A 72,089-nucleotide genomic window follows, 5' to 3' on the forward strand; every position below is an offset into this window, starting at 1 on the left:
TGCCAAGATGTCCTTCGAGAAAAGCTAAGCTTCTTTTGTGTTTTCATGGCTGTTACAGTTGCTCACATTGTGAGACCTCATTCTTTTTTTTTTTAACTTTCTACTGCTTCTTTATGAATTTCACATTATGCATCCCAATTGTGCTCATCTTTCCCTTCCCTCCCTTCACCCTCCCCTTCACCCTTAAAACATCCTCGCCAACAGAGGGGGAAAAAATCTCATTGTGGAAGCTGTAGTGTGTTACAGTGTGTCCCACAGTATACCCAGTTGTCCACATTTCTCTGTTTGCAAATATTCATTGTAGTGAGTCATTGGTCTGGTACGAGGGATCTGGCTTCTGCTACTATATCAATACTGGCTCCTCACTGGGTCTCCTCTTGAATATCCTGTTGTTGTCTCTAGTATTTACTGGCTTTCCAGGTTAGGAAGCGATAGAGACACTGAAAAAAGACCATAACATTTAGGAAAGTCAGTTAAGAATGAACTTGCTGTATTGCATTATTTTTTTTTCCATTTTTTATTAGGTATTTAGCTCATTTACATTTCCAATGCTACATTGCATTATTAAAACAGAACGTTATATAGTTGTTGGAGATCCTGTAGTTTTGGATCTGTAGGACTGGCCCCTGTATGCACTCCAGCAGCTCAGATGGATAGAGTGGATGTTGAGGAGGAATACCTACTCATTCCTAAGAATACTCAGTGATGATTTATCATTGCGAAATGAACCTTCTCTTGGGTCTCTCTAAGCGCCTAGCAAACCTCATTGGATAAGGATAAACTATTCATTTAGTGCTGTATCCCCACATTTTCTGCTATGATTCTAGTATATATCTTTTAAATATGAGGTTTAAGATTTGATTTCTTGCATGTCTTGTGTATTCTTTATTTCTGTTTAGAGCACAATACTACATAGTACAACATACAATAACATGGTTAACTGGGTGTTGGTATATCATTGACATATGCTGGACTAAACCTCCAAAAGTAATTACCTTTCACATAGTAACATGTTTGGTTTTTGTTTGTTTGTTTGTTTTGTTTTGTTTTGTTTTGTTTTTTTCTTCTTCTGTGAGAAACGAAGCTCGGTGTGTTTGTATAACCTTTGGTTGTACCTGTTTGTGTAGAAGGGTCAAGAGGTTTTAGAACAGGACATGCACGCTTTAACGTAAGTTTTGGAAAGCATGAAGCACAAACTGGAGTGAACAAGTTGGGTGTGTTGTTCTGAGTTCCTGAAAATGATTTAATCTGCCTTCAGCTTAATTAAAAATTGTTTACTTGTAGAAACAATTGATGTGTCTTCTGTAAAAAGGCACAGTAAAGGTAAATATTGCCTGTGTGTATGACGGGAAACCATGAACAAAAAGTCTCTGCATGATATAAAGATAAAATTCAATATTAATTCCACAGAGAAAAACACAAACTGGTCTATATAATGTGTTGCCTCTGTTAATGGACTTTAAAGGCTAGGCATACTTTTCAATATATAGGAATTGATATATTCATTAATTATTTGATGCACCTGGAAAAGGTATGAGTCAAAAGATCTCATTAACAGCTGGGAACTTTAACAAGGAAGGAAGGAAGGAAATGCTGGTTTTAGAAAAGTGTCATATTTTGAATGGTTTGCACTTCACAAATATTTTTATTACATTTCTTACAGCAATATCATTATTTACTTTAAGAAATGTGAATATTTGTGGCCCTAGTCACAGATCTACAGCTTTCCTAATAGTTAGTACAGCAGCATATGAACTACTTGAAATACAATAAAGTTATACAGTAATAAATTGCTATCTTTGGAAATAAAGTTGAAAATTCATCAGGATTAAACTATTTTTAGGTGGAAGGCAGTTTAAGTGATAATGAAGAGTCAAGTCACAATTCAATATCTGGCTCTAACTCATGGTTGGAAGTCCAATAGTTTAATTCTGTAATTCAGAGCCCCTTCTGTCCTTTCAATACCTCGTAGAGGACATTGATTAAAATGCACTTAGGATACAACATTTCAGGACCTAATGATTAATAATTAACCCATATAAAACAAGAAAGAGCAAGAGGGAAAGAGGAAGAATGAATGAAGAAACCAGGAGGAGGAAAATGAAGATAGGCTAAGTATATTACAAGCATTCATCAGTGAAAATATTATTCATTCTTATCAGTAATGTTAGGTTTATTAGAGTTATAATTTTGTTCAGGTGAACTTGTGAAACTTTCTTACTGCCTCAAACAGACTGGTATTTGAAAGACAGTTTCTTCCATGCATTTGAGTAAATTAATTATGTAATCTCTATAGTAAATACTATATATTTATTTGCCTTTACAATATGACCCAAAGTATACTTTGCATTTACATTGCTTTAAAAATACTAAAAATTGAGAAGTATAGAAATACCCATATAACAATCAATTGTATACATGTGGTAAATATATATTATAAATTAATTGTCTGCCTATTTTTAACTTTATTAAGTACCTTATATACTCTATTTTGTGTGTGTCTACATATGTGTATGTGGAGTATCCACATTTGTTGCATCCAGAATACAACTTGAAGTCAGTTCTCTCTTCTGTGGGTGGTAACGACTGATGGTAAGTGCCTTTACCTGCTAAGCCATCTTTCCAGCCTGGAAATACAATTACTTATCATCACAGCATTACTGAACTCAAAAATAGATGTCACAATACCCATAGAATGGATACCTACTCTGAATAAAGATATGTAGAGTATTATCACTATATTCCTATCTCCAGTCAGGTACATTAAAAGGGTAATTAAAATATAAAACTGTAATTAAAATTATAACATGGAAGCATGATATTATTGGGGATTGAGTAAAGGTCATCCTTAAGTAATTCAAACGCTGATTTCTGTGCCCCATATCTGGTTGAAACACTTATCATAAGTATCTCCTGCTTTCAATGTTGTTTAAGTATTCCTCCTCATTTATTTTATGAATTGTCAATAAAAGCTAATCAGCTCGTCACTGAGAAAGTGAGAGAATAGGGTTAGACTTCCTGCAGACAGGTAAGAGAAGCAGGAGCAAAGAGGAAGTAGGGTTTTGTCACAGAAAAGAGTGCAGGGGGATGTCATGAAAAAACTCTCGAAGCCTAAAGAGTCATATCAATACTAAAACGCAATTATCATGAGGATTTGGGCTAGGAGGTAGCCAGATTAGCTTTGAGGATTCAAATACAGCAATGCTGCTCGGTTATTGTTCCCTAAAACCTTGTTAAATAAATATAAAAGTACAGTCTTAATTATTTAGGAGATTTAATTATCTGGGTTAAGAGGAAAAATACTACATTTATAGAATCACCACTAACAATAACACGATGCTCAGAGACAGCCACCAAAACATACAGCTTTTGATATTTCTCTTAGTTGCCCACTAGATTACTTGGTAAGATGCTGTTGCTGGAGACATCACACTCATTTATAGAGAAAAAATTTTAAAAAATCAAGTTTATACTGAGGTGCAGGATTTCTGCCTGGCAGCCAGCGTTCATGAATATAATGCACTATATACAGGGTTCTAGAGAAAACGCTTCAACAGTATGACTCAGCTGTGACATTTAGAAACAGTAATTCTAACCTGACAAGCCAGGTATCATCAGTGGTGTAAATAATTACAAGGCTACAATGAGTTAAACAGCCACTCTGCAGTTGAATCTGTGGCCCATTCTGTAACAGTGAATCTCTGCCTGGTCCCATAAACCCAGTCTGAAACCGATGGCATTGACATTAAAAGCAAACTTACTAGTGTTGTTTAGTTAGCCATGGAACCAAGGTGCTTTGTAAATAGCTTATTGTAATAAGTAAGGTTTATGCCAACTTTCATCAGTAAAGATTCTCTTTCATGAATGGCAATGTGTATAAAGACCCTGTGATGCCTAATTTACTGAGAATAAGTGATGGTTGAATGCTCATCCTTAATCAGGATATTTTATGACTCCTTCTAATGCTGAGAAGTATTGAAACCAAGGAGGTGTATAAAGAACATAAGCACTGAAAGATAGAAAGAAAAGCCATAGAATGATACTTTCTGGGTGTGGCACAGTTTATAAAGTCAATTATTTCCATGAGACTCCATGAGAAAAGTTTATAGAAGAGTAGACCTATCGCCAAGTCAGCTGTGGACTCAGAGAAGCTCACAGGTCCTTTCTCTTCCCCGTTGAACTATACTGAAGGATTCTTGGTATGGAGTGGGATTTATCATATTGGTGTACCCACTCAGGAGTCCATCAAGCTCCAAGGAATAGCTTCAAATAAACATTTACACAAATTATCCTTGTCCAATTCAGTGGGTTGAGCTCAGATGTGAATATGTAAAGAGTACGAGTAACAAGGAAAAGGGTGAGGATAGGGATGGTAAAAAAGTCATGCATAGTAAAAAATCCAGAAAGCACAATATGCTTCATTTAATACACACACATGTTCATTTTTAAGTTATTTTAAAAAAAATATGTCATGGAATAAGGGCAATTGGGAGAAATGATTATTGCACAAGTGTAAGGTTCTGAGTACTGATTTTCAGACCCTATGCAAAAGTTGACTGTGGCTATAACTTCCTTTTAACCAGTCCTGGAATTGAGAGTGGTGGTAAAGGCTGGAAAAGACAGACAGGTTTCTGAGACTTTCCAGCCAGCCAGGCAGTCAACACCAAGATCAGTGAAAGATGCTGTCTAAATCGGATAATATGGAAGATTACTGCAAAAATAATGTCTTCTGGACATGACAAAGCTGTTACCTTCATAAACCTACAGTATATGTGGTTGTCTACCCAAGACATACACAGGGTCAAGTCCTTAACATTCCATCATGGACAAAGGAAGTGTTCATTAGGCTCCTCTCTTGGCAGAAAATGTTTTAGCAGTAGACACCAACTGGAAGAGGTAGAAACAATTTTCTTCAGTGGTGTGTCCTGGAGTAGGTTGATTACGTACCAAGAGTTGGCTTCACACCTATGAGAATATGGGTAACACTACTTTGTGGATTCATTTGTTTATTTTCAAAAGAAGAATATGAAGTTGTGTTGTGTGCATTGAAGAGCAAGCTTGGAAGAATTGAAAGGGATTTTAGGTTATAGATGTGATCTTCACATACTGTATACATTTATGAATTTCTCAATGAATGAAAAAATATATAAAACCAAATACGGTAGCCAGTTAATCCATATATATTATATGTGCAACATATTATTACAATTTACACAGCATGTATGTATATATATATATATATATATATATATATATATATATATATATCAAATGAAGAGAAATAAGAAAGGCTGAGGTCAGAGTAAAAATTATTACTAAGTTCTCATGATATGTGACTGTAACAAAATGTAAAACAGAAAAGAAAGTAAAATATATGAATGTTCAAAAAATTGAGAAGCAACTGAGGAAGTTATCTGTGTATCAGCCTCTGTTCTTCATATAAACATTAATGGGCAAGCCTATATTTACACTCACACTTAAACACTACATGTGTGTACACACATACACACACACGCACGCACACACACCATACCCCAAAGTATAAAAGCAAAGTTTGACTTAAGTATTTTTATTACTGAGAAATTTGTTACCATATTAAATAATTATTAATGTCTATGACTTTTTGTTATTTTATTATTTTTTATTATTTATTTGTTTTTTTTTTTTTTTTGTTTGCTTGTTTGTTTTGAGACAGGGTTTCTCTGTGTAGCCCTGGCTGTCCTGGAACTCACTTTGTAGACCACGTTTACCTCAAATGCAGAAATTCGCCTGCCTCTGCCTCCCAAGTGCTGGGATTAAAGGTGTGAGCCACCACTGCTCGGCATGTCTATGACTTTTGCAATTCTTTAATAATCTGATTAAGTTAAAGTGCTTTTGCAAAGACAGAAAAATAAAAATAAGACATAATTCTGAAGCCATGGTAGCATTGGTGTACCAAATCATTACATGGCTCAAAAGCCATCAGTGATCAAACCCAGATAGATATAAGCATGACTACAACAAGAGTAAAAATGTGTACAAAGTATCATCTCTGGGAGGACATGGGAGTTCAGTAAGCCTAAGGCAACGTACACTGACAATTGTATTTCTGAACAGATAAAGTAATGTTATTACTTTCATTTCCTTGACAATATAAGGGAAAAGCTGAACAAACTCATTCTTTTCAAACATTTGAGACCACATAGAAGCATACCATAGAAATAAAATCCCACTTTGTTAGATGTCTTGTACAATCATAGCTATGCTATAATATTACTTAATACAATTTGTACAGTTTAATTTCTCAGTGTGTAATACTCAGGACCCTGGGTGCTCACCCAAATCTTACATTCTTGTTTGTCTTCTGGGAATAGTATCAGCTTTCATGTGGCAGTTCATCATAATTGATTTGGATAGAATGAGAAAGATCATTTCTCAGGCTAACAGAACACACCATGAGGCACAGCTGTTTTTTCTCTGCTGAAACAAGTGGTCGTGGCATATGCATTCTTCAAACCTCTGTAATGTGTTACTGCAGAATTTGTTTTAGTCCAAATACAAGACAGAATTTTCTCTGAAGTACTTTAATTTCTAGGAAGAGTGGCTGGTCTTCTGAGACACGAGCTGGAATGGTTTAGCTTTCACTTACTTATTGACAAAATATGCCCAAAGAGTGGTCAGCAACAAGGTGTTATCACTTCAGTTACCCTAGACTGGGGTCTACAAGTGTACTAGCTCTGAGAGTGTAATGTAATTTTTTTCCTCTCTAAGGATCAAAGCAGTCTTCATTTTCCCTCAAATTTTAAGTGCATCTTCAAGCAAAAGCAAAAATTGAAAAGCCTTCCTTTGTTTGTTCTTAAATAGAATCTCAGTTTGAATAATGATACTTACACACTGAATATATTTTCTCTAGAGATCTGTAAAATGTATAAGACAGAAAACGAACCAGCATAATAAAATAAAACAAAATCAGAGAAGTTGCAGCAATTACAAAGAAGAGTAGTCTGTGATGCCTTAAAATATAAAATCTAGAGAATTTGGTTTGGGTTTTAGATAGGCTGCCCATTCAGAATGAGATATCACAAGAAGTCCCTTATTCTTCTTTATTCATGTGCGTTGTGATGTTTAGAATTTTGCATACTACTTTCAGTGAGTCTGGACTTGGTACCCTGGCGCATGTCATCCAGTCTAGAAAGTTCCACTCACAGCTTCATGTTGAAGCTCAGTTTCAGATTTTTAACATTTCTGATTTTGGTTTCAGGGTTTGTTTTTTAACCTCCTTAAGAAGTCCAAAGACTTCTTACAGATATGTTAATTAAAAACTAATAGTGGAGTTTATTTTAAAATATTTTGAACTGTGAATGAAAATTGTCGCGCCCTTCTGGAAATTATCATGGAGACTCCTGAAAATACTAAAGATAAAGCCCCTGTATGGCCCAAGAGTATTACTCACTGGCATAAGCCCAAGGTTCTTGATATCCTACTCCACAGGTACTTGCTCAGAAATATTTGTTGTTCATTGACACATTTTCCCAAGAGACAGAAAGCTCAAACATCTAAATATCCTTCCCTCATGACCCATCCATTGCTGGGAAGATGTGGGCAGTGGATTGTAGCTTGAGCGATTGACAATCATTCATTTCTGAGGATGTGGCCACTAGGACATTTCTCATGTTCCAGTGGATGATCCCACATCTAGTTCGTGTAAGGGTAGCACTAACTGAACTTAGTTAACACACACACATACATACATACTGACATACATACATACATACATACATACATACATACATACATACATTTGGGAAGGGCACGATGCCAGATACAGAGGCAGTTAGAGGAGGGACATTGAGGTTACATATGATCATATTTCATTGTAATATATGTATTTCAGGCTATTACGATATAGATATCAAAATTCTTATAGATTGTGTCCATATTGGGAAAAATGTACATTTAAACAATGTGTTTAATAACAAACGATCCTGGAGCCAGACGTGGTGGAGCATGCCTTTAATCCAAGCACTTGGGAGGCAGAGGCAGGCGGATTTCTGAGTTTGAGGTCTACAAAGTGAGTTCCAGAACAGGCAGGGCTATACAGAGAAACCCTGTCTCAAAAAAACAAAACAAACCAACAAACAAAAAACCCAAAACGATCTTGATTATTCCAAAAATTAATTTGGAAATCAATTAACAGTAGAGGACTCTAGAAATATGCATCTCTGAGATAAAAGCATGCAGACTTTAAACAAGTATATGTATCTATTACATGTAAGATTTCAGTTCATATTTGGGGGAGGAAACACGGGATAGAATTAACACTCTGCCAGAACTCTAGCAACATTAATCAAATGGAGATCACAGTCACTGGCTTCCCCATTGTCTGATTTCTTTTCTGAATAATGTTTTATATAGTTGTCTATTAGTATCCATGGGGACGTGGTTACAAGTCATCCATGAAGATAGCAAACTCAGTGGATGTTTATCTCTATTCTGTAGAGTAGTAAGCAGTCTCTGCATACTTTATATATTTCTCTTTATATGTTTGTGTGTGTGTGCATGTTTGTATGTACGATTCTGTATCCTCTAGATCATATTTAAGTCATTGAAAATGCCTAACTGATAATGAGAATTTACAATATACTGTAGGGAACAACTAATTTAGAAAGAAAACATCCATGTTCATTGCAAATGAAAGTATAGCATATGAGCAACAATGTAATGCTTTCCCAGGGTTTTACTCTATCAAAATTTGGTTGACTAGTTCTCTGGATATGATTTATGAATACAGAAGCCAGGTTCCATATATAAATTTTGAATCTCAAAGTAAAAATACATTTGACATAGGTTTAGAAAATAGTGACCAATATGGTGTTTAATTAAAATAATGTTTTCATATTATGTTTTTCTCATTTGCCAAACTGTTGTTGCTTTTGATTATTCCTTGGTTGATATACTCTGATGATTTCAAATATTATTCAAGAATGTCTCTAACATTTAACTTTCTTGATTTGAAATCAAAGGATACTCGTTTTGTGTCTTGATTTAATGCATGGCAAGGTAATATGAAAAAGAAAAGGGGGAAGATAATTCATGGAAAATATGTTTAATGCCCAAGAGAGCATAGGGGCCATTATCACATGTTCACAATGCACTTAAAGTTCCTGGAATGTATTCACCAGTAAATAAAATTGCGTAATATGTATTGGAAAATATACTCTACATATTTAACAAAATTGTAATCCTTTAAATAAATGCAACAGAAAGAAAAAAATAAAACACACTCGAATCTGTTCCTAGGTATAAGTAAGGCTATTTTGAGGTATAAATAATAAGACTTTCTCTATTCTTGGTCCAAGTGGTAGAATAAAGGGAAATCTTATACAATCTAATTACTCATTTGCAATTTACATCAATTCAAAGACATTAACTCAAAACAGGAATTTGGTCCATAGTCTGCTGATCAAAAAAGGCTCAATAATTCAAGGACACTTATGTTTATAGTATGAGATTCTCTTGGTATATTTTAAAGAAAATATCTTTGAGATGTTCGAAGCCAATGCCAACCAGATGGCAGTGTGATTATGTTTGAAAGGATTATATTTGAAGCAGGAGAAATTTCCTGGTTCGTGGACAGCTTCTTCTCTTCAATAATTACAGAGGAATATACACAAACACAAGCACACACTCAAACACACACACACATATACACTCAAACACACACCCCACAAATTCATACATAGAAATAAAATTAGGGATGAATGACTTAAACATTTTCTCCTTCTAAATTTGGGCCAAGTCCTTGTATCAATAAATACAGTGTATTTGGCTGTCTACAAACTTCTCAACAACTCTACTCTAGGGGTGCTTTGTTTTTATAGGCATTTTCTCTATCTGATAGTCTTGACTTTAAATGTCTTCCAGATTGAATTTATTCTGGCTATTTTTTTTCCTAGCTGTATTAGTTTGAGACCAAGTTTCACTATAATTAGCTGATAAAATATAAAAGATGGATTTTTTTAAAAGTTGACTTCTCCAAAGTATATAAGCTTCTACTAAATATAGAAGCTTCAAGATTGTGTTGTATCCTAAAGATATCTTGCCTCCTACCTCACTTCTCGCAGTGCATCAGGAAGAAACTGTTCCAAAGATGTCTTGCCTAGATGTTTGATGGCTCACTCCAGTAGTCTCTGTAATACTCACCCCTCGAGACTGAGGGACAGGTTTACTTGGAGTGACTGCATGCAACGAAACACTAAAACTCTAAAAAAAAAAAAAAAAAAAAAAAAAAACAAAACAAAAAAAAAACAAAAAACAAAAAACAAAAACAAAAACAAAAAACACAAAAAACCAAACAAACAAAAAAACAAAAACAAAACAAAAAAAACTAAAAAACAAACAAACAAACAAAAAAACAAGCAAACATGCCAGGCTTACTAAAAGCAATGCCATTCTTATTTGAAAAGCATGTGGTGATGCCATCCACAGTTGCAGTTTGTTTAAAGGTCCTCTCACCAAAGAGCAAGTTCTAGAAATAGAAGACAAGAAAGAAATTCGTGTTATGAAGGAATAAAATGAATGAGCCAGCATGTCCCCCAGGTCCCAGGAAACAATGTATGCACCTGCCAGAAAAAGAGTAAGAGTCAAACTAATTCCTGAAACTTAGTATCATACACAGGAATTTCAGAAAAGTTGATATTTAGTTCAAGACAATTTTTTTAAAGTATCTTTAATCTAGTTTTTTTTTTCGTGTTTTTTGGGTGTTTGTTTGTTTGTTTGTTTGTTTTTCAGTCCAGTCATTATCACTCTCCTGGTGTGCTTTCTGACAGCTCTTCATCCCATTCCAACCCTCCATCTCTAAGAGCATGTCCTCACGCCACCACCGCACCAATCTTTCCCAGTTCCTGGGGCCTCAAGTCTCTGGAGAGTTAGGTGCATCTTCTCCAGACCAGGCAGTTCTCTGCTGTGTATATGTCAGGAGCCTCATACCAGCTAGTGTACGCTGCCTGGTTGGTGACTCAGTGTCTGAAATATCTCAGGGGTCCAGGTTAGTTGAGATTAATGATCTTATGGGCTCACCCTTCTCATCTTCTATCCTTTCCCCAATTCAACCCCAGAGGTTACTGGCTTCTGTCCATTGGTTCAGTATAAGTATGTGCATCTAGCTCTTTCAGCTGCTGTTGAACCTCTCAGAGGACAGCCATGCCAGTCTCCTGTCGGTAAGCACAGCATAGCATCAGTGATAGTGTCAAGACAATCTTTGTGAAAGGAATTTACAGGACAAAACTTATTCTGTAGTGCCTCTTGGAACTTATTCTTCATTTCCTTGGGTCTCATTACCTATCCTTTCAGGAATAGATAGGGCAGTCAGTAGCAACATTAGCATGGTAGAAATCCTGTGTTCGTCTGGTGTTCCTCTTTTCTTTCCACTCTTAAGTGGTTATATCAAGACAGAAACATGAGTAGAATGCTGGTAAAATTAGACTTTATATTTGGGCTTTGTGTTTGTGGATTTACATGCCTGAGTATGTACATATGCATATGTATATGTCAGTTCGTGGGCATGTGTAGGTGGGAATGCATACTTAAGTGTGTGTGCACACATGAGAGCAGAGGACACGTTTTCCTCTTCTTTGTGACAGGGCTATTCTCAAGCATGGAATTTACTGAGCAATCAAGTTTTACTGGCCATGGGTCTCAGAAATATGCCCATCTCCACTTCCTCCATCCTGAAATCACAAGCTACACTATTACACTCAGATCATTGCAATGCAGATTCTTGGGATAACGTTTATATTTGCTGACTCAGCCAATCTCCACATCCATGAAAACATGGTTCTTAATCTGGACATCATATTCCATGTAGAAGAACGGTTTCCTCATAGATATTTCAAGATACATTTTACAAAAGGAAAAAAAAAAAAAAAAAGAAGTCCTCACCTCAGATTGATAGGCCTTCAAACTACAGTATCTAGTGCACGTTAAACTCATTGGCATGCACATCAAAATTTTTCTTATGAATGTAAATTTATGTATGCCAGTGTGAGCATGTGCACATCTTGAAATTGATTCTACTACTGTGTTTGCTACTTTATTAACCAAAAGCAAAGAAGAAGAAGAAGAAGAAGAAGGAGGAGGAGGAGGAGGAGGAGGAGGAGGAGGAGGAGGAGGAGAAAGAAAGAGAAGGAGACGAAGGAAGAGAAACATGCTCATATCCTTGTAAGTATTGTTTGCATTCAGCTATGAAAAAACAACTTTGCGTTTTTATTGCAACATTCAGCAGGGCTTCAATTGCTTCAAATGCTGAACAACATTTCTTCAATAGATGGCACACCAGAGGGGATTTGGCAACACCTGTCTTTATTTAACAAACTGATACCTTGCAGTTATCTTGTCTTCAGCAGAAATGTATTTGGAGGAGGTTAATGGTGCCCAGTAGCACTGCTATAATTAATATCTTCCCAGTACTTTCTAACAAATTTTAGGTGTCTAAAAACGATCTGAAAATGCTTTGTGAATAGTTTAGAAGCTAGCATTTGAGAGTTTTAAAAAGATGCCATCACTAAATGTGCGTATACTCCTTAGCAGGATGCTGATTTCTTTAACAATATACATGAAATGAACAAATACTTGTTAGATTTATTTTAAGCCAAGGTATCAGAGATACTATTTTCAGAGATTCAAGAGGGTATGGCCCTAACAAATATACTGGTTTGTGTCTTGATTTAACACATGGCAAGATAACATTGAGAGAAACTCACTCAAGAACTCCGGAGCTTTCTGCTGCAGTTTGCCCTTTCCACTGCCTTGCCTCAGGCCAGTTGGCTAGCCTTGTGGTTTCTGCACATTGAACTACAGCTATTGGTTTCTGCTTGGTGTCTGCCTGCAGAGAGGCCTGGACTGAAGCTGCAGGTGCATGTGTGACGACTGGTCTGCAGCTTCTTAGCCCTATTTGGTGTTTGCTGTAAGATTGAATGGCTCAAAAAAAAAAAAAAAAAAAAAGACTGAGCTTGCCCTCCAAAGAACTCCTGCTAAACAGGTCCACTTCCCCCATATCCTAATAACTTTTCTCTTCTACCTCTAGTGGGTGATGGACAAGAGAAAGGTGAACCTTTATTAAAAGTAGGTTTCCAAAAACTATGCCTACAGGAGCCTTACTCTTAGTTTGTAAAAAATAATTTATAGTATTAGGAACAACCTGGAGTGTTAGGGGTTACCATGGAACCCATTGTCCAAGAACTGAATCATCCGTGATCCATTTCTGTTATGGAACGTTTTACTGGAAACTTTGAAAGTCACAAAGGTCACCCAGGTGGGTCTCTGCCTTCTTCATGATTTAGATTGTCTTCATATTTGCATATGTTACAGGATGCTTCTCGTGCACTATGATTTTGTACTACCCTTCAAATGGTCCTTAATTTTCTCTTTCTCTTCTCCTATTTCCTCCCTCATCTCCCCTTTCCTAGCCTTTCTGTAATCTCCTGGATTACACAAGCCCTCTCCTAAGTGTCCTCAATTCGTACCTATCTATTCTGTTGCCCTTTCCTAGAGAGATCTATCTGCCCCTCATCTAAGTCCTTACTTTATACCTAATCTTTTTTGTTCTATGAATATTTTACATCACTGGGTTAACTGCTAATATCCACATATAAGCAAATATGTGCCATATTTGTTTTGGTGGTTTAAACGTGCTTGGCCAATGCCAAGTGGCATTAATAGTAGGTATGACCTTGTTGGAACAGGTGTGGCTCTGTTGTAGGAAGTACACCCTAAATAAGCAGGTTTTAAGGGCTCCACCTATTTTCAGGCTCTGCCCAATAAGAAACACAGTCTCCTCCTGGATCAAGACATCTTGGCTCCTCCAGAACTAAGTCAGCTTGCATGATGCCATGCTTCTCACCATAATGATAATGGATTGAATCTCTGAAGTTGTAAGCCAGCACTAATTAAATGTTTGCCTTTATTGGAGTTGCCTTGGCCATGGTGTCTCTTCAGAGAAATGGAAACTCTTAACTAAGACATTTGTCTTTCTGGGTCATGGTTAGCTCACTTCCATCAGCAAACCACACACCAGCAATGAGTAAGGATTCTCTTTGTTCTATGTCCTTGCCAGCATGAGCTGTTCGGCCACTTCTTTTTTGATCTTAGCCATTCTGAAGGGTATAAAATGCAATCTCAAAGTAGTTTGATTTTCATTTCCTTGATGACTCAGGACTTTAAGCACTTCTTTAAGTGTTTTTCAGCCATTTAAGTTTCCACATTTGAGAATTCTGTTTAGATCTGTGCCCCATTTTTAATTGTGTTATTTGTTTTCTTGACAGCAAGTTGTTTGTTGGTGGTGGGTTTTGGGGTTGTTAGTTTGTTCTTTTATATATATTGGATATTAAAATTCAGTGAGATGTGTAGTTGGTAAACCTTTTCTTTATTATTATTCTGTAGGCTGATGTTTTGTCTGTCATGTTGTTTGCTGTTTAGAAGCTTTTTAATTTTATGGAGTCCCACATATTAATTTTTTATCTTACTACCTATGCTAATAGTGCTTTATTCAAAGTGTTTTTCCTGTGCCAATGAGTTCAAAACTATTCCCCACTTTTTCTTCTGTTAGATTCAGCATATCTTGTTTTATGTTTATGTCTTTGATCCATTTGGAACTGAGTTTGGTTCAGGGTGATAAGTAAGAAATTATTTGGATTCTTCTTCATTCATCTATCCAATTTGGTCAAAACCGTGTGTTAAAGATGTTTATTTCTAACTTCTTTATAATGAGAAAGATCACCAGTTGATCATAAGAATGTGTACCTACGTCTGGGTCTTCAGTTTAATTCCATTGATCAACATGCCTCTTTTTTTGCCAATGCCATGCTGTTTGTATTACTATAATGTAAGGACAATTTGAAGTCAGGGGTGGGAAAACTTCCAGCAGTCGTTTTTTTTTTTTTATTATTATTATTTTTTTTTTCAGGATTGTTTTAGCTGTCCAGGGCTTTTCTGCCTCCATATCCAGCTGAAGCTTGCCTTTCCAAGACCTGTGAAGAATTGTGTTTGACTTTTGAAGGGAATTGCATTGAATTTTGATATTACTTTTGGTAGGATGGCTGGTTTTATTATTTTAATCCTACTGATCCTGAGTATGAAGGATCTTTTCCTAATCTGATACTTCTTCTTAAATTTCTTTTTATTTATTTATTTTTTTTTAGTGTTTAAATGTTTATCACATAAGTCTGTCATTTTCTTAGTTAGAATTACCCATAAGATATTTGGTATTATCTGAGGCTATTATGAAAGTTGTTGCTTTCTTGATTTTTCCCCAGCGAATTTATCTTTTGTGTACAGGAAGACTAGTGATTTTCATGAATTTTTCTCTTTTTTTCTCTTATTTTTATTAGGTATTTTCCTCGTTTACATTTCCAATGCTATCCCAAAAGTCCACCATACCAGCCACCCCAATCCCCTACCCACCCACTCCCCCTTTTTGGCCCTGGTGTTCCCCTGTACTGGGGCATATAAAGTTTGCAAGTCCAAAGGGCCTCTCTTTCCAGTGATGGCTGACTAGGCCATCTTTTGATACATATGCAGCTAGAGACAAGAGCTCAGGGGTACTGGTTAGTTCATGTTGTTGTTCCACCTATAGGGTTGCAGTTCCCTTTAGCTCCTTGGGTAATTTCTCTAGCTCCTCCATTGGGGGCCGTGTGACCCATCCAATAGCTGACAATGAGCATCCACTTCTGTGTTTTCTAGGCCCCGGTATAGTCTCACAAGAGACAGCTATATCTGGGTACTTTCAGCAAAATCTTGCTAGTGTATGCAATGGTGTCAGCATTTGGAAGCTGATTATGGGGTGGATCCCTGCATATGGCAATCACTAGATGGTCCATCCTTTCGTCACAGCTCCAAATTTTGTCTCTGTAACTCCTTCCATGGGCGTTTTGTAACCATTTCGAAGAAGGGGTAAATTTTCCACACTTTGGTCTTCATTCTTCTTGAGTTTCATGCGTTTAGCAAATTGTATCTTATATCTTGGGTATCCTAAGTTTCTGGGCTAATATCCACTTATCAGTGAGAACATATTGTTCTAGTTCCTTTGTGATTGGGTTACCTCACTCAGGATGATGCCCTCCAGGTCCATCCATTTGCTTAGGAATTTCATAAATTCATTATTTTAATAGCTGAGTAGTACTCCATTGTGTAAATGTACCACATTTTCTGTATCCATTCCTCTGTTGATGGGCATCTGGTTTCTTTTCAGCTTCTGGCTATTATAAATAAGGCTGCTATGAACATAGTGGAGCATGTGTCCTTCTTACCGGTTGGGAAATCTTCTGGATATATGCCCAGGAGAGGTATTGTGGGATCCTCCAGTAGTAATATGTCCAATTTTCTGAGGAACTGCCAGACTGATTTCCAGAGTGGTTGTACAAGCTAGGAATACCACCAACGATGGAGGAGTGTTCCTCTTTCTCCACATCTTAGCCAGCATCTGCTGTCACCTGAGTTTTTGATCTTAGCCATTCTGACTGGAGTGAAGTGGAATCTCAGTGTTGTTTTGATTTGCATTTCCCTGATGATTAAGGATGTTGAACATTTTTTCAGGTGCTTCTCTGCCATTCGGTATTCCTCAGGTGAGAATTCTTTGTTCAGCTCTGAGCCCCATTTTTTAATGGGGTTATTTGATATTCTGGAGTCCACCTTATTGAGTTCTTTATATATATTGGATATTAGTCCCCTATCTGATTTGGAATAGGTAAAGATCCTTTCTTAATCTGTTGGTGGTCTTTTTGTCTTATTGACGGTGTCTTTTGCCTTGCAGAAGCTTTGCAATTTTATGAGTTCCCATTTATCGATTCTCAATCTTACAGCACAAGCCATTGCTGTTTTATTCAGGAATTTTTCCCCTGTACTCATATCTTTGAGGCTTTTCCCTATTTTTTCCTCTATATGTTTCAGTGTCTCTGGTTTTATGTGGAGTTCCTTGATCTACTTAGATTTGACCTTAGTACAAGGAGATAGAAATGGATCAATTCGCATTCTTCTACATGATAACCGCCAGTTGTGCCAGCACCAATTGTTGAAAATGCTGTCTTTTTTCCACTGGATGGTTTTAGCTCCCTTGTCAAAGATCAAGTGACCATAGGTGTGTGGGTTCTTCTCTGGGTCTTCAATTCTGTTCCATTTGTCTACATGTCTGTCAGTATACCAGTACCATGCAGTTTTTATCACAATTGCTCTGTAGTAAAGCTTTAGGTCAGGCAAGGTGATTCCACCAGAGGTTCTTTTATCCTTGAGAAGGGATTTTGCTATCGTAGGTTTTTTGTTATTCCAGATGAATCTGGCCATTGACCTTTCTAATTCGTTGAAGAATTGAGTTGGAATTTTGATGGTGAGTGCATTGAATCTGTAGATTGCTTTTGGCAAGATAGCCATTTTTACTATATTGATCCTGCCAATCCATGAGCATGGGAGATCTTTCCATCTTCTGAGATCTTCTTTAATTTCTTTCTTCAGAGACTTGTAGTTCTTATCATACAGATCTTTCACTTCTTTAGTTAGAGTCACGCCAAGGTATTTTATATTATTTGTGACTATTGAGAAGGGTGTTGTTTCCCTAATTTCTCTCTCAGCCTGTTTATCCTTTGTGTACAGAAAGGCCATTGACTTGTTTGAGTTAATTTTATATCCAGCTACTTCATTGAAGCTGTTTATCAGGCTTAGGGGTTCTCTGGTGGATTTTTTAGGGTCACTTATATATACTATCATATCATCTGCAAAAAGTGATATTTTGACTTCTTCCTTTCCAATTTGTATCCCCTTAATCTCCTATTGTTGTCTAATTGCTCTGGCTAGGACTTTCTTTATTTTTCCCAGTGAATTTATCTTTTGTATACAGGAAGACTACTGATTTTCATGAATTTTTCTTTTGTTTTGGTTTTTTAAAATTAACACGGTTTTATTGTATTAATTCTCTACAGCGGTGATTCAATAAATGTGATGTAAGAGTTTACAACTTCCACTTCTTGTCACTGACATTCTCCTGTACTGAGCCATATAAAGTTTGCATGACCAATGGGCCTCTCTTTCTACTGATGGCCAGCTAGGCCATCTTCTGATACATATGCAGCTAGAGACACGAGCTCCAGGGGGTACTGGTTAGTTCATATTGTTGTTCCAGCTATAGTGTTGCAGATCCCTTTAGCTCCTTGGGTACTTTCTCTAGCTCCTCCATTGGAGGCCCTGTGATCCATCCAATAGCTGACTGTGAGCATCCACTTCTGTGTTTGCTAGGCTCCGGCATAGTCTCACAAGAGATAGCTATATCAGGGTCCTTTCAGCAAAATCTTGCTAGTGTATGCAATGGTGTCTGCGTTTGTTGGCTCATTATGGGATGGATCCCTCGATATGCTAGGGGAGTGGGGGGGGAGGGTATGGGGGAGTTTTGGGATAGTATTGGAAATGTAAATGAGGAAAATACCTAATACAAATAAAATTTTTAAAAAAGGAGTTTACAAGTTAGCAAATAATAAAGCAAAACATAACCCAGCTAAATTGTGGGCTAGACTAAACTTTTGTCAACATTACTTTCCTATTGCTGTCATAAGACACCATTGTCTATACAATCCACAGAAATGAACTTATTTGAGGACTTCAGTTTCAGAAGATTAGAGTCCATAGCCATCACAGTGATAGCAAACAAGCAGCCTTGGCTCTTGAGCATTACCTGGCTGCTCATATCCTCAGACACAAGAACCAGGCAGAGAGGAAAAGCCCACAGTCCACCTCCTGTGATATACCTCAAAGAAATAAGTCCTAATCCTTCCCAAACAGTTCGACCAACTGGGGACCAAGTTTTCAAAAATTTGAGCCTATGGGAAAGCTTTTTTCCCCATTGTATTTCTCCTCCATCACCTCCCTTTTCTGAACAAGCCCCCCATTTTTCATTGTTGTTGTTGGTGGTGCTGTTGTTGTTTGGATTTAGGTACTTTGCTGAAACTACTTGGAGTTTCCTGACAGAAATTTTAGTATCATGTATAAATACTATTATGTCATGTGCAATAAAGATACTTTAATTTCTTCCCTTATAACTTGTATCCCTTGATCTGTTTCAGCGGTCATACTGATTTAGCTAAGATACCAAGTTCTATATTTATTAAGTATGGAGAGAGTTATGACCTTGTCTTTTTCCTGACTTTAGTGTAATTGCTGTGAGTTTCTCCCCACATAACTCTATGCTGGATTATCTTTCTTTGACTTGAGAATCTTCGGAATGATAGACTCTCTTTAAATTTCTCCTATATCCTTTGCTAAAGATAGGAAAACTAGCAAAATTTTGGGCCACCACCTGCTAGAACAGTGATGTCATTTTCTTTATTCATAGCATAACTTTCATTGGTACTGAGATGAACAGAGAGCCCATTTTTTTTTTCCTTTTGGGTAGTGCTTTTGTTGGTTGTTTTTGTTTCACACGATTTTATTTATTTATATAAGTATTTTTTTTTTATGTATACTAGTGCACCTCATGTGTGTATAGCCCACTGAAGCCATAAGAAATCATCAGACCCTTTGGAACAGTAGTTACAGTCATTATGAGCTGCTATGTGGGTACTTGGAATTGAACTCACATACTGACACCAAGAGAGGCCAGTGCTCTTAACTGCTGAGTTAACTTTCAGCCTCCCAGGTAGTGGTTTTTATTGGGGAATGTTGTTTATCTTCACCAACTTCCAAATCCCTTCATTTAATGCCGTTCTTAACACAGGAATAATAAGTACAAGCAGAGAAAATGAACAAAGTCTTTTGCAAATGTCTCTACCAAATCTTCTCTGTCTAATTGTTCTCTGTAGTAAATCCTGCTTCTACATTCTCACTAATGAGTCTCATTCTGTTTAGAATGGTAACTGATAAATAATTTCAGGACTGTTTCATGAAATCTCTTCTTAAATATTTATTCTCTCTTTTCTATGGCAAATGGAACTTTAAAAGGTATGTAACAATGGTTTGAATCCTAATTATGAAGATCTGCATTTGAAGAGACTTCAACAAATTCACAGAAAACAAAGCAAAAATTGTAATGCTGGTGCATTCGACAGAGAGACAATTTTATAAGATTCTATCATGGTTACTATAGTACTTTGAAATGTAAATGTATCTTCCATTTAACATTACTTCACATAATATCCCTATGTCATTTATACTTTGACCATTCATTCTTTCTCCAGTGTTTCCATGAAATAAACATACACCAATCTCAAAGTTCAAGGCATGTCATGTAGCACTGTGTGTTTTAGTATAGAACAATCTTGGCTTGTGAATTATCTTTATAAATCATTTTACTGTCATTAATTTTCAGTCTCAACATTTCTTTCTTCAGTTAGTCTCAATTATTTCATGAAATTTCTTTCCTATGGAGGTACACCCAGGACCATTATGATTCTGTGTTGTAAAAGTCTATTAAGGGAGGCTAAAATTATATAACGTATTAAGCTTCTATGAACAATCCCTTCTTTATAGACATTGTTTTTTCAGCATTTGGGTCTTCTCACTCCCTAGTCAGAATAGCCTGCAAAGTAGATTGTAGCTGGAGTTTCTTTCTTTCTTTCTTCCTTCCTTCCTTCCTTCCTTCCTTCCTTCCTTCCTTCCTTTCTTTCTTTCTCTTTCTTTTTTTCTTTTTTTTTTCTTTTTTTTTTTTTTTTGCTTTTTTGAGACATGGTTTCTCTGTATAGCCCTGGCTGTCCTGGAACTCACTTTGTAGACCAGGCTGGCCTCGAACTCAGAAATCTGCCTGCCTCTGCCTCCCGAGTGCTGGGATTAAAGGTGTGTGCCACCACTCCCTGCTGGAGTTTCATTTTACACAATTTATTTTGAGTCCTTTACTTCCCATTTTCTGACCAAAAAATGAATGAACATTTGAAATAGCAGAAATTAGTTTTTTTTTAATTTTTTGTATTTAGCTTCTAGAAATCAGCTTCACATAATAATTTTACTTGAAGTTACTAAATATTAAGGCCATTGTTGGACCACCATATAATAATTGCATATATTAATCATCTAATATTTACAGAGACAATACCTATACTGCTTATATATTTCATAGAGTACTGAGAACTCATCCTGGTAACAGATGGAAAACAAAGTCACTTAACCAAGCTAGGCAAGTTCACAATAGAACAAATGAAATCATCCATGTTTTCTTCTATGACTCCCATAACCCTGGAATCTCAACAAGCAAACAAAACAACAATAAGAATAAAGCCCACATTACCTTGATATAGATTACTATTGCATATCAGAGGAATAAAAACATCTTATGCTGATGGGAAGAGTAAGATGCTTGCGAATTAAAATTTTCCCATATATTATGATGAATGCTTTGAATCTGTTGGTCTGAAAAAATGGCAAATGTCACTTAGTGCATAGGTCCTATTAATAGAATCCATCACATGCATGCATTTTATTTTATATAAGCTTAACATATCAACCTAATTTCAGAAAGATACTTATTAGAACAGTTTAGAAATTAGATGATAAAAGAAGATAGATTCGAATCTATTTACTTGTATTAGTGTTGAATCACCGTGTAGGGCTCAAAAGCTTGGCAATATACAGAAAGCAAAGAGATTTGGTTTTGCCTCCCACTTTTCCTAACCTTGTGAAGGCAAAGGGGGTTCTCTCAGGAACTATGCAATCTGCTTTGCTTTAGAGAACTGGAATTTGAGGGCATGATGTCTTAAGTCCTTCAAATTTGGAAGATGGCAAAATAATCAAAGAAGTTGGAAGAAATGAAGCAGGTTGAAAGATACTGGTAGCTATCACTCCAAGCTTTAGTATCTTAAATCACTGAGGAGGTCATCCTCCAGCTGACTAGATCATTGAAGACAAAGTATTCCAACCTAAATTCTCTCTCTCTTAAAACTTTACGTTTTAACGCTAAAAAGGAACCTGTTTTACTTTAGGACATGAAACAAGAGATTGAATATTAAGGAGAACAAAAACAGAAAAAGAAAAGAAATACAATCAGAGAGGAGAGAGTTGATTTTACTTTACCTTATAGTTATTTTTAACATGAAAGAGACATGTGAAGAGAGAGGGGAAGCAACTCCCTCATGTGGGCAGAGGTACCTACATGATTGATATTATATACACCATAGAATAATTGACCAGGCTCAGACTGAGCTGCACACGTCACCATCACAGCAGCTTGTGTTGTCAGCATATCTAATGGAGAAAAACCTAGCAGTAAGATGTCCTTCAGCTCTAAAGGAGAGGGGAAACACCAAGAGATATGATTGATACTGTACTTGAAACAGGAAGCATCAGGATTCCCCGTGCAAGCAGGTGAATCTCCCAACATGAGCAGTCAATGTCTAGTTTCCATGCAGAGAAAAGGGTAGGCACTGGTGTCCTTCCACCGATCGCTAGAGTTCTGAGATTACACAGGACACAGACTCCAACTTTGCTGTCATCTGATAGTAGAAGCAGGGAAGAGAGAGAAAAGCACTCATCTACTTTAAAAGTCCAGAACAAAACTTGAAAATTTAATACAAAGTATGAAATATAAATAAACTGAATGCACATTGAACTGACTTTGCTTTTGTTGAGGTTGTGGCTTTTATACTGTGTTCTAGAGTATTGGGTTCACATAAGGGTAATCACCATAATTTAATAAAAATAAAAATAAACAGGAACAATATATTCAGTGTATCAAGATCTGCGGTAGAAATTTATTTTAAGCCTACAATGACTAATGAAGGCAATCATACATTTCTTTAATGTATTTAATATTTTCAAATATCATGCCATCATAGCAATCTTTAACATTCTATTCATTTTATTTAAATATACTTTTTTATTTCAGATAAGATAGGTAAAAAAGTGACTTCATATATGAGTGGATACTTTTATTGTTTTGTAATATACACTTAGGCATCCAGATTATACAAATGGATAACCTCATTCTTAACTTCTAGGTTAAGGTTTGTGTTATGTAAAATGTACAGTACACTGAGAATAAGCAAGTGTGTGCACTTAGCCAAAATGGAATAACTGCAGAAACCTCTCTTCCCCAAAGCTTCAGGAAACATTGCAGAAGAGATGCCACAAAAGATCCAAAAGGACATGCATGATATGTACTCATTAATAAGTGGATATTAGCCACAAAATAAAAAAGAAATAAGAAAAAAATACAGAATATACAAGATACAGTCCACAGAATTCAAAAGGCTCAACAAGTTGAAGTGCCCAAGTGAGGATGCCTCAGTCCCACTTAGGAGAGAGAAGGAAGCAATCACAAGTTGGGAGGAAGGAATGGTGAGAGGGACTTGGGAGGGACTGTGGACAGGGATGTGGGCGTTACTGGGGGGTAGAGGGGAACCTGTTCTGGTATTGGGTGAGGAAAAATTACTGAAGCCCTGAGGGCCAGCAGAAAGAATGTAAACAGGCAACATCAGGAAATAGGTGGTTGGGGCGACTACACAGAATGCACCAGAGACCTGGGAGGTGAGAGAATCCCAAGACTCATAGGGAGGTACCATTGATGAAATGCCCAACAGTAGGAAGAGGGAACTTACAGAAACCATCTCCAGCAGGAAGACAAGACATCAAGTGAGGGATGTGTTGCCATCACACAGTCACACCTCTGACCCATAATTGTTTCTGTCTGAAAGGATTACTGGGATGGAAATGGAGAGGAGCCTGAGGAAAAGAAGGTCCAGCAACAGGCCAAAGGTGGGATCCAGCTCAAGGGGAGGTCCCAAGGCCTGACACTATTACTGAGGCTATGGAGCACTCACAAAAAGGGGTCTATCATGACTGTCCTCTGAAGGACCCAACAAGCAGCTGAAAGAGTCAGATGCAGTTATTTGCACTTAACCAATGGAAAGAAGCCACTGACCACTGTTGTTGAATTAGGGAAGACTGAAACAAGTTGAGGAGATGGGCGACCCTGTAGGAGGAACCAGCAGTCTCAATTAATCAGGACCCCTGAGATCTCTGAAACACTGGACCACCAATCAGGCAGCATACACCAGCTGACATGAGGCCCCCAACACACATGCACAAGAGGACTTCCAGGTCTGTGTTCATTCAGAGATGAAGCACTTAATCATCAAGAGACTGGAGGCCCCAGGGAGTTTAGAGGGATGTCAGGTGGGATGGGGGTGGGGTGGGGGCATACATGTAGAGGTGGGGTGGAGTGGGGAGGATGTGTGGAATATGGAGCTGTCAAATGGTGGGTGGGGAGAGGCAGGGAATGGAATATGGAGTGTAAAAGTGAATTACAAATAAAGTTAAATTAAAAAATAAAAAAATAAAAGAAGTTATGAAGTGGGAGGAAGATGTGTTGCGGGTGGGGTTCCTACGAAAGTTGGATGAGAATACAATCTGGATATGATCAAGATACATGGTCAACATTTACACCATTTCCAAAACGCTAGTCTAGAAAGATTGAAGCATGACTTCTATTAACATCTATGAATTTTTGAGTTTGGAAATTTTATGTAAATGCATGTCAAACAAAAGTATAAACAAACAGGAAAACCTTTGTGTCACCCATCTAAGAAGAGAACAACGGGTATGGAATGCATGCCAGCACAAAGAGAGAAGGCATATTTTTAAAACTGGAAATAAGATAAGTGAGCTAGAGAAATGGCTCAGTAGTTCCACATGACACCTGTCACTGTATTCCCAGAGAAGCCAGCATCCTTTTCTGCTGACCCATGGCATGATACTTAGATGGTACAAAGACATAAGTGAAGGTAGACCACTCATATATGTAAAATAAAAATGAAGTTTAAAATAATTTAAAAATCAAATGAGAATTCTGTTTTCAGTGAAACGGTTTCTCCAAATGAAGATATTAGGGCTCTCTCAAACAAAAACATAATAAAATAATTATTAACAATTTGAAAAAAACTCTTTGGAAACGAAAATAACTGAAATTCACAAACGTGGACCTGGGTAAAGTCATGTGTGACTTCAAAGTATAACTCAATGAATAAAAGTTACATATTATATATTCTAATATTCCTGAAAGGATTCTTAATACATTCTTTTATTTAAATCATGTGAATAAATAAAATTAACATAAACAATGTCACAGGGAACAGTTACATTTTTCACAATGTTTATACATAAGGCAATATAGACATAAAATGTCATTAGGGGATCAAGAAAGATCAACTACATAATACATTGTACCTTCTAGGACAGTAATCAGAAATTTTGAAAAATAAGCGTAGTTGACACAGTAATAGAAGCTCTTAAATTAGATAAACAAAATGATAAATTCAAACTGTAGCAAAAGGGCTGGAGGGATAGCTCAGTGATTAATAGTACTGTGCGCTCTTCCAGGGAAACTACGTTCAATTCCCAACATCCACAAAGCAGCTCCGGACATTCTGTAACTCAAATAACTGGCCATCTGATGTCCAGTGCTGGCCTCTACAGGGGTCAGAGCAGTATGTGATGCCCAGAAACACATGCAGGGAAAAAAAAAAAAAAAAAAAAAACCTCAATCACATAAAATCAATTAATTTAGGTATTTAAAAAAATAATGAGTTAGAAAAGAATTGATGAACAAAAACAGAGAATGATTTCAGTAAATGGAGAAGGGGGCAACGACTGGAATGTAGATATGTAAAATAATTAAAATTTTAAAAAAGAGAAACATAATACAATATAAACTTTGGGTGAGAGAACTACATAATTAGGAAAATTATCAGGGACAGAGGTGAACATAGGAATATTCTATGGAGAAAAATATGTCTCAATTATATTCAAACACACAAAATAAAGTTACTGAATGATATTGGATGATGAAGTTTCTAAAAATACTTGAAAATGAATACAGTCTATAAGACTAAAGGCAGAAAAAATTGTAGAAAATATGATTTTGCCTGGTTGTGGTGGTGCACACCTTTAATTCCAGCACTTTGGAGGCAGAGACAGGCAGATATCTGAGTTCAAGGCTAGCCTGGTCTACAGAGTGAGTTCCAGGACAGCCAAGGCTATACAGAGAAATCCTGTCTTGAAAACCAAAAAAAAAAAAAAAAAAAAAAAAAAAAAAAAAAAAAAAAAAAAGGAAAGAAGATGTGATTTTACAGGGGACACAGGAGGTTAAGAGAGGGTAGAATGGATGGGAGTAATCTGTTCTCTCTCTCTCTCTCTCTCTCTCTCTGTCCTTTGTGTGTGTGAGTATATACATGAATTGCCATAAAAAGTTTAATTAATAAAAATATTGAAATAAGAATACATATGTCTCAGCAGTTCCTAGCACTTATTCTTACTCTCCTAGGAGCTGGCTTAGTGGATTCACTGAGATACCAATTGTTTACTCATGCTGGGCTTTCTATACAGTCTCCCAGAGGACAGATTCCAAAACATATTCAATTTACTCAAGCCCTGAGTTTATCACTGCCTCCCTTTGTCTTATTTGGTGATGCTGTCATCATTAAAATACCAATTACTTAAGAAAAATTTACTAGGAAGTAAACAGAACGAAAGAAGTACAAAACAATGAAAATACATAAAACTGATGAGATAAATTGTTTAGAAAAAAAAAAAATGATCCACTACTACAGGACACCCTTGCTTATGAGAAGACAAACCATTCTCCAAATCCTATTGATATAGCAATACTGGTGGTGCTGCTACTGGTAATGGCTATGCTGGTGATGGTGATGAAGATGATGAGGAAGAGGAGGAAGAGAATGAGGAGAAGGAGGAGGAGGATTTCTCTGCTCAAGATGGCACTGAAGAACATTCACACTCAGATTTCTGGCACAAAGGCACATGTTCTCCTCACCGTGTGTTTCCACTCATAAAACAACATATCCACTACTGAAATCTGACCAGAATCCCACCAGAATGCCAAAACCAAAAATGTCAAAAATGAGCTGGCTAAGGAAGATGCCTCCTCGCCACTTGCTGATATAAATTCATTAAATGACTGTAAAAAACATTCCCACAAAACTGCATGTGCCACAAGAAGACAGAAAAAAAGAGACACCTAATAAGAAACATTCTTATATTAATTCATTAAATGAAGTACAACTGGATTTCAGAGCGGGGTCATTTCCATGTCCTTCCTATTTATCTTCCTTGATCTTTCCTTATGGGAAGCTTTGCTCCTTTGCTTACAGATCTGGAATTTCCATTACCCACTGCTCTGGGATTTGAGTAATCCCATCCTTGTGTGTGTTGTAAATCTTGAATCTTAATATATGTTATAAAGTACACTCATCTATATGATCTTTAAAAAAAATCAAAGACAGAAATCTAGCTCTAAGTGGGTTATGCGTTTGCTCTTTAGCACAGATTTAAAGTCTGTTAAATGATATTTGACATATGTCATTGCTCTCGTGGTTGGACATGATGTCAATTAGCTTAAGAATTCCATGGACTACAGCTTATGGTTTCCTGTTGTTGAATATCCACCTTCTGCAGAGAGTGTTCTGGCTCTAACCTGTACTTGCTATGTTTTGATTTTAAAGTTTTTGTACACATATCTTTAGTCATGTTTCCTCAATTAACATTATAAATCACAGATCTTTTTACTTGCTTTACCCCAAACCTATAAATTCCTTTTTGAATTTACTTTGATGTTTGGCAAGTTTTCTAAATTCTTTTCATCTGCTGTAAAGAAAAAAATGATGAAGAGCCTTGGATTACTAATCAAAAGATTTGGATTCCATAAAAATTTGACACAAAGTAGTTGCATTTTGTAAATTACATTAATCTTTAGGAATAATTTCTCAGAGTCAAGAGTGTGATCCTGAAACACTTTAGGCAATATGATTCCAAAACTTTTTTAAAGCTACATTATAAAAATAGGTTCCTATTTATTTATTTTTAAGAAAATACATTCAGAATTAAGTGTTACATTTTTTTTTTGTATCTGAGAATGACTAGCTTAGACTTTTGTCCCTCTCATTTGCTTCCAGATTTCCTTAAATAAAGCTCACTTGGTGTTTAACATAGTTTTCTGATTATCTATCTACGTATGTAAGTGTTGGGTAGCTGTTTCCTCTGAATTGATATATTCCAATTGATCATCTTCCCTGTATCTCTTTGGTATATCCTACAGACATACACCAGGAAGGATCTAAAAAAGTTAGAAAATATATCCCATTTTCCCTCTGTTCCATCTTACACCAAACCATTGTATTATCATCTTTTTAAATAATTAAAATGATCCGCTACACACAAAATATAGTATGCATCTGCACCTGGTAAACGGGAGGGGCAGCAAGGAGAAGAGAGCAAGGAAGGCTGAGATCTCGACAGATTGTGATATAACTTTCTTACTTATTAAAAAATTATAAATCATGAATATAAAAATCCAATAGTAGATATTCTTCCAGGATGCAGAAGAGGAAGGAAGAATTCAATAGTTAACTTTTCTTTATAAAAAAGAAAATCTGTCAGGATCTAACTTTGGCACCAAAAACTGGGATTGTTCTCTGTGATAGCTGGGGTTAATCGTCAATTGGAGAGGATACAATGCCACTAGGAAAATAGGCCTTGGGTTTTGGGGAATTTGTGGGTTTTGTTGTTGTTTTGTTTTGTTGTTTTGTTTTGTTTTTGTTTTGTTCTTACTTTATTTGAGATGGGAAGACTTACTCATTGTGGGTAGCACTGATGCCTGGCTGGGATCCTCAACAATATAAATGTGGAAACTGAGATGCATGTATTCCACTCTGCTTCCTGATGATTGATGTGATGTCATCAGTTGCTTTGAACTCTTTACACCTTGATTTCGTCACCTTGATGGGCTGTTCAGTACAACTGGGAGGCACGTTGCTTTTGTCAGTCTTGTATCCCAGCAACAGGTAAGGTAAAAACACTACGACACTGTTCTTGTGTTATTAAGTGTGTTATACTTCTTTTACAAAGTGAGTATCTAATGTCTCATTATGGTATGTATGTATATAATTTTACTTTATTCATATGCATCCCTCTGTGCCAATTCCTTTACAGACACCCTATTGAATAAATAAATTCGCCTGGGAAAGATGTGGGGTAGTACAGAAATAAAGGTATTGTTTATTATTTATAATGTACAGGGATGTATCTGGAAATTTTTTTCAAGAAACAGAATAATTACACAATGCTATACAGTATAAAAGAGCAGTGGCAGCCTAAAGATAAAAGGCAATAATGTTGTTCTTTCATCTATCAATAGACTTCCTCTGGGGGCTTTGGTTGAACAAAGTATTCATTAATTACAGCAGTGGGGATACATCTATTGGAGGAGGCAATCCTCTGACATGTTGATTGGGTATAAGTTGTGCCCTTCAAGCAGCACCAGAGACCCATTTCATTATTCATGAGAAATGATGAAAAATAGCAAAGCACAAAGAATGAGGTGTGCTTTAGAAGACAAGTGTACCTCAATAGAACCTCCCAGCATCTTCAGCTGCTAATCCATTTTCCTGACAAGCTGGAGGATTAAGTGCTTAATTCCAATTGTTCTACAAGGCTTTGCAAAGACACCAGGGCACAGAATCACAAAGCACTTTAAAGAAACAAATCCCCTTATGTAAATGAGAATCCTTAAAACAGACCCAGAGTCACCCATCTCTACATATTTAAGATCTCCCTGTGTCTTTTATGCACTTGCACCTTCTAACATCTGGCCCCACTTCACAACCGCAGCTAGCATTTGTAATAAACCTCAACTACTTGAAAACTTAGGTTTATCATAGCTTTAAATTTGATTTGGAAATATTCTTTTTAAATTTTAAATAATCGTTTTGGAACGTGTATGTGTTAGTTTATGTTTGTGGCTATGCTATATGTGTATTTGTGTTCAGTTGTGCATGCATTGAAGCTGAAATTTAGGCAGGCAGCCAACCAGCACCAGTGATACTGTGTGTATCTGAGCCTTTTGTACTGATTCTGCAGTTATGGTGGGCATACCCAATACTTGGTACACAGAAGATAAGATGTGAACCCAGGTCCTCATGCTCAAAAGCAATGTGAAAATGTTTAAGTGAATAATATCTGGAAACTGAAGAAATTCTCTTTCTCACAGTAAATAAGATTAGTATATGTTTGATATTTTGAAAGTTAACTAAAAATAAATAAATAAATAACCAAAAACCTGATACTGTTGAAAGAGGACTCACTCCCTGATACAAGGTGAAACCAGTGCATGAATTTGTTTGTTGTTATTTTAAAGAGATACTTTCCTGTGTTGTCATACAGCAAGAACAGTTATTGAAGGTTTAGAAATCCCCCCTTTACTGACTCAGATGGATTTGAGCATCATAGGGCTAGAAGAGGGAAGCTATATTCCTATTTTGACTGGATGGTGAGAAACGGTAGTATTGAGTTTGTCTTGAGTAATCACAAAAGGGCATCTTGTCTCTTCAAAGGTTCAACATTTCTTTGGATTGAGGGGTGTCTTAGTCAGGGTTTCTATTCCTGCACAAACATCATGACCAAGAAGCAGTTGGGGAGGAAAGGGTTTATTTAGCTTACACTTCCATACTGCTGTTCATCACCAAAGGAAGTCAGGACTGGAACTCAAGCAGGTCAGGAAGCAGGAGCTGATGCAGAGGCCACGGAGGGATGTTCTTTACTGGCTTGCCTCACCTGGCTTGCTCAGCCTGCTCTCTTATAGAACCCAAGACTACCAGCCCAGGGATGTTCCCACCCACAAGGGGCCATTCCCCCTTGATCACTAATTGAGAAAATGCCTTACAGTTGGATTTCATGGAGGCATTTTCTCAACTGAAGCTCCTTTCTCTGTGGTAACTCCAGCTGTGTCAAGTTGACACAAAACTAGCCAGTACAAGGGGTATGCTCTATAGAGGCTTTGACCTTATGACAAGAAACAATCATTGATCCCAGGAGCTGCCTTTCTTCTAAAAATGTCCTTTCTTCAAAAAACAGACTCAAAAAAAATAAATCATCCCTGAGTGGGTTTCCTTAAACCCAACCTAACTTTCCCATTTAAGAAATTTGGATCGCCCTGTGTGCAAGCATTAGCAAATTTCAGAACTCCTTTAACTATCCCAGCATCTCCACCACAGAAATACTGTGAAATAATTATTAGTGAATAATGAGGAAGCCTAGAAAACAATTAGCAATTTGATTTCCACAGTCAGCATTAAAGAAATGATTCATCATTCAGCAATTTCAGGCAATTCTGTTTAAACTGCCTGCCCGTCAAATGCAAGACTTTTCAACTGTAATATTCAAGAAAGAAGATGGTCTGCTCCTTTATCTTAGACAAAAGCACGGCATTGCCCTTGCATTTATCAATCCATCCTGAAAATCCTGATCATAGCTAAACTCTACATCACTCTAAACTACTGTTGTAGAAATAAAGTAAAATAATAATGTCTCCAAAGCATCTAAGATATTCTCCTGCATATGGGACACTTTCCTTTCATTATTTTTTTGGTTTGCTTGCTCTATCCAGCATCTATACGCTCACAACACATGAACACACACTGACAAATAATAGTATTTATATGAGTGAACTCACATCTTTAATTGAAATCTCCCTCGTTTCCTGTTAACCATAGCCTGGCCACCCACAATGCTTGTTCAATTCCAGAAGTTTCCTGCTTATTTAAGCAAGATCCTGAGGCAGAATTTGTGGGGGATTAGCGCTCTAAAGCATCCTTTCACCACAAGTCTCAAATCATTTTACACATTTTAATTCATGTTTGGAAAGCCACAGAGAGAGGAAGTTTAACTGGCATGCCTCTCCTTAAATAGGAAGAGATTCAAATGGATTGAATACGTTTAATTCAAGCATATCAAATCAAGCATGAGGCCCTTTAAGAGAAAATGTTTGAATTTTAACCTAAAATAGCATTATTCTCATTCAGACCCTGCAAGAGGTTTATAATTAGCTGGTCTGAGGTAAGCACACAGTTTCACAAACAAATGCTTTATTTAAGTTTTATGTTATTATGCTTACATAGGCTGAAGTGAAAACAAATATGGGGAAGGATAAATCTGTTTATAATTAAACTATCACTATGTAATTTTACATGTGGCTTATAGCATAAAGGTTAATACGATCCTTTCATTATACATATGAAAGACTTAACATTGGATATATATTCTCTATGTGTAAAAACTTCATTCAAATATACACATGAATGAAATTTATTATAAGTACATCTGTTGTACCTTTGCTGAGAGTCCATAGCAATAAACAAATAGGTACACAATTGATGGGACTGAACACCATCAGCTTCTGAGCAAGAACCAAAGTGGCTGAGCTTTAAATTTTATATATATATAATTGGAATCACAACATCCAAACTCACCCACTTGGTTCTTCTATGTTAAAATTTTATCTTATTTTTTAAATAAAATTGTCTAATTGTGTACACTTGATCCTGTGATAGCTATATGTGTGAATTATAAATTATATATATATATATATATATATATATATATATATATATATATCTCCTAAGTAACTTCTCTAATAATCTGAAAGTTGAAAGTGAGAATAGGTATGTATTACTATGGCAAGAGGGAAAAAGTACTGCTTTCCATATTTTCCCTTATAATTATATTTCTTTTCAAAAGAATGAGAAGCTAAGTTGATTTGCGGAGTAATTTAAAAACTCCTGTATAGAAGTAGATGCTCACAATCATCCATTGGACGGAGCACAAGGTCCCCAATGAAGGAGCTAGAGGAAGTACCAAAGGAGCTGAAGGGGTTTGAAACCCCATAAGAGGAACATCTATATCTAACCAGTACCCCCAGAGCTCCCTGGGACTAAACCTCCAATCAAAGAAAACACATGGTGGGACTCGTGTCTCTAGCTGTATATGTAGCAGAGGATGGACTAGTCAGTATTCAATGAGAGGAGAGGCCCTAGGTCCTGTGAAGGTTCTATGCCCCAGTATAGGGGAATGCCAGGGCCAGGAATGGGAATGGGTGGGTTGGGGAGCAGGGGGAGGAGGGAGGGGATAGGGGATAGGGGATTTTTGGAGGGGAAACTAGGAAAGGGGATAACATTTGAAATGTAAATAAAGAAAATAACTAATTAAAAAAATAGGACTTGAAAAAATTAGTTACCTATTGATCTAAAATATATATGTGTGTGTGTATATATATATATATATATATATATATATATATATATATATATATATATATATAAAGTCCTGTATATATAGAATTCACATTGGAATACACACGTGTATACATATAGGAAATAATTCACACGTATAGCTATCACAGGATCAAGTGTATATAATTAGACGATTATATTTTAAAAATAAGATAAAATTTTTCATAGAAGAACCAAGTGGGTGAGGTTGAGTTTTGTGATTCAAAGCTATCATCAAGTGTAGCTAAACAAAGTCACAGGAAAGCCTCCCTATGACTCTTTGATGATTTAATTCCAATGATCTGCTGCAGATCTAACTCTGTGGTTGAGTGCTGGCCTTTCCTGGCAGAGGCTGTGGGTTCAAAGCTCAGCAGTGGTTTTAAAAACGTGCTTAAACTATTTTTTATTACCGGGCCTGGTGGCACATGCCTTTAATCCCAGCTCTTGGGAGGCAGAAGCAGGTGGATTTCTGAGTACCTGGCCAGCCTGGTCTATAGAGTTAATTTCAGTACAGCCAGGGCTATACAGAGAAACCCTGTCTCAAAAAAACAAAAAATAAAAAAACAAAAAAAAGCAAATATATGTATATGTATATACACACACACATATATATATTATTATTATTGAAAAGTTTGTACCACTGATCTATCTGCACAGTTATAAACAGTGATTTCTAATGTATTCTCTTGGAACTTGACACACTCAATTTTTTTTCATTATTACCTTTACTCCTAAATGAAAGCCTGAATTTTTAATTAATTTTAACTTAATTATTAATTTTATTATTTTTTCCATTGTTATTAGGTATTTAGCTCATTTACATTATTAATTATTAATTTTAATCAACACAACTTTTAATTTTTTATATCTTCTCCATCTTAATGACTCAAAAATATAACTATGTATCTTTTTGTAACTTTTTCTTTGTTTTGAAATGAGGCACAGACTTAGATGTAAGAGGTAGTGGGTTAAGTTGTCACCTATATAGCCTGTGTTTTTAAGCTATCTGTATTTAAATGATGATTTTTGTTAATATTAACCTGGATTTTGTGGCAAGTGACTCAACCTCTTTCTGTTGCTTTTTCATCTGCCAAGTGGGGATGCAAGTAATTATAGTGTCCATTCCTACACCACTTACAAAAGTTACTAGGTGAAAAATGCAAAGGATCTAAACAATTTCTCCTGTATGTGCTAATTACTTTTATCCATGCAAATAGTTTTAGAACTGTGGTATGTCTCAAGAGAAAATTGGTACGTGCAGACTGCAGTGATAACGCTTCAAGCAAAGAGGAATGGGGCATGTGTTTCAAATTTACATGGTTTAAATCTAAACAAGGAAACAGTTTTCCTAGTAGCACATAAAATGATTTAATGTCCCTTTTCCATGTTAATTGTGAGGGGAGTACACACACATACACATATATGAGTATATATATATGTGTGCATATATATATATATATATATGTATATGTATATATATATATATACATATACATATATATATATATATATATATATATATGGTTCAGTTTTCTCTTTTTGCTCAGAAGCCTGTGAATGGTGACTTTCCTTTTCCTTTTTTCTTTCAGGACAAATTGTGACTTTTCAAATAAGCAGCACCTAGCCACAAGGTATTTAAGTACTGGGTTTGGAGAATGGGCAGCCTGTATTAACAGTGAACCAACATCTAGAAGCAGGTCAGAGTAGCAGGGCTAGAGCAATACTCAGGTGGCTCCAATTAACCGCATCCGGCAGGATGTCAGTCACGGCTGGAAAAACGTGTTTATGTTCACATTACATCCCCTTTGTTAGGGAGCCAGAAGATCTGTCTCAGCGAAGTCCCACCCACAGCAGCAGACATGATAGTGTGCCCAGCCTTTCGTGTCCCTCTAGCATGAACCCACTGAACTCTGGTTGAACTTCACTGTGCAGCCAAATACATTTTAAATGCAATCTACTCCAGTTAAGTCTAATTTGTATTTCATTGCACAACCATGTCATTTCACACAAACCAATCAAAACAGATTTGGGAGCAGCAGCTAATCTAAAACCTAAATGATGCTCCTTCTACCCCCAAAGACGTAATTTCTCTTTCTGAAATCCACGCTTAGGAGAAGGAACTGGAAAGCATTTCCATAAATAGACATCCTTGTTTTCACAGCTAGCTCCTGAAATGTCTTCCCTCACTCAACAAGTATTTTTTTGCCCTCCTTCATAGGAACTTCTAAATTCTTTTTTTTTTTCTAAATTCTTTCAACATCCCAGAACATAGTCCACCATCTGAAACTTCCAGAAGCAACTGTTTTACTTAAGTGATTAACAGCCATGCATTTTGATGACTTGGTTATGACAGCATATATGTTAGGATAACTTTCTTGTCAAATGGGAGGGCAACATGACAGATTTTTAAAAGATTCTTTGCATTCAAAAAAATAAAATAAAACAACAAGAAAAACAAACAACCCTCCAGAAAACAAACAAACAAAAAAAGCCTTTTAACTTGACATATAATAACTCAGTAATAGAGAAGCTTAGCTGTACAATTATTTCTTGAAGTTCAGATAGTCACACATAAATTCTTACTCTGAATTCAGCACATTTTTAAGTTATCTGGTAGGAGCATTAAGTCCTTGGGTATAGACAAACTCTGTTTAAGTTCTAGGGGGCACTTTCTTTCCATTTTAAATATATGTCATATTTACTGTGTTTGGATAGACTTTTGAGCTGCTGTTTCTAGTTACCAAAGCACTTTTGAAGATGGGGTTCTTAATTTAGTAAAAAGTGTGTGGAAAATGTATTTCCTACAAGTCATAAAACTTTAGTCTTGTATCTAAGCAATATTCTTAAGCAGGAGTCTTAGGTTAAACATCTTGATTGAATCAAATATTGCCATTAGTATATACAATAATAAAAATCACCTTTCTTTCTATAAATTTTTCACCTTCATGGCAAAGAATATTATGATTATTTTTTGTTTTGTCTTGCTTTTTTTTTAACTGAAAATTGTATAAGAAAATTACTTCCATTGGTATCGAAAACTATTTGTATGTAGTGGCACCTAGCATGTGTGAAAGTCATTTGATAAACGCTTACTTTATGAGATGCTAACTGGGTTAGCACACAGACATACACATGCAAGCAACAACCCCATACACCCCATACAAAATGTAGGTCTTGCTCATAGTAACAGTCTATTCTGCAAGGAGGGCATAGCAGAGTAGGTCAGTTCCTGCTGTAGAAGGCCAGGAAGTATCAACATGTAATCTATTTTGGTTGTAGTCATGTAGTTTCTCCCCGGACCATAGCCTGGGAGACTGCTTCTAGCTTTCAGGGTATGCCTTTCTTTTCAGTCAATCCTGCAAAAATTTCTATTAGAGCCACATAATAGTACAATCACTTCTAGGTGATCCTTATCAATGCAGAGAATGAAGATGAACCATCATGGTAACTCTCATCTATCTACCTGTTTATCATTTGAGTGGACTGTCTATAAACTGTATATATTTGTATCTTTATCACCTGTCTTTCATGTATCTATATATAATCTGTCATCCACATGTCAACTATTTATACACCTTCATTGTTAATCTTCTGTCATCTATCATTTATCTACCTGCTGTCTATAATCTCAATCTTTCTATCCTCCTGCCTGTTTGACTATCTGTCCCATACATCTACACCAAGTAGCCATAGTCTAAGATAAATGGGAACTCTTACTTTGACTTATATTTCTATTTTTTTTTCACTCTCAAAAATTAATTTTACTAAGTAATGGCTCTTAAAAGAACTGGGATGAACAGAGAGCTGCCATCTTTGGCCACTAGTTGAATTTGTGAGTATTTTCTATGGTTTAAAAGTGTTTTCTCCACAAAGCCTCCATGTTCTAAGAAAAGAGGCAGCATTGGGTAATTGTAGCAATGAATAAGTTTTTGAGTTACAGACATGATTTTTTTTTAAACCAGAGCAGAGCACCCTGAGTCTAGCTTAAAGTCTTTTTTTTCCATTTTTTATTAGGTATTTAGCTCATTTCTAATGCTATACCAAAAGTCCCCCATACCCACCCACCCCCACTCCCCTACCCACCCACTCCCCCTTTTTGGCCCTGGCTTTCCCCTGTACTGGGGCATATAAAGTTTGCATGTCCAATGGGCCTCTCTTTGCAGTGATGGCCGACTAGGCCATCTTTTGATACATATGTAGCTAGAGTCAAGAACTCCGGGGTACTGGTTAGTTCTTAACTAACAAAACAAAAGCATATGCACGTTTGGTTAATTTACCCAGAAGTCTTCTAAGCACCTTTCAATTAATAGCACCTATTTTCTCTAACCTTTTCATTATTATTCTACAATTCTCTTTATTATCTATTTCTCTTATGTTTTTCATTATATTAATATTTTAAACTTAAGAGCACACACATACTAACAGATATAAACTACAAACACCCACAGTGAACTATTACTTTCAAATATCTCTTAAAGTACAAGATAGTCTGTCAATTTTAAGAAAAAAAATCAGTTGGTTCTTAAGTTGGTCATATTAAAATTATTCCTGAAGCTTCAAGTCCTACTGGGTAGGTTCTGGTATACGGTTATAATCTCAAATTCAGCAAATCTTCCCAAAAGTTGTCTGTCACTTACAAACACTGTGAATGTTTCTATATATATTATTGAGGGGAGATTTTGGTTCTTATACCCATGTGGTAGAAATATTTTATAGTTACTTTAGATAGAAAATATGGAAATATAATTTTTCTTCAATTTATAATGAAACTCCTTTCTCTCAGAGTTAATGACTTATACCTGAACTAAACTGGAAGTATCAAAATATATTTGAAAATCATACCAAAATATAAGCAAAATGATGAGACTGAACTAGCACTATATTGAAATGTGGTACCCACATTCTCTCCAGAACATTATTCTCATCAGCTTCATTGTGCAGAGATGCCTGGACAGATTTACAAAGCCTGAAACAAATATACATAAGATTGACAGAGAACTCACACTATATGTGCAAATATTAGTACATAAATTTTATTTTAGTCATTGAAGAAATAACTAGAAAGAATACCTGTTGACATTTACTCTTAGATTAAAAGTAAATAGTTCTTGTATGCTTTTAAAACAAAACAATATTGATATAGATATTTGATTTACAGATTTTTGTTGACAAAAAACTTTATTAGGAATAAATAAATTGACAGTACATAAATGTCCTATAGTGTCTTCTCAACACAAAATGTAGTTTTGTAATTTAATAAAATTTATTTAATCCACAAGAGACGGTAGCATGTCTCTTGGCCAAATATACATTCTATCAAAAACTGTAAATAAGATAGCTGTCATTTCATCCTTTGAGTATGTCATCTACTAGAAAAAGCAGCAGTACCTAGATCTCATCACTAAGAAGCCAACTAGCTCAGGTGTTTTTGTTTGTTTGTTTTATTTTGTTTTCTGTTGTTGTTTTTACCTTTTTGAAGATGTTGTTTCTAATTTTAGTTTCTAAACTTCCTTGGCGTTTACTGTGTCCTGTGTATCAAAAGATAATTATTGGCCACACATCAGAATGCATTCTGCCCAAATCTTTTAATTACTTCTGTTATCTCAACTTGTAAAGTTGATATTAAGACAATACTGAGAACATTTCACTAATAGGCAAGTCTGACCATCACAGAAGGATGATATCATCTTGGTGACTAATTACCTTCAGCAAGCAAATTGTAATTTAGAAAAACAACAACAAAGCAAAGCAAAACAAACAAATAACAACAACCAAGCCCCAACAAAGTCTACAAAACTGGTCCATTGCAAATGAACACAAGGAGATGATTTTCTACCATTTCTTCATCATAAAGTTTGGAGTAGCTAATTGATCTTCACCTTAGTACCACGAACCCACCATCTACGTTTCTATCAGCTTCTTTATATCAGTAGAAGTCTTATTAACTACAATGGGATGAAAATCAACCAGAGCTTTATTCCAAATTTAATGGCTATTAAATAATAATAATCCACCATTACTTCAACTGTCTAACAGCTGTGCTTTCGAGAAGGTGACTGAATCAAATATTGCTTAGCATTTTGTTTATGTTCCATATAATCAGACAATTAATAAGACACTAAGTGACAAGTGCCCAATTTGGAATGAATCGTTTTATTAGTGTTTGGCCATTCTAGTTAAACATCTAATTATAAACTAACAGCTATTAACTCAAGCTGAAGATTACACCTTTGTTTCTGCTTAGACAACCCCAGTTTCTTCTTGTGTTACCCTTAGAATCACTGTGTATTTGCTTCTGGGACAAACAGTGATAACATATTCTTTCTCATGGAGCTCCTCAGAATCCTAAACAGCACCTGTTCAGCTTTTCCTTATCCTTGAGGTAAGCAGTTGAGCTTTATACATTCTTTGCACTCCTTCCATCCATTCATTATCTCCTTGCTACCACTTCCTCTCCCTCCCACACTCCCTGGCATCCTAGACAGAACATTTGGTAATTAAAAAATGTTTCTCATTCTTGAGAATTTAATACATGTATACAATGAAATATAATCATAGAACCCTATTTTCCTCTCCCCATAATTGGTTTTCTTCATTTCATCCTCCCTCCCTCCCTCCCTCCCTCTCTCCCTCCCTCCCTCCCTCCCTTCCTTTCTTTGTTTTATTTATTTTTTTCTTTATTTTGAGATCTTCTTTTTCATTATCCTCTAAGTGTAGTCAGGTCAGTAATGTGAATTCATTTCTGAGGATGTGGCCAATGATAGAGAATTTAACTATTACTCAGTTGTGAATCATTAAATTCTCTTACAAAATAGCAGACTACCTCTCATGTCAATCCAACACTTTACAGCTTTGCTGTAAACTAAGTAGCCTCAAAGAAGGATCAGGGACAGAAAAGTGTATGTGATTACCCACCCTAAAGCCTTCTCAATACTGTCTTGAGAAAGTTGCTGTCTCTGAGTTCCTTTGTCTGACTTATGTTACTTAATTCAAGCACCTCCTTTGTATACAAAAGGAATGAATGTAATGTACATTAGTCACAGTTACCTTTTCTTTTAAGCTTTCTCTGGACAACTCTTCAGAACACAGCATTTTATACTGCAGCAGTGAAATAAATAAGGCTCTAGTGAATGTCCTTGTTGCCTCTCTTGAAAGAGTACTCACAACATGGTACAAAACATTCTTTGCTTTGTTTTCTGCATACACTTCTAAATAAAGTGGTGCTATGTTAGAGAAAAAAATATGGCAAAACCTATTTGCATCTTTCTTTAAATTTATTACATTTAAAGTTATTTTTGACAGTTTTACATATGTGTATTATATTTCCTCCATCTCCTTTTTTGTTGCTACCACACTGAGACTGTTATGCTCCACAGGACATACATGACAAACTGACTCCTCAAGGTCTTACATTTAGCTGTGCTTCCTAGCCTGACCTACCTCATTATTCAATAGTCAACCACATAATACTTCTCCCCTAAAGTTATCACTACATCATCTGCGCACATCACTAGGGTCACACATTTCCTGCACGTGCTGCCAAGTCTACTGCCAGTGCTGCCAACCTTCTGCTGCCAGTATTATGTTTGTCTGAGATCAATGAAAGCAAGGACTTAAGTCTATTCTGCTCCTGGGGAAGTGCAGGTTACATATTAGTATTCCAAGACTATGTGTGGACTCCAAAGACAGTTCTGTTATATCTTACCAAATGGATTGACTCCATGAGAAAAGGCCTTACATTGAAAATCTACTGTAGCTTTAAAACTAAATGCAAGAAGTTCAATACATCACCAGAAGCATATTTCAAATACATATTGAGAAATTATCACAAATTTATTTGTTGGATCAAGGAAGCAAAATCCAACAAAATCATGCTGTGCAACTAGTCTTACCTGGGAGCATTACTCAAAAGAGGGGTTGTGGTTGTTTGAAAATGTTTGGCCCATGGCAAGTGGCACTATTAGGAGATGGAACCTCATTGGAGGAAGTGCATCACTGTCAGAGTGTGGTTGAAGATGCTCTTCCTAGTTGCCTATAACTCAGTCTTCTCCAAATGGGCTTTGGCTTTCAGATCAAGATGTAGAACTCTCAGCTTCTCCTACTCCATGCCTGCTTGGAGCTACTATGCTCCACCTTGATGATAATGGACTGAACCTCTGAACCTGTAAACTAGCCCTAATTTAATGTTGTCCTTAGAAGAGTTGCCTTGGTCATGGTATCTGATGACAGCAGTAAAACCCTAAGACAATGGCATAGTAAAGAGGCACAGAGGTTTTCTCTGGGTGGTGGAAGGGAAGGAAGGAATGGGGGAAGGAATAGAACAGCCAGGATATGGTGCATGTATAGGAGCATATGCATTAGGAAAAAAATGGGAATATGTCATCTCTGAACATCTAGTGATGCTGTGTTCTGTTGTATCTAGGTCCCCTGGGCTGACCATGAAAGTGCCTGATTGCCAACATCTCTCTCTCTCTCTCTCTCTCTCTCTCTCTCTCTCTCTCTCTCTCTCTCTCTTCCTCCTTCCCTCCCCCCCTCTCAATCATAAAAATGGGGAGAGCTAAATGGGAAGTGCTGGTGAGGCAGGGATATAGGTGTCAGCTTTCTCAAATTATTTCCTACTGTCCAAGAGTGTCCGGAATTTGGGTGTGCAGTAGATCCTCACCTTCAGCGAACATTCACTAGTCATTGGCATTAGGCACCTCTATGTCCAGAGGATGCTAATTCTTCAAGATGAACTGGTTCATCTCATCATTTGGTTGGAAACTTTTTGCAGTAGTTGTTGGAAGAATTTGGAGATGAGGCTGATAAAGCAGGGTGCAAAAAGTAAAAGCAGAAAAATAAAAAGAGGCATCAGGAAGGGCAGTATCTGCTTCCATATGGAGTTTTCAAAGGCCCAGGGATCAGAGGCAATGAGTTGTTCCTTACATTTCTGGAGATATGTTTGTAGCTGCTAGATTTTTTTTTTCACTATCCTGACTAACTGATAGAGAAACAACTCTCTTCTTGGAGGAAAAGGCAAAGGCCACCACCTTCAGTAGTAAGAAGGTCTAGTCTCAGTAGGTTTTGAACTATCACTGTGGCGAGAGTATTGATCTGCCCTTGAAGTGTGAGTACAGTTTGGGCCACTTGTTGGAGAAACTGGATAAACTAAGAGAAGTGATGGCATAACGTTAGGGAGGTGGCCTGTCCTGCTGTTCCGGTGGCAACACCGTTGATAATATTTTCAGCAGCCAGGAGGGGCAAGATTTGAATTGCCCTTTTGCTATGTATCGATTCGAATCTAAGACCAGGATCAGTTGGGATTCTTCCCCATGTATCACCTCTAATTTAGAAAAGAGAAACACCTGTGCACGAACTCCTTAGCAGCTGGCAGGTAGACCATGATATACCAGAGTATCACAAAAATTAGAGGCTTTGTGGCTGTAGGGCACAGTGGCAGAGATGAGATATTGAGACTTATAGTTTTATTGCAGTCTAGTAAATGTAAAGCTCCTATGTAATATGTCCCAGATGTCTTAAAACATAGCACAGTACCTTCCCAACAGGCATGACACAGGACAACCTGAATGTTCTGTATCTTGATCTGACCACAGCCATGAGAAAACTGACTCTTCCACACTGGCCATAGCTTCAAAGCTCATCCAGGAAGTGGCACACATCCTCTAACAAGACCATACCTCCTAACAGTACCACACTCTATGTGCCAAGTATATTCAAACCACCACAGGGGGATATTAGCATGATGGGAAGTTTGATCAGCTCCTGGCATTTGGCTATAGAGCAATTCTTTAACCATATTTGGAGTGACTGTCATAAGGGAGTCTTGAACTTCACATTTCCACATGTAGGGGTTACCCTGAATAGAAACAAACAGCAGCAGCAGCAGCAGCAGCAGCAGCAGCAGCAGCAGCAGCAGCAGCAGGAGGAGGAGGAGGAGGAGGAGGAGGAGAACCCATGTCCAATCCAGTAAGTTCTAGCATAGCTGCCAGAGTGCAGCCTCCTTCTACTAGAGTTAGGGACAAGGTGGTTAGTCCTACCATCCACTGAAGCTTAAGAGAGAAGGGCCCTTTTGTTGAAACATGTGAATCCAATAAAAGAGTCCCTCAAGCTTAACAGACGTGGGGTTCAGGAGAATTACCCTGAAGGGGCCCTGCCATTTAGGGGAATGAGGTTAGAGGTGATGGTCCAGTGCAGGAGAAAAGGATCTCTAATGTTGATAGGGAATGGATAGGAGATAGTGTGTGACCTTGTTAGATGGTCAGTTACATTCTATAGGATGGATCAGAGATGACAGAATAAGGTAGTAAGTGATCAGAGAGAGGCAAGCATTTGGGTAAAATTCTGGGAGTCAGACTGGTCATCCATACAAAAGCTCAAAGGGTGAGATGTAAAGAGGTCACATGGAGAAAACCCACAGCCTGAAGAGAGCCAGCAGTAGAAGTTTTACCCAACAGAGGTGAAGTTCCTGTGGCAGTTTGAGAGGGGTGTTTTTAAAAGAAGGGTTAGTCCGTTCTATCTTTCCTGATGACTGGAGGTGGTACAGAATATGAAGATAGCAAGGGATGTTGAGGGCTTTAAATTGGGCTTTAGAAACTTGGGAGGTCATTTGAAACCATTGTCTGGCTAGAGAGAGGCTAAGTTTCCAAATCTAGAGATGATCTCATGAAGGAGATCAGAGACTGTCTGAGTGATTTTGTAGGGGGCGGGGAATGCCTCTGCTCACCCTGAGAAGATGTTCACCAAGACCAGGAGGTCATTGACACATATGATAGTGGGCATATGGGTAAAGTCAAGTTGCCAATCAGTCCCATGGAGTGAACGTCTATCCTGGTGGTGAGTTGGGTATATGACATCTGACAGATTTTGGAATTCAGTAAGAATGTTACCTATTCAGTAACATTCAAAATAACTTCTAGTAGAGACAGTGAAACCAATTAGGCGTTACAAAGAACAGACCTAGAAAAGCTCAGGGCTAGACTGCATAGGGATTACTTAGGACAATAGCCAAGTCACACCCAAACACAGGAATACACAATGCCCTAGCAAATAGGTGGGATGTCTCATGAAAGAGTTAGTGGAAGGGAATTTCCCTGGTACAGGTTTCTTTACTAGGCCCAGAGGAATAGCACAATCAGGTATTTACTGAAGAACCTCTGGTGGTGGGTTAATAGACTAGCATTGCATCAGAGCATTCACCTGGCTACAGTGTTTAGCTGATCATTTTAATTAAGTGGTAAACATGGCCTGGTTCCCGCCATCTTTTGATGTATGCATTCCTTTTGTTTTGTGTCACTGTAACTTGTGTCCTCCTGCTATTTGTTTTTCTTCTGTATTAAAAGTCTGATATTCTTTTGGCAAAAGTACATCCAGATCCACACTCCTGTGTGTTCTGTCTGTTTGTTACCCCCTTCTCGCCGACTCCTTGCCCACCTGCAACCAGAAACTCATCCTCCACAGATAGAAGACCCAATAGAGTTTAGACTGTGGCAAGTTTTAAGTAGCCTATGCTCTTTCCCGATAGCAGTGTGGGACAGGTGACTACAGAAAGCATATTTAGAGTCTGTATAGATATTTAGGTATTGTCCTTATACCAATTGGAAGGCACGGGTAAGATCTATTAATTCACTCCACTCAATAGTGTTTGGGAAGTGAGGCCTTTTGTCTTAACCACCTCAGTATTATTGCCAGTACTTCGGGTTCCTTTCTGTAAAAAGGATCTGCAATCTGTGTACCAGATATAGATGGCCCAAGGAAAATGCCCTCCCTTATGTGTGAGGGATGGGGTAAAATTTCTCTGAATTTCCCACATATTTAATATGGAGCTTTGAGTTTTCTATGTTTATAAATCTATAAGTATGCATTTGTTTCCTATTGCTTTACCCCATTCTTACTTGTGTTCATTATTATGTTGAGCTGACAGATCAATTAACCTTTATTAGCAATGGCATCACTGTTATTAATTGTGGATTCAATTCATAATAAAACAAAATGCCAGTGGTTTTCAGTATTGTGTGTCTCTGAAACCTCAACAATCAAAATGTAGTAAAGCTTAAGCATACTCTACTTATTAATAACTACCTTGAGGAGAAAAATAAATTAAAACTAATGATGTTAATGAAATGAATTCCAAACTATGAAAGCAAACAAAACTCTCACTACAATACCTAGTGAGTCTAGATACTATTTGCTTTCATGATAAAATATGTGTGTGTGTGTGTGTGTGTGTGTGTGTGTGTGTGTTCTGGATGTTGCCTTGATTCCTTACTTTAAGAACATTCTATCTATAATAATGTTGTTGCTAATGGGATATTCACACTCACTTGGTGGTAGTAATTTGTAGCTCAATGTGAAATCTTTGGCAGGATGAGATGCCCACAAGAAGAGTTAAAAGCTGGGCTGCCGTCAGAACCAGGTGGATCAAACTAATGTCTTTGCAAATTACAATAAAAGGGAAAATGGAAAGAGAAGGGCTAATGTTGAAACTAAGATTCACAGAAGTCAGAGAAGATCTATTATATGTTAGATTTGGGACTAATGGCTTCCAAAATTGACTAAAAATCACCAAATCACATCAATATAGCAATAACTGGATTTAAAAAGGTAATTATTCTAAATAGCTTTTTTTATACTCAGGGTACTTACCTCTAAGTGTGGTACACATTAAGTCTCGCTACCTTCTGGTTGCTTGAAGTACTAAAGATACAACACGGTTAAAGCCAATGGAATTTTGGTATCATTATGATTTGAATTCACAATGAAAGACACCCACTGATAGCATTGCTTTATGAAGCCTTATTATTTCTATTAATTCATACTAATACTGGTAGCTAAGCATGAGATAAAGCATAGGAAAATGAAATATTAAACACAAATACCATGTTGAAAGTAGTTACTTCTGTTCTAAGGTCCACTATCCATGCCACTTGTAACCACCAGAATTTATTCATTGTCTGATGAGCAGTTGCTTATTCAATATTCGTGTTCTTAGCCTAGGGTAAATCCTCATGTTTTCTTTGGCTGTTAGAGTCCCTGTTTTCGCATATTCAGATCTTTATTCATTCTTTCCTACTAGTTAATAGAAGTTGCAAGGACAGTTTTTGCTATCCTTCTGGATACAGGATAAGATTGGGTTTTCTTACCCCATGAAACTCACACTTGAAAACTGGCTAACCTTTTGTAAAAGAAAATCCGAACAAAACAAAAATAAAATTGACAGGGTGTCCTCTACTGACAAAAAATGCTTTAAGAATTAGAAGATGCATATTTTGACACCTTCAAAGAAGTATTTTTAATCTGTCTTTCTAGAAAACCAAGATTCTTCATCTTAGGTCTTCTATATTAGATATAGATGGCGTGAAACTGTATTCCCTAATGCACACGATGGAAGTGCAAGTGCCCCTTTATTGTAGACAGAGATGAAGTAGTCTTGTTTTTGTCTCTGTGTGATTTAGCTTAATCCGAATGATTCATGTGGTTATATCAGTCCATCCAAATCTTGCCTTCTCAGTATGCACCATTTATGCCTTCTCCTTAATTACCTTTACCTCCCATTCTGTTTTTTTTTTTTTTTTATCCAAGTGTATAAGCAGCGCTCAAATGAATATGCATGGTACTAATGCCAGACTGATGACCTAGTAGGAGGCATAGGCTTTAGAAAGGTCTTAGGCTGAGAACCCAGCACATAGAAAGGTTGGAAGTAGTTCAGAAGACCACATCAGGAACTTGTGAAGAAGGCATTCTACACAAACCTCTTTCCCCATGTAAAAGTGTATTCAACCACTAGAGTTTGATACTTGGAAAGCTGTATATTTCTCATTTGTATATGTTGGGCTATTTTTATACTTAGAGTTAAAATGCTATGCTTATTTTATATACACATCTTGAAAACATATGGGTTTTTTTTCTAATTATATTGTGATTTATTTCCATCTGGCACTTTCAAAAGTAACATACAAGCCAAGCCCTGAATGAAAAGAATTTAGAAATTCTATCATTTTGGAAAAGCATAAATAAACATGTAAAATTAAATCAATTCAGAAAAATAAAGCATTCTTTATATCACTATGCTGTCAAAGGCTTAAAATTAAATATATGCAGTTATATTTTCATTAACAATATAGAATTATAATATTGGTATTCAAAAATACTTTTAAAAGCTAAAATGCACACTTACATGTTACTGCTAAGTTGTTTTTGAAGGAGGCATAATGAAGATCTTTAGTATTGTGCATTTTTACATTTTGCACTGTCTAATATTTTAACTCTGAATCTCGTAATGATTAAATATATTCACTCACATGGTAATCCTAGGTGGTTCTATGGCATTGCATTAGAAACTAATTAGCAGAAACTAAATTTATTTTACTTACAATCATCATTGAATATTTAATCTTTCCAATTTGGGGGGTGAATAATATGATTTTAATGATTTTCCTGATAAATATATAAGACACCAGCTGCATTATAAGCTAATTAGACTTTCATAGACCGACCTGATAATATATACTTTTGTTTTCTCTGGGAAAATTATATCATGCATTCCAAACAATTTATACAGCAAGTAGACTTTGGAGCATAATCCATATGGTAATTGTGTGTTTTCTCCACAATTAAGTATATTCACAACTGGGCTTGCTGTTACACAATGCATGGAAATGGATGCATTTGCTAATTTTAAATGTTCTGGCCTAGTTAAAGCATCGCAGGAAACACCAAGTTTTACTTTACTTATCTAGTTTATAGCAGTATTGATAATTCAAATGATCAAACCTTGGGTTAGATGCAGAGAACAGAGGACTGTCCGGAGGATGTTCTTGACAGATTCAAATGCAGTGCATGGGGGAAGAGTCCTATGTATACAAGGGTCAATGCAACCAAGAAGTTTAGTCACAGGCCTTCACTACTGCCAGGTTTATTTTATTAGGTACTTTTGTAATCAAAGATACTTGACAATAATGTTTCCCTGGGCCTATCACAACACACAGAATTTTTACAACTCTGTGAACTCTTCACAAACAGAAAACACATTTTTGTCTCTGTGAGATCAATCTATGTTATTTCAATATCTAGTATATAGCATGTTGCTAGTCTTAATCTGTTAGTTAGAAACCTAATGCTTATTCTGGAACTTGATACTAATACTGTTACTGATGCTAGAACAATGTGAATGGCTGCTCAGAACTGTCAAAATCTGAAGACAAGAGAAAACATGGAAATAATAACAGATCAGGTTTGGAAAAAATCTATACTTAGCTCTTAGGTTGTAGTCCCGCATTACATTGGAATTTGCCTGTGGTATTAGAAAGGGAAGAAAGATAGTAGAGAGATCTTTCTACACTCCCAGTGATGGGATTCTCACTTAATCTGTTAATCTTTTTGTCATGAATGATTAAGGAAAAATAAATTCAACTGATGAATGCATTTCAGTTAATACCCAGAGCTTTTCCCTTTCTGTCTCACCCACTTCCATATCTTTATGTATACAAGTTAATGGTTAGGAAACGCACAAACTAATTTCATAAAGATGCTAGGCAAGGAAAGAGGCAGAGTAAGCAAGGCAAATGCAGGGAGGAGTCTTAAAGTTTCAGGCTATTATTATCCTGCTACCTACAGTAACTTAGAAATTAAAGCTTTCAGATCTCCAGTGACCATAGAGAATTCAGTAACAATCTTCACTACCTCAAACCACTGACTGCACTGGGGTCTTCCCATAAACCACCCTCAACTATGTGTCGAATGCCTCCGGAGACACAGAGGTAAGCACATTCCTATGAGATGAGAAAGTCACTGGGAGGCTTGCTTGAAAACATATGATGGCTTTTGTGAATTTGTATTTTATTATGCAGCAGGTTAAGGTTAGAACTCTTTCCTCTTTCATTCTTCATTAAGACTTGGAGCCGAGAAGAATATAGCTTTTCTAAACATCATAATTTCCATCTTGAATAGGCATTTCTCATTCTGGTTCATTCGATCCTACTTGAAATTATCTCTTCCAAAGTTGCAAAATAATGAAATGATATCCTCTAATAGACTGCAATACACATATGTATATATCATCTTTCTAAATATTTAAAACATTCTGCATATTATTCCTCTACCATCTATTTATCACCACTGACACTTTTATGAATCTTTCTTCTGTCAATTAATTATCTATCCACATCTACCTATCATTTACCTTTCTAGACATCTATACACCTAATTGCCTATTCTTCTACCTGTTTCAATATCTTTGTGACCTGTGTATTTATGATGCCTGATTTATTTAGTATATGGCAATTCTTCATATATATGCCTATAATTATCTTAGGGATCTTTTAAGGAGATACTATATACTGGTACCTAAAATACAAATCTGCATGCCTACTGTTCGAGAACTTAGGAAGCTAAAACCGAAGCAGCTGGAAGCACTCCATTCTGAAAGTTTAGAGTAAAATCATTCCTTGAACATCCTTACTTCCTGGTAGTTGCTTTGAAAGCTAAGTGTTCTTTGTCTTCAAGCTACATCACTCCAACCTCTGTATTTCTTTTAACTAGGCTTTTATCCTGGATTTCTCCTATTTCCCCTCTTCTTAAAAATATCATATATTGAATAAGGACTGCTCTAAAAATGAATGGCTTTCTATTTCTTTGATGGCATTACTAAGAAAACTATTTTATTTCCAAGCAAAATCATAAATATAGGTTACCTCTGATTATGATGATCTGAAACTAAATTCTGGGAAACAATTGTGTCCATTTAACTATGTGTCATTGTTTCAATGTTACCACAGTATTGCCTACACTGCCTTGATGGGTTCTTATACTACAAAGATTGCATGCTCCTCTGGTGCTAGCAACTCACTCTCACAGCTCAGCTTGCTGACTCTGGAGAATACACAATTAGTCCCAATCCCATTCAATTGTAGCACAATTTATATTTGCTCCAATTGCATTTGTCTCTAGACAGGGATGATCATAACTTCTTTCTTTTTTTCTTTTTATTAGGTATTTTCCTCATTTACATTTCCAATGCTATCCCAAAAGTCCCCCATACCCTCCCCTCCACTCCCCTACCCACCCACTCCCACTTTTTGGCCCTGGCATTCCTCTGTACTGGGGCATATCACATTAACTTAATGCTTTTTCCTTACTCCTTGCTTGTTGAGATGCTCCAAGACAAAGTTCCATCAAGAAGATATCTTAATAGCGTTCTCACGCCCGGCCAGGAAGAACACAACAGACCAGAATCTTCTGCGGCAAAACTTTATTGCTTACATCTTCAGGAGCTAGGAGCGCAAACCCCCAGCCCCAAAAGCGAAAGCCACCCCTATATTGAAACCGAAACCCCTTTCCTATTTAGGAGAGTTATATTTCGCCTAGGACGCATCACTCCCTGATTGGCTGCAGCCCATGGCCGAGCTGACGTTCACGGGAAAGGCAGAGTACAAGTAGTCGTAAAATACCCTTGGCACATGCGCAGATTATTTGTTTACCACTTAGAACACAAGATGTCAGCGCCATCTTGTGACGGCGAATGTGGGGGCGGCTCCCAACATCTCCCCCTTTTCTTTTAATAAGAGCAAATAGGCCACCCATATTAATGAGAGTGGAGATAGAGGTCAAATCCCCAGTGTGTAGGTAAAGGAGCCGTACACATAACCTCCTCCCAGGCTCATCACCCAGAGGGGTCCTGGTCTGGTCCCGTGTTGTTTTTCCTGGGGGAAGGACACTTGAACACTCAACCTTCTTGAAAGATGACATGTCTCCCTAGAATAGGCTCATTTTATGCCGCAGAGCCCTTCTATTGCAGTGCTTAGCCGTGCAACTCTCTCGGGCTGCTGAAGCACACTCACTCTATCCCGTGCAATGAGACTAGCCTCATGGGATATAAGAGCTGAGTGGCCAGCGACCTATTGCCTAAGCATAGATATATCAGGGGAAGCTCCATGTTCTAGTCCTGCAAGCGCCTGGGCAATAACCACCTTGTCTCTCCTAGTTTGGGCCTTAAGCTTACAGACCAATCAAAGAAGCAACACTAATCCACAGCAAAGTGTATCTCCAAATAATATCAATCCCACCCATTCTTTAAAGAAGGAAAATGCTGAGGAGATCCAATTGGGTAATCCTTTGGTCAGGGACAGGTCCAAGCGCGTGGAGTTGCCCTGAAGTCTCAATTCCCGAAGGATCTGTTCAAATTCAGCCATCCAATTCTGTAACATATACTGAAAAAGACTTTTTGACAAATTAGCTGCCCTAGTAAATTTCTCATACTGAATGGAAGTAACACACAATCCCGGAAACTTTTGTTTACACCCCAGCTGAGCTATTTGCCATAATACATCTAGTTGTTCCTAGACAAGATCTATGAGTTGATTAACCAGCATGAGACCTCCCTGTATCTTGACATTAGCTGAGGCCTGTTTATCTATGACTGTAGTCACTGAGGCTGACAAAGTGTTAATGGTGTCAGTCGTCTGGACCTGTCCAGACAGAGCCAAGGCTGTCTGAATCAAGGCTAAACCCAGTTCCTAGTTAGTGGTAAAAAAGCAGGGGAATACTTGAGCATTATACATCACCGTCATTGGGAGTGGAAATGTCGACATTATCCCCCAACGCTGCTCTCTCTTTATTATTGACGCCCTGGACATCACCAAGACGAGGGACATCAGTATTCCCTTGGTCAGTCTGGATTTTTCGGGTGAGTCTTTCTGGTATCCAAAATGGGTTGTCTTCATTCTGTGGGAAAACACAGACCGCTCCCCTGGATCTTATCAAAATAGGATCCGGGCCATACCATTTATTATCAAGGACATTTTTCCATTTAACCATCTCATTGGGCCTATCTGGCTCTGAACAATGACGTTCAGCCGCAGTATGGCCATGAGCATCAATATTTAAAAAATTGAGTGTAAAGAGTGCCATAGACACAGACACTCTTGGTGCTCGGGGTAAAATCTCTTCAATTCCCCTCTTTTGCTTTATAAGATAGGCTTTGAGGGTGCGATGCGCACGCTCAACAATACCCTGTCCTTGAGGGTTGTATGGAAGTCCAGTCAGGTGGGTTACATCCATCTGACGGCAGAACTGCTGGAATTTTTGAGACGTATAAGCTGGTCCATTATCAGTCTTAAGGAGTTTGGGTTTCCCCCAAGCACTCCATGCCTCAAGGCAATGTTGAATCACATGTGAGGCTTTTTCTCCGGTTAACGGAGAAGCAAACATGATGCCAGAACATGTGTCAATGGACACATGGAGATATTGAAGTTTTCCAAAGGAAGAAACATGTGTAACATCCATTTGCCAGACCTGTAGAGGTCGAATACCGCGTGGGTTAATTCCCACATGAGGAACTGGCAAGAACTCACAGCAGCTTTGACATTGAGTAACAATGTCACGGGCTTCTTTTCTTGTCAAGGAGAAACGACTGCGTAATGTTTCAGCCGTCACATGAAAATTGTTATGAAAATTTTTTGCAGCCTCTACCGGGGATGATAGGGCAGCAGCCACCACTTTAGTGGCCTTATCTGCCAAATCATTTCCCAGAGCCATGGGGCCAGGTAGGCCTGAATGGGCTCTAACATGAGTAATATAAACAGGAAATCTTCTAGATAACAAAACTAATTGTATCTGCTGAAAAATATTGGCAACTCTACTGGAAGGCTTAATCACTCTAGCCACTTCTAAAAGATTTACTGCATTAACCACATAACAGGAATCTGACACAATATTAAGGGGTTCTAAAAAGGTTTTTAAAACTTCTAAAACCACTAAACATTCTACCACTTGAGGTGAATTTTTATTATATTGTTTGGATACCACTTTACCATTAGCCACATAGGCACCTATGCCAGTTTTTGATCCATCAGTATATACCACAATCCCATTTTTAAGTGGGTTTCTTACTGTTATTTGTGGAAAAACAACAGATTGATTTTGGGCAAACTGTAAAATTGGATGTTTTGGATAATGGTTATCTATTTGTCCTGAAAAGGAGGTAACTAAAACTGCCCAATCATTAGATGTGGCTGCCAAGGTTTGAACCTGTGCAGCGGTATAAGGTACAATTAAAAGATATGGACTTCGCCCAAAGTGGGTGATTGCTGCTTTTAGGCCTTTAAGGGCAAGCTGTGCAATTGCATCAGGATACCAATCTATTATTTTAGCTGGGGATACGTTTGGATGGATCCACAACAATGGCCCATTCTGCCACAAAACTGCGGTTGGCAATTGTGCTGTCTTAAAGACACACAAACTGAAAGGCTGCGAATCCTCAATACGTTGTAATTGTGCATTCTGTAAGGCTTTTTCCACCTTTTGTAAGGCCTGGTTAGCAGCTAGAGTAAGAGTCCTAGGGGAGGAGATATGAGGATCTCCTTCTAAAATACCAAACAAAGGCCTTAACTCAGCGGAAGGAATCTTTAAAAAAGGTCTGAGCCAATTAATATCTCCCAACAGCTTTTGAAAATCATTTAAGGTATGGAGGTGATCTCTTCTTATCTCTACCCTTTGGGGCACAATCTTATCTGGGGACACCACAGAGCCCAAGAATTGTCCTGTATCAGAAATTTGGACTTTTTCTGTGGCTATCTGTAAACCCCACTGACTTAAAGTTTTAAGTAGAAAAGGATATGCCTTTTGTAGCATGGTAAGGTCTTTATGGCATAGGAGGATGTCATCCATGTAAAGGAGCAAAATTAAAGAGGGGAATTGTTCCCTCACTGGCAAAAGAGCTTCTTGTACATAAAGTTGACACATAGTAGGACTATTGGACATTCCCTGTTCTTGATGTCCTAACCCTTTTCCTTCTTTATAACCCATCTTTGCCATGATATTTTTTGCTTTAGCTGAATACCCTCCCGATGGGGCGTTTTCATTGGACAAAATAAGGCCCAAATGCTGCATAATATCCCTTCCCCAGAGGTTAACCGGGAGTGGGAGCACATAAGGTATGAATTTCCCTTGCTGCCCTTCAGAGGATTCCCACGTCAAGGCAATGGAGCTTATAGTGGGACATGATTGATAACCTAGGCCCTGTAATGAATGAGATGACTCTGTAGTGGGCCATGCTTTGGGCCACCAATGTGTAGAAATTATACTTTTATCTGCTCCGGTATCAAGGATGCCTTCAAACTCTTTTCCGTTGATCTTAAGGCGGAGCTTAGGTCTATCATTCAAAGATACAACCAAATAGGCAGAATCATTTCCTGAGGAGCCCATTTTCTTTATCTCAGGTCCTGCAAATTTCTCCCTGGTATTATCAGGGAGGAGCAGCAGCTGAGCTATCCTATCTCCTTTACTAATAGAAAAAACGCCTTTAGGGCTTGAGCACAGGACCTGTATTTCAGGGGAATGTTGACAATCCATAACTCCAGGGTGGACTACTAAGCCCTGTAAGGTGAGTGAACCCCGGCCGAGAATAAGGCCCATGGTTCCCGGGGGCAAGGATGGTATAGGCTCCACTGGCACCGGCTGAATACTCATTTGAGGCATTAATAGGAAGTCGGAGGCGGCACGCAGGTCCACCCTTGTGGGTCTTCCTGGGTCGCCTCTCTGACTGCTTCCTGGGTCCTGACAAACCGGTTCCCATATCTTTGAGGGCCCTGGGACCGAGGGCCCGATGACCCGTTTTTTGGCACATAAGCTGATTGACTATCAGGTGGGGGAAGGATTCTGCCCTTTATATCCCTCACAGAGCGACACTGGTCGGCTCTATGATAACCCTTGCCACACTTAGAGCAAAGAGTGAGAGTCCCTCCCTGTTTATCTGGAGCTCTGCAATCTTTCTTAAAATGCCCAGGCTTTCCGCAGTTAAAACATGTCCTCTGATTATTTCTGCCCATGGAGCGGTTTTGGGATTGAAGGATGGCAGCCGCTAAACCTGCATTGCTGAGAGGTCCCCCAAGCTCTCGACAAACCCTGAGCCAGTCTTGTAAGCCTTTGTTCTTTCTTGGGGCTATGGCCGCTCGGCACTCCTTTGTGGTTTGCTCATAGATGAGCTGTTCTATCAGAGGCGCAGCTTGCTCTGACTCTCCAAAAATACGCTCTGCTGCCTCTGTCATTCTGGCCACAAAATCTGAGAAGGACTCCTGAGGTCCCTGGATTATCTTTGTTAACTGCCCAGTGGCTTCGCCTGCTCGGGAGAGCGCCTTCCAGGCCCTAATAGCCGTGGAGGAAATTTGGGCATAAGCTCCCCAATGGTAGTTTGTCTGATCAGCAGAATAAGCTCCCTGACCCGTTAACAAGTCAAAAGTCCAATCTCTCTGCTCTGGAGTCAAAGCAGCTGCGTTTGCTCGGGCCTGCGCTTGTGCAGCCTCGTGCCAAAGCGCTCTCCATTCCATATATTTGCCCATACTAGGGAGAGCGGCTTTTACAATCGTTTGCCAGTCAGCAGGAGTTAGTGCCATGCCGGCGAGCCTGTCTAACTGCACCAAGGTAAAATTAGCATTGGTTCCGTATTTACGGACCGACTCGGCAAGTTCTTTAATTTGTAAGTATTCTACCGGAGCGTGGACACGCCCACCCTCGGCTCCTTCAAAGACCGGAAATGCCTGTTGTATTTTCCTTTGTTCCTCTCTGGGAATGAATGAGTCTGCGCACTGCCTCTCTGCGCACTGCCTCTCTGCGCACTGCCTCTCTGCGCATTGCCTCTCTGTGCATTGCTGACGCACTACGCAGGGCGGGGGCTCCGCATAGGGCGGACCTTGAAACCGACTGCCCAGAGGTTGAACAGTACGCTGGCTTTCGCCAGCCGCTTTTGGCTTTTTTCTTGACCAATTAGCTGGCTGGTAATGGGCTGCTTCTTCCTCCCAGTCTGTTTCCTCAGAGGAGAATTCTTCATCTGCTTCAGAGCTACTAAGAGCTGGCTTCCTGAGCTCATCTAGTGACGAGTATCTCCTAGAGACCTCCGCTAATCGATCTTTTTTCTTTTCTTTTTTCTTTTCCTTCCTTCTAATCTCTCCCCAGGTATTCTTACCTGACCTAAACTTTTCCTCGGGTTCAAGACCCGTGGAAAGGCCTGTATACTTATTTTGTGTACCATATTTTCTCTTTGCTCCTACTCTCTCTCCCCGCTTTACTTCTGATAGATTGCCCTGAATTTCATCTAGAATCCGCCCTGCCTTAACCACTTGATAACATGTGAAAAGGAACAAAAGGGCTTCTAACACTAGAAAAAATTCAAGGCCAAACATTTTCCACTTTACTTCTGATAGACTGTCTTGAATTTCCTTAGAAAGTTCAAGACCAGACTTACCTCGTAAAGCTGTACTCACTGGTACTCTCGTTCCCCAGCTGAAAAGTTCTGAATTCATGCAGTTGAATCCTTCTCAACAGTCTGCTTTACGGGAACCTTTATTACCGCGACCCGCAGTTCTGGTTCTGGAATGAGGGATCTTCCTTGCGCCGGTCCCGAGTTTTCTTGTATTTTTTCGTCCCGGATTTTTTCTCGTCCCGGATTTCAGCACCAATTCTTAATAGCGTTCTCACGCCCGGCCAGGAAGAACACAACAGACCGGAATCTTCTGCGGCAAAACTTTATTGCTTACATCTTCAGGAGCTAGGAGCGCAAACCCCCAGCCCCAAAAGCGAAAGCCACCCCTATATTGAAACCGAAACCCCTTTCCTATTTAGGAGAGTTATATTTCGCCTAGGACGCATCACTCCCTGATTGGCTGCAGCCCATGGCCGAGCTGACGTTCACGGGAAAGGCAGAGTACAAGTAGTCGTAAAATACCCTTGGCACATGCGCAGATTATTTGTTTACCACTTAGAACACAGGATGTCAGCGCCATCTTGTGACGGCGAATGTGGGGGCGGCTCCCAACAAAGATAGTCAGGTCAGTTAATGTTATGTTCCTTTTCTGTTACTTCCACTCCTGAAATTGTAGAGTATTACAAAAATTTCTCCCATCTCTCTTCCTAAATCTACTGTTTATAGGTCTTCTGAGTGCCTCCAGTAGGAACTAGCTGTGAAATGACTTCTCCTGCTTCTTCACAAATCAGTTCATCCACAAACCATGAGAACTTCAGTTCCAATGAAAATTATGAATTGATACTACTCCCCTAAGGCCACCCTATCCCATGTCATCATGAATATTCTATGAAGATAACTATGACAGATAGCTGTCAAATGACATCTTAGGTTCATTTTGTTGTTGTTGTTTTTGTTGTTGTCATTGTTTTATGCCATAGCATACTTTACATATCTTTGACAAAATACAAAAGAGAGTAAATTAAAATGATAAAATAAACATTTATTTTGACTCACAGTTTGAGAAGATTTAGTTCGTGATCATTTCCCTTGACTATTTTTAGTACTGTTTCAAGGGGCAAGCATGACTGAAAGAAAGAACAAAGCAAAGACACTTGCCCCAGGGCAGTCAGGAAAGAAAGAAAAAGAAGTGATAGAACAGAACCAATCATAGAGAGAAAGAAACAGAGAGAAAAGAAGTATTGGTAGAATATATCCTTGAATGGCACATCTCTACTGACCTACTTCTGTCAATCACAATTGGCTTCCTAACAACCCATTCTGATAGTGAATCAACAATGGATTCATCTTTAAATAAAGTTAACATACTCAGTTTTGTAATAATTTCTTTCAGGTACTAGTAGGTGTGGCTGAAAGGTTTAACATTGATGTAATACTTATACCTAAACCAAACCTCAAGAGCCCAACCTTTAGGTACATAAAACAATAGAACACACTATGCAGCATCTTAGTTCTAGTACATTGGATTTCCACTGCAATCAGCTGTAGGGGAATTTGAATCCAGTGTCATGGCTATTCCAGCACAGGATCACATCCAAACACCTCTACATCAATGAACTTTGGCTTTAATGTAGACAATCCCTTAATAAATGTCTTTAAATCCCAAAAATGATTTCCAAATTGAGGACCAGACAAAATGATGACGTTAAGAAAGCTCTGACCGAATGAATCAGATGGGACACAGCCACCTCTCTTTAATCAGCATAGGAAGGAGAAGCTGCTGCTTTAGAACAGAACAAGGAGAGAGGGGTGTTAGTTACAATGAGGCAGTTTTACAAAGATGGGTGCCAGAGAGAACAGGATATACACAGGTGAAGATGGAATGAGCCATGGAGTGAGAAGGAGCCAGAAGATTAGCACACATTGCCAAAGTTTGCATAAGGCCAACTGGAGCACATGAGCGAGAAGTGGAAGCTGAAGAAGCTGAAGAAGCTGAAGAAGCTGAAGAAGCTGAAGAAGCTGAAGAACCTGAAGAAGTCATAATGGAGGGTTAGGTTGAATGAAGGCTAGACGCTTCTAGTCCTAGGCCTAGAGATAGTTAGAGCAAATGCTCTGGGCTAAGCCCAAGCTGTGTATTGCCAACGCTTGGCTATGGCTCTCATCTCATCCCTCCATTGGAGGAAATAAATGTGAAATTTAAAATCAGCATAAGATTTCAGATTCATTACCTTGGAACTGATGTTCTGTCAGATGTCTATCCTGTGCCTCCAGGTTTATAGCCTGCCACATGCCAAATTTTTGGTTCAGCCATAGTTGCTCTTTCTCCATGCATCAAACAGTCGAAGCTTTCACTTGAGAAACTTGACTCAGTTTTTGCTGTTCTATAGATGCCATACCATGGTGACAGGTGGCTGCTTCTCACACCATCATTGTTGCTTCCTTTCAAATGTTAAATCTTCAGAAGATCCTTATTGTGCATTCGACTAAAGTCCGAACCAGTCCTTTGTTGTCAAGATTCATTTAATGCTATGATTTATCACTTTCAAGAAATTGTCACTGCCAAAAATTTGTTTTCTTTTTTCTTTTTTTAAGATTTATTTATTGATTATATGTAAGTACACTGTAGCTGTCTTCAGACACTCCAGAAGAGGGAGTCAGATCTCATTATGGATGGCTGTGAGCCACCATGTGGTTTCTGGGATTTGAACTCTGGACCTTCTGAAGAGCAGTCGGGTGCTCTTACACACTGAGCCATCTTACCAGCCCCAAATTTGTTTTCTTACATTTGAAACTTTCTCTAATTTGTTATATACCATACTAAAGTTATTTGGCATTGTTAAAGGACAGTTATACTAATATAATCCTCTTTTCTCTAAATATTGCCTGTGTTATTCTGAAATTCAAAATTCTTGATCGATTTGTGATTTACAAATGTGTCATATAAAGAAAGGTGTAAGGAACAGACTTCTTGTGTAATCTGTATGGGAAGCATATTAACTAGTAAGCTGATTTGAGAAGCGCTCATTTCCTCCACAATCATGTATTTGAATGTCTACCATACATAATGTGTTCTATTATGAAAAGAGAGTCACATAATAAGTAAGGTAATTTACCAAGAGACAGTATGAAAAAACTATCAGAAAATGAATGAGGATAACTATGACAGTAAGTACTATTGATATTCATAAAATGAAGATATCAAGCATTGTATACTAATTTGTTTTCCATTTCTGCATTAAAATACTAACCAGAAACAAGTTATTTCAATCACATGTCACAATCTCTCACTGAAGGAAGTCAGGAACTCAAGTAGAAACAGAGACAGAAACAATGAAAGGAGCAATTCTTAACTTGCTCATATTAGTTCGGGATAACTTAGGACCACATTCTCAGGTGGCACTTCCCACAGTTGGCTGAGACCTCCCACATCATAAATTAATAATAAAAACTGTCATACAGGACAATTGATATAGGCAAACAATTTCTTCAGCTAAGATTCCTGTAGCCTCCCTCAGCCCTGAAGCAGGCTGATCCAGACTTTGACCTTGCTGCCACTGAGAAGATTACCTGCGGTTGGAGCCTTCCGACCTAGATGGCTCTTTTATTCTGTCACCAGCCACTACTCTCTCCAAGACACTGCTACCTGCTGAGAAGCCCCTGAGACATTCCGAGGAACAGCCTAATCTGCACATCGCCTACAGGATGGCTCCAGACACCAAGAGTGGACTGGCAGGGGATGGGCCTTCCCCTTTTATAAGTAGACTCTCTTAGTAAACTGGCGGGTCTTGAAAAGAATCATGTCTTGTCTCCATTAATCTCTCACCTTCTAAGTCTTTTTCAGCTTCAGCCTGCCTCCCAGGTGTACTCTGTTGAAGTAGGCCACAGGCCGGCATAGGACAGATTCCCTTATCTCAGATATGGTTAATGTTAAGTTGACAGTAACTAAACAGCACATTGGTTAAAGTGATCAGTAAATATGTGTTCAGTTAATGACTGAAATACTGAAAAAGGAAGACTACAATAAGTTAGAAGAAGAAGAGAGAAGAAGAAGAAGAAGAAGAAGAAGAAGAAGAAGAAGAAGAAGAAGAAGAAGAAGAAGAAGAAGAAGAAGAGGAGGAGGAGGAGGAGGAGGAGGAGGAGGAGGAGGAGGAGGAGGAGGAAGAGGAAGAGGAAGAGGAAGAGGAAGAAAGAAGGGCATGAGGAGGAAGAGCAGAAGAAGTAGAAGAGGAACAGGAGGAGCAAGTGGAGGAAGACAAGGAGGAGGAGGAGGACGTGGAAAGATTCTAGAGTATCTAGTGGCTATTCTAGAGTATACCCACTCATCATAGGTACAGAATGTCTTAGAATTGTCATTATTAGCCAGGCGTGGTGGCGCATGCCTTTAATTCCAGCACTCAGGAGGCAGAGGCAGGTGGATTTCTGAATTCGAGGCCAGCCTGGTCTACAGAGTGAGTTCCAGGACAGCCAGGGCTACACAGAGAAACCCTGTCTCAAAAAAACCAAAAAAAAAAAAAAAAAAAAAGAATTGTCATTATTATATTTTTGATACTTGAATCTAATAGATATTGGAAGCATTTGAAGATGATGATAATGAAGGTTCTTACCTTGGGACCACTAGAAATAACTGATAAACTCCATCTTTTTGGTGGAAGAAAAATGATACAGAATTCTATATAAAATTTAACTTATTTATAATAATTATTATATTAAGAAAAAAATATAGCTTGATCCCGAGTTGTTACTCTGCTGAACTAATGTTTTAAAATAATGATAAAATTTGATATAGATTTACAACCTTTCTTGTAATTTCTGTATAGAAATTGAGACATTTTGTTTATTTTTTTATTATCAGGTTTATAAAATTTGTTTACTATACAGTTATATAGTAAGTACTACAAAACAAAACAAAACAAAACAAAACAAAACAAAACAAAAGAAAAAACAGATCATGGTGGTTCACATCTCTAATCCCAGACCTACCAAGGAACATATCCTTATAGAAAACACAAACTCTCCCACATGGACATCAGCTGACTTTAGTTACTGAGTAAGGGTTGGGGATCCTTAAGCCTCTCTCATGCTAAAACATCTGCTGGATTGATCTTGAGTAGGACTGATACAGGAAACCATGGCTGCTCTGAGTTCATGGTTGTCATGGTTCTGTGAGAAGACACTGTTTCATCCTCATCTTTCTGACCTCTTACATTTCCTCCCCATTTTTGGTAACACTGTGGAATAGGTGTGTGATACGGAAGTCCGTTTTATGGCTGAGAATTCCACTGCTATTATTTGTACTGTCACCAGTTCTTTGTGTCTGTGCTTACTATCATTTCCTGAATAAAGGTCTGAGAGCTACTTATCTGTGGACAAGTTATATACAAGATTGCATGGCAACTTGATAATATGTACATTTTCCTAAGTACATTAGGTTTATCATTGAAGCCTCTGTGCTTTCCAGCCACGAGGACCATGGCTAAAACTGCAGTACCAACATCTCTTTGCTTCTTGATACAGACCTTACCTCCAAATAAAAGAAGTGGGTTCCCTACATAATATTCTTGACATGTTTGCAACTTTGAATATCTCTTGCCAAGGCTAGCATTTTATTGTAGTTTATAGGGTTCACACCTGGACAAGACTGTGGATGATATCCCCCTAGAATATTGCAAAGAAGTTTTCAGTACTAGTAAACCAGGCACTTGGAATGAATCTTCTTGGTTCATACCACTTGGATTTCTCCATGTCTTCTGACCTAACTGGTCCGTGTGCTTAGTACTACTTCAGATATAAGCATTTTAAATTTCCGTATCCATTCATCAGTCAAGGAAAATGCACACACAAAGGAAAGAATTCCATGATTTAAAACATTAATTCCAAAATAACTAAAGATTGGTAAATCTGGCAAACAAATGATAACAAGTTAAAACCATATGACATAAATATAAGATTTATATAATGTTAAAAATGTTAATCCTTTACAATATAAATAGAAGACAGTGCTATTTTTGAAAATCATGCTAGGTTTTGAAAAACTTGGCATCTCAGATAGTTTGGAAATTTACTCAGATTGAACAGTTTAGTAATATCTCATTTCAGCTTTAGTTTCTGTAGTCTATAACTTCATATAAAGTTACCAATATACACTTCATTTATTAGCATTTAAAAATCAGCATATAGGCATAAATTAGATTTATGTTTAATTTGCTACATGTTAGTGTGTTTCTTTATGAGTTATATGTAAAGTAGAGATAGACAATTAGAAAGCAAAGATACATTGTTAATCCTAAGAATCACAAAAACAAAACACAAAAAATCTAAAAAAAAGTATAAATGTGTGACCAAAATGAGTCAATTTACTTTAAAAATACATTTAAATATTAAACTCTATCTGGCAGTTGATTTGGTACTTTCCCTTTTCATGTTTTTGTAACTGACTCTACAGATCTCATAGCCCTTAAAATGGAAAAACAAAGTTAAGTTCCCATGAATATAAATGTGTGTGGGAAGTTATCATAACACTTTATCTTCCAGTCTAAGCAATTTGACCATGCTAGCAGTTTTCTGTGGGCTTGGCTTGTTTGCAAGAACAAAACAAGATCTTCATGTCCCTTCAGCTCTGTTTCCAAGCTCCACAACTGGCGGAATGCTCTGGCATTTAACACAGCTCTGGCTTCTCATGTCCTGTCCAGGCTCATGGTTTTGAACGTCTAGGACAAGTTAATCAGAACACACATATTCTCTAGATCACTGGCAGGTCTCCTGAGATGACATGGCATTTGACCTTTCTGTAAAGCAACATGCTTACTGTCCCTTTGCATATCAAGCCTCTGCATATTTGAACATCGCTGTGTTGAATAATTAATTTCAGAATATTAAAAATAACAATGGTAAAAGTGATCAGGAAACTGTAACTAAAACTTCTCTTTCTTTTAGAAAAACATATAACTAAATTATTTTATATTTTCACAATAGAAATTACTGCCTTGTAAAATTTTAATGTTTTGCTCAATTTATTTTTCCCATGTTAACATGTATGACATAAAAATGAAACCCAAAGTTGAATGATTATTTGTTAATGTATTCAATAGACATCAGTTCATAGTTTGTGTTAATTTCATTTCAAAGTATATATTAGTGTTTTGATAAAATGGCAAACATATTAAAAGAATAATTGTCTACTAAGAATTTTGGAAATAAGTTGGCAAAATTTTATCAAGTCATATTTTCTCGTTTGGTTATATAACCTCAATATGCTTGAATCTTTACACACACACACACAGACAGACACACACTAAATGGTGGATTGAATTTGCTTTACGTAGTCTATCCACGAATATCAGAATGATAATAGGGTATCTGATGTTATAGGATATTTGATTGCATCTCCGATGCTGTCGACACATGATAAAGTTAAACAAGGACAAGGTGAAACATTTTAAGTAGACATGATAGTTATAGACGCAGGCTCCCTCAGTCCTGTTCACACACAATTCAGCTTTGCTAAACGAAGGGTAGATTCATTCTCCAATAATCAGTAAACTAAAGCTTGCAGTGATGAATGGGTATGTTAAAGTATATTTATTAACACATATGCTTTTCAAGCAGCTAAGACAACTATTGAAATAGTGATGATAGGAAACTGTTATTGAATTTGAGCAACCTCTGATACTAGGTTAGTTTCAAATGATACCATATTTATCATTATCCGAATTGACACCTCTAAGAGGGGCATCTATTATGGTCCACGATTATGGATTATGATAGTCATGATGTGTCTAATATTCCTCAAAAACTGGTAGGATTCAAACTTATCTCTCATGATAATCCACACAAATGTTCTCTCTGCCAACTATAAAACCTTCCTGAATCCTAAATATGAGGAAAAAGGAAAAGTTAACTAGACACCAGGCAGGAGTTCCGTTTTTGAAGATAGCTCTATTACATCAGATAAGGATGAAGAGGAGTAATTGTTTAATTACTTGTGCAGACTTAAGTCAAAGAATGTCAGCAGAGAGGGCTAAACTATATTGTATATAGGTTAAACATCTTCTCTGTCAGGAAGAGAGGATATGAACAGTTCTTTAACCTGACACAATTAACAAATATTCTGAAATGGAAATATTACAATCAGTGTTCTTAGATCTCAAGAGATTCCATATAGATGTTCCTGCAATATTTTCTTCATAATAATTTGACTTTATCAGAAATAAAATTAAAAACTGTTGACTAACAACATATAAATATACCTGCAAGGTATATTCATCCCAATGATGATACTGTAGTAGTAGATACCAAAATGACCAGTGTGATCAATACTTGAGAAAGACAGAATAGTAACCTAAAAAGAAGACGTAAAAGGTATCATAGTATACAGATATCCTCCCGAACTTGACCTGCACATTCATGCTAGTGTCTTGATAGGATGGAATAAGAAAGCATACTTCATTTTAGGAAAACTGCAGAGTTATAAAAACATGAATATGTCAGAGGTTGTAAGTTTGCTTTGACTGAGCAGTGATAACCTTTGAAGTACTTATTTGCAAAATTCAAACCATGTGTGGGCAGTGGCTTGCAAACACACTCCTCTAAATTTCAGTCCAGCATAACTGAGCTTTGCTGTCAGTAATTGAGAGAAATTAAAAGGTAAGATTTCTGCTTACTGGAAATAAGTCACGAACTGGCTTTGCATGTCGCTATTTTGGTCTGGCTTGCACATTTACTGGAAGACCTAATAGTAACCTCTGAAGAAATTCAGAATGAGGAAATGAAGTGATATTATTTCCATTTCAGATCTTTCCCTAAATGGTCTGATAATGACAACTTGATGGGGCTATGAGTATATTAGATGTGTAGGTATGTAGTGCATCGGGCTGGGTTGGAAGGATGTGTTTCAGTGTACCAGGGCATAAAATTATGTCTACATTGGGAGGGATCAAACATGGAAAAGTTTTGAACCATGTGTATCATTTCAAATTTATTAAAGTGAATTTACTTGTTTCAGTTTTGATGTCCAAATTCAGTTAACTAGGTTTGTCTGGCATGTAGAAAGGTGATAATTAACAGGGTTGCAGCTGATGGTCCTTTGGTGTTACTATGTCCTTGATCAGAGCAGTCACGTGGGACTACATAACAAAAACAAGTACAGAAAACATTTACTCTTAGAGGATATTATTTGTCAGACACCATGGTTGTGTCTGAGCATGTCTGCCCACATCTGCCTTCAATCATTTCCCTTTCCCAATCAAAATGACTAACTTCTCAGACTCAGGTCCAATTTCTAAAAACTCTGTGTCACTAAGCCTTGTTTCCTCTGAAGCTCGTGTTTGCATTTCAGAGTTTATATCAGTTTCTTTGAGCTTTTATCCCTTTCTGGAAGAACAGGCTAACCCAGAGTCATCTCTGAGCACAACGTCAAGGGAAGGAGATAGAGTAACCATGAGACATCATGAGATACTGATTTCATAAGAGTGGTTTCAACATGGCAACTTCCATTTTCTTTCATTCATGGTACAATAAAAAAACTGTAAAAAAATAATTTCTAGTATATTCTCCATATGGATGACTGGTTTCAGAGAAAATTCTAATTGTTTCAATGTTTTATAAAATATAAACAAGCAGAAACTTTACTACACACACACACATTTTAGTTGTCTTTACTATATACTGTTTATGCATCCTACATATATATATATACAAATACACATATATATTATATACTGTGCATATACATACTATGTATGCAGTATATAGATTATATAGTAAAATAGCAAATTGAACTTTGAAATATGATACAGGTATACAAATAGTAAATGGGAAAAATGCAACATCAAAATTTTAGTTTTAATATGCCTGTCCTGAAGTTAGTATTTACTACATGTATCAGTGGCACTCCTCAACACTAGTCCATAATATAATGTATTCTTAACATGAGAGATGAACAAACAGCAGCAGAAACAACAACAAAATGATTGTTAGATTGCTGACTAGTGTGAACAGGAAATAAAGGAAAACATAGGCCTTTAACTAGAAGAATGGAAAGTCCTCAGGCCACAGTGTCTTTGTGAAAGTGAAGAATGTATGCATATTACATGCTGAATGGGTACGTACATCTCCTCCTCCTCCTCCTCCTCCTCCTCCTCCTCCTCTTTCTCCTCCTTCTCCTCTTTCTCCTCCTCCTCCTCCTCCTCTTTCTCCTCCTCTTTCTCATCCCCGCCTCCTCTTCTTCTTCTTTTTCTTATTCCTTTTCTTCTTCTAACTTATTATAATCTTTTTTTCAGTATTTTACTCATTACTTGAACATGCATTTATTGATCACCTTAAACAATGTGCTGTTTAGTTATTGTCAACTTGACAATAACCATATCTGAGATAAGGGATTCTTAACTGAAGAAATTGATTGCCTATATCAATTGGCCTGTAGGACATTTTTATTATTAATTTATTATATGGGAGGTTCCAGCCAACGTTGTGAAGTGCCACCTGAGAATGTGGCTGATAGGACAAGAGAGAATGGAAGATTTCATCTGCAAGTCAGGTTTACCTAGTCTTGAAGTGTTCTATACCAGCAGGTTTTGTATGCTATTCTCTTTGTCTGAAACCATCCACAGTTATTAGTAAGTTGATCTTCCCTTGTAGAGCTTCATACTCTACCTATGGCTTTAAATAACTAATTCTTCAATGATCACTGAATAGATTAAAGATGGATTAGTTCTTCATTTCTAAATGTGTTTTCTTCCTACTTTCCTTCTTTTATGATTAATTATGTAGTTGCTCCTTGGCTTTCTTATAGATTACACACCTCTTCCTATAAAGGGAAGGTATGTATTTTTATATATTATATGTTTACCATATATATATTCATATTATATGCTGAACCCTGGTCCTCAGCCAGTGTTCTGAACCAGTGACCCCTCTCTCTTCTTTAATGTTTTCCCAATTAAAAATTATACAAGTACCAGTTCCATTTACAACTTAACAATCATATTTGTGTGTGCAAGTACAGGGAGACCATAGATTGAATTTCAAAGTCTTATTTTATACCCCACTTGAATTTTTTTATCAGGTATTTATTTCATTTACATTTCCAATGCTATCCCAAAAGTCCCCCACATGCTCCCACACCCACCCACTGCCACTTCCTGGCCCTGGCGTTCTCCCGTACTGAGGCTTATAAAGTTTGCACGACCAACGGGCCTCTCTTTCCACTGATGGCCAACAAGGCCATCTTCTGATATATATGCAGCTAGAGACACGAGCTCCGGAGGGGAGGGGGTACTGGTTAGTTCATATTGTTGTTTCACCTATAGAGTTGCAGATCCCTTTAGTTCCTTGGTTACTTTCTCTAGCTCCTCCATTGGGGGCCCTGTAATCCATCCAATAGCTGACTGTGAGCATCCACTTCTGTGTTTGCTAGGCCCCAGCATAGTATCAAAAGAGACAGCTATATCCTTTCCTCTCAGCTCCAACCTTTATCCCTGTAACTCCTTCCATGAGTGAGTGTTTTGTTCCCAATTCTAAGAAGGGGCAAAGTGTCCACACTTTGGTCTTCGTTCTTCTTGAGTTTCATGTGTTTAGCAAATTGTATCTTATATCTTGGGTATTCTAAGTTTCTCGGCTAAGCTAATATCCACTTATCAGTGAGTACATATTGTGTGCGTTCTTTTGTGATTGGGTTACCTCACTCAGGATGATGCTCTCCAAGTCCATCCATTTGCCTAGGAATTTCATAAATCCATTCTTTTTAATAGCTGAGTAGTACTCCATTGTGTAAATGTACCACATTTTCTGTATCTATTCCTCTGTTGAGGAGCATCTGGGTTCTTTCCAGCTTCTGGCTATTATAAATAAGGCTGCTATGAACATAGTGGAGCAGGTGTCCTTCTTACTGGTTGGAACATCTTCTGGATATATGCCCAGGAGAGGTATTGCAGGATCCTCCCATAGTACCATGTCTAATTTTCTGAGGAACCGCCAGACTGATTTCCAGAGTGGTTGTACAAGTTTGCAATCCCACCAACAATGGAGGAGTGTTCCTCTTTCTCCACATCCTCGCCAGCATCTGCTGTCACCTGAATTTTTGATCTTAGCCATTCTGACTGGTTACCTATCCTAAATCAGATAGGGGACTAATATCCAATATATATAAAGAACTCCAGAAGGTGGACTCCAGAAAAATCAAATAACCCCATTTAAAAAAATGAGGTTCAAGCTAAACAAAGAATTCTCACCTGAGGAATACAGAATGATTGAGAAGCACCTGAAAAAATGTTCAACATCCTTAATCATCAGGGAAATGCAAATCAAAACAACCCTGAGATCCCACTTGAATTTTTGAGACAGAGTCTATCACTTAGTGTTTACTTAATGAACTGAGCCAATCTAGCTTCAGGAATTTTCAGGTTTTTTTTTTTCCTCCCAAGTGCTGGGAATGTAGACATATTGTGAAAAAAAGCTTTGTATGTTGCTTCTTTAAGTACAAATCTAGGTCCCTATACTTGAAAATCAAATACTTTACATGCTGAAGTGTATTACCACTATAGTTTCCATTCTCAAATAAAATTTTCCTGCAAAGTTTATTGTTTAACTGCCAATAAAATATGCTCTTTAACCTTGTCTGTCTTTCCTTTCTTCTGTCTTTATCACATTCTTTGTTTCTTTGCTGCCTTCTCCCAATCCATCTCTTCTCTCTCATTCTCTCTCTTCTTTTTTATCTCCCTTTATTAATGTGTTTGTGTGTGTGTGTGTGTGTGTGTATGTCCTGGTAATTTGGGCACACATGGATATTTTATTCATTTCATCAAGTAGCTATAATGTCAACAAAAATGTTCAATAGATCCGAGCATAAAATAATGAATTGAGCATCAGTCTCCTAGCTCTTGACTAAAACCTATTATGTACTTTTCACAATATTGAAATTCTGTGTTTTGTATTATTACAGAGTTTTGGAACTTCAGATCCTTTTAATTACTTATGTGATAGAACATAGCAGAATGTTCTAGGGTGGAGTGGGATTGAGATGTGTTGGGACATATTATGTATAAAAGGAATAAACATTCTTTCAGAGTCAAAAATTGCATACATTTTCTCCTGAACTATAGTTGGAAAAATCTATTTTGCAAATGAACTCTTTTTAGAAAATTGTAAATTAAATGGCAGTGTATCCACTTATCTGTTAGCCTCTTTGGAAAGAGACTAGGGATCTCTGGGATACAACCTAAACGAGCCTTAAACAGTTCCATGAGAAAGAGTTCACCTAAAGTTTATTTTCTCAGCAGAACTACACATAAACGGAGTGCCATGTTTTAACCTCATGCACTGACTTTCAGATCGCGTTTTCAAATCATTCAACTCCCTCTATAGAACTGTTTCTTTAAAATCACTAAGCACTACAAAAAGTCTGGACTGAAACAAATATAACCATGTTAGATGCTTCTTAGTGGGTTTCCTTAGAACTCAGACTTCAAGGGTTAGTGTTCACCTCCTTTTATGTACCTAGGAAGGCTCTGAAACCATTCAGTTTTATTTCACATGGAATGACAAGGAGTGTCATATTAGAGTTTTTCTCTTAAAAAAAAAGAGAGAAAGATAGATCCCTTTTGGGAGATTCACATGTAAATCCCCCTGGGAAAAAATAGACCAACAATGACATTTTTGCACTGTTGTGTCCTTGAACTCAGGCTATCCTACTTTGGGAGTTAACTATTAGGTCTATTGTCCACCAATGGCTGCATCCCAAGCTCAGGGACTTATAACTCCTATGGCTATAAAGCATGACCGTTGTCACCCTTCTCAGAGATACCTTCTGTATCCTTATAGAAGTGTCTTGACATGTCAAGGTTCTCAAATGAACTTTCATCTCTATCCAGGAAGCGTATGCCCATCATCTCCATTTAATAGTGTGAAAAAGCTTGTGTTGGTTTATCTTCCTTGATGTTTCAAACTTACTTATATAAGAATGTAAGCTTATTGATGTTGTAAAGGTCCTTTAGGGGGAAAGGAAAGATACTGTTCATAGTAGCCTCTGGCCAGGCTTACATGTCATTTACAGAGATCATCACTTCTCAAGACACCTAATGCATTAATATACTATTCTTTCCATTTTTGAAAGTATAACATTTAAAGTTTATTTTAGTTAATGTTTCATTCAAATAGAGCTCACTGAAAGATTATCAAACTAATTAATATTATTCTAAAATTAGGAAAATGTAGACTTATAAGTCAAATGCAATTTGAATTGGATTCAGAATCTCTAATTTTAATTATAACATACTTTTCCCAATAGTCAAAAGCAAATATGTATGTGTGTGTGTATATATATATATATATATATATAGAGAGAGAGAGAGAGAGAGAGAGAGAGAGAGAGCCATGCAGCGAGCAATCGCCATTATAAGATGGCGCTGGCTTCCACTGCGCCTAACTATTAAACAAACCTTATGCATGCGCAAGTGCAAGAGTGAACTCACGCCTAGTCACTGCCCATCTCTCTCGCAGCGTAGTAATGGGGTGCTGGGCGAGCAACGAATCAGGAGCTGTCACGCCACATCACGTGCTGAAACATCATGCTGCGGGCTATATAAGCAGCGCCATTTTCCGGGTTCGGGGTCTTCCCTCCTGATAAGTAAGCAATAAAAGCTTTTTCGCAGAAGATTCTGGTTGTCCTGAGTGTGTTCTTGCCTGCGGGGACAAAAGCTCAGGATATATATATATATATATATATATATATATATATATATATATATAATACACACACACACACACACACACACACACACACACACACACATATATATATATATATATATTTCATATATATATATTTGCAGTGCTTACAATGGTTTAAATTCTACCTTGGTCAACATAAAACTGTGAAATAAAATAACCTCTAAGTTTCAAAAAGATAATAGTCACCGACATGAAACTTTTTAACATACCATAGGATCATTAGAAATATAGGATTATTTGCAGATACTTATTTTCGTGACAACAGAAATAGAAAGCAGACTCCAAAGAAATCTTGAGTTTAATGGTATTGGATTTAGGAAAAGAGGACAACCAGAGATGAAAGATGCAGATGCTGGAAGCTGAAGGAAAGAGAAAAATTGAAAGGAACTGATTGAGATAAAGTGATATTTTCATACCCTTTGTTTGTCCAGTGTAGGTTTGTCAGAAGAGTTTCTAGAGTTGGGGGTCAATACCCTATTCTCTGTCTTTTTACTGAAAGGGTATAAATTTGCTAACTTAAGGTGTCAGCTGTCAGCTTCATACTAATCTAGAATCACTTAAAAAGAGGAGACCTCAGACAAAGAACTGAAAGATCACATTTAGCCTGTATGGATGGCTATGTATAGATGACAGTTTCATATTTGATAACTGGTGTAAGCAGGTATCGCCTCATTCCTTTGTTGGTGGAACACTCATCAAAATGGAAGCTGAGCAAGCCAGGAGGAACCGACTAGTAAACAGAGTCTGACTTTGCTCTTTGTTTCAGTTCCTGCCTCCAAATTTCTTTCTTGAGTTCCTGCCAGGGCTTCTCTTGTTGATGATTTCAAACCTGTAATAAAAAAATAAACCCTGTCCTCCAGTAACTTGATTTTAGCAAGTATTGTATTTTCACAGCAGAAAGAAAAGTAGTAAGGGGAAAACTACTGAACTTTAATATTAATTAGTTTACCATTATAGCAAGTGTTGCCCCATGTTTGAGAATTTAATACCTACAGAGGATCCTTTCAGTCCATGTTTTCTTGAATATCATCCCACACAAATTATAGATTAAGATATAACCTTGTCCTTTAGACACATACACACACACACACATTATATATATATATATATATATCATA

Source organism: Mus musculus, chromosome 12 (assembly GCF_000001635.26).
Source record: "Mus musculus strain C57BL/6J chromosome 12, GRCm38.p6 C57BL/6J".
Taxonomy (NCBI): Eukaryota; Metazoa; Chordata; class Mammalia; order Rodentia; family Muridae; genus Mus; species Mus musculus.